Source organism: Leptidea sinapis, chromosome 26, assembly GCF_905404315.1.
Source record: "Leptidea sinapis chromosome 26, ilLepSina1.1, whole genome shotgun sequence".
NCBI lineage: Eukaryota > Metazoa > Arthropoda > Insecta > Lepidoptera > Pieridae > Leptidea > Leptidea sinapis.
This window is the reverse complement of record NC_066290.1, coordinates 7154404-7221999: the sequence shown is the minus strand read 5'-3', so window position 1 is coordinate 7221999 and position 67596 is coordinate 7154404. Positions and strand designations below refer to the sequence as shown.

The following is a 67596-nucleotide window of genomic DNA, read 5'->3' as shown; positions in this document are numbered from 1 at the left end:
TAGTACTTTTACACTGATAAATATAGTAATTGGAGCGAAATTATTCCCTAACCATTCCGAAATATTCATAAATGCACAAATAGTACTACTAACTTAATATTCAAGTTTTCACTTCGGCCGGCGCTCCCGGAGTGCAACCCGTTACTTTTTTTTTCAACTTAACTACAAAATATGCGAAGTTACGTGACGCAGTTTCCTTGCTTGGATTAATCTAAATTCTGCTGGAACTGGTCATTTAACATTGCCGTCTTGGAAATCTGATGTGAAAGGGGTCGTAAAGTTTTGATCTCTTAATCAGAGTTCGGCTTCACGTTGTGCGCCAGATTGTATCGGGACAAACAGTATAACAATATATTCACACTTCTATAGCAATGAGTAGGAGCAAGTCTTATCTGTAATGTGCAATCAGGTTCTCGGAGTTGAGTAACCAATAAGTCGGGCGCAGTCTGAGAGCACAGCAAGCACTCACACCCGTACGGTTTTTTTTGCGCCCAGACAAAGGGAAAGGGCTACCCTCCGAGATAACGACGGCAGGGAGGTGGTTAATGCTCATGCATACCAACGCAGCCTAAGTCAGCGTTGCTTATGTGAAGTGCCTATCAACTAAACACCACCTGGGGTTGGCTTTGGGCAAGTGCCCTCTAAGCCTTCATCGAAGGGGACCTTCTCTTGGGGAGAGAGAGTCGCAAGCTGCACTCCATATGGAGTATCCGCGGCCGTGGCGCCGCCTTTTATAGACGACGGCTGGATGTGGAGCGGTGAAGAGCGGGATAAAGGCCTAAAACCATTAAAACGCTGTCGTACTGTGACACATTGTACGAGCAAAGAATATATTAACTCTAAGTACGACGCTCGAAGAAGATACTTTTCATTACATATACTTTTTCTTTTGGTGCAAAAATACTGTTTCAAGAAAAATATATTATAATATACATATTGTTATCTCCTACCTCGTTTGCGTTATTTCTTTTGCGGCGTATGTGAGGCACTCGCATAACAAGCTCCGTCTATATCGAAATTTGGGCTTAGCTTTTTGCATTATAGCTCTAAATAAGGTGTTTGATTTCTCCAATATTTCCACGTGGAGCCGCAACATGGACTATCTAGTAGAAGGACCGCTATTCATTTCTTCAGTTTTGATGCTGGACGACTACTAGAACATAAATTAGATACAACATTTGACGCACCATTTACTCAACTTTAAAATCTTACATAATAGTACACAATATGATCTTAACATCAAAAAGAAGGAATGAGAAAGTATCTGTTATATTATGAAAAGAATCTCATAATGCCACATTTTATTAGCAGTGGAACAGCATTCTTCACATTTTAGCGTGTAACTTATAGTATTCATTAGTTGATGGATCTGTTCGATTATAATATATAGTTAATGATAATAATAGTAATAATAATTTTATTTCCCAAACATTACAATAATTAATAATAGTATTACAAGTTACAATTATTTCTAAATTATATTATTAATTATTTATATACAATACAGGGAGCAAAGACAGCTAAACTAGTATGAACTGTGTTTCAGCTGTCAATGATGTCAATTGATGTAGAGGAATGACTTCGGATAAGTACTTGGGCATTCCGTTCAGAAATTTTCTCTCCAGCTTAAAGTTTAATCTGCGCAATTTTCCACTAGGCGAGAATAATGTGATATCGCCAACAGGCTTTTTTTTTCTTTATGGCAGAGAAACACAGAACGACCGGTACGCTCGATGCTCGCTCGAAATCCTGACCTGATGTTAAGTGATCACTGCCACCCACATTATCTTGTAACACAAGAAGGATGACAGGAGCGTTGCTGGCCTTTTAGAAACACTTTTTTATGCGCTTTTTGCCATGATATAGTACACATTATCTTTTAACACAAGAAGGACGACAGGAGCGTTGCTGGCCTTTTAGAAACACTTTTTTTATGCGCTTTTTGCCATGATATAGGTAACGCCCTTTCTAGGGATAATATGTTTTAGTAGTTGCGCGTCATCTGGCGTTTTACCACTTTGCAAGCTTAGAATTTCTCTCCATACTTTTTTAGGGCAACAATGGTGTGTCTAGGCACGAATTAAGGAACTTCTCTTTCTTACTCCGTGATCTTACTAGGTAGTGGTTTAATAACCGACTTTAGGAGTTCATCACATACTTCAGTCTTTTTAAAATCTGTTCTTGCCTATTTACCTCTAATACTTTTTATGGCAGGTTTATGGACCTACCTTTTTTCTTTTAGTAGTATCTATGTAGGGGAAAGGTTTAAGTTGGTTTTGTGCGTTGTGTAGGTGCTTATTCTTGGTTGTCTAATCATGTGTTTGATGCCTAATTAAAAGCTTTCTTGCCTGAGAATTAATTGTAGAATGCTATGCCATTCGCCTGCAAAATGGCTGTCAGTAGATCTTACAGCCGTAATATATTATGTGTTTTCCATGAGTAGGTACCTACCTACCAGGTTCTTTAAGCTGCTTCTATTTTAGGCAACATTTAGGTCACTTTGACGAGTGTTTGTCTTGGCAGTTAGCACGACTAGCATCAGTATCAGGTATTTTGAACAGCTTTATGTGGGATGTCTCCAACGCATTAGACACATTTCATGGCCTGTAATATTTATTACTCTTTATGTTGCTCAAGTGGCCCACCTTGGCGTTTTTAATATTTGATCTATTTGTGCCTTGATTCTATATATCGTGTTTGATGACGTGCTATTTTTAATTGAAAATTTAGGACTTGCGTCGTCAAGAGACTTGCGTGATGGAAAGTGGCGAGGCAACCGCCCACGGACATCCGCATCGCCGATGCCAGCACAGATGATTTGACAGATTTGAAAGAGAGCGTTGCCATCCATTCGGCTGCTGGTATCAGCCTCAATAGCTGCTTTGGTGGCTGGTATCAGCATCAGTGATCCTAGTATGTTTAAATATAGTATTTTGTAGTCATTATTGGATTAGCTTAAGGTTTGAATTTTTTTGGAATACCTTTTCTTCACAAGAGTAGTTCCCATATAGATATGTCGCTGGAGAGATGACGCCCATTCTCTCGAGAAAGTTGTTTACAACGACGTTTATCAGGTCAAAAGAGGTCGGTTCTTGATCCTGATTCCCCTCCCATCAGTCATGCATTCATGTTGTTACCTAATCTACAGTTTAAAACTATTATTAAAATGTATATTTTACCAGTGGGAGGCTCCTTTTCACAGGATGCCGGCTAGATTATGGGTACCACAACGGCGCCTATTTCTGCCGTGAAGCAGTATGGTGTAAGCTTTTACTGTGTTTCGGTCTGAAGGGCACCGTAGCTAGTCAAATTACTGGGCAAATGAGACTTGACATCTTATGTCTCAAGGTGACGAGCGCAATTGTAGAGCCGCACAGAACTTTTGGGCTTTTCAAGATTCCGGAGCGGCACTTCATTGTAAAGGGCAGGGCGTATCAATTACCATCAGCTGAACGTCCTGCTCTTCTCCTCCCGTATTTTCATAATAATAAATATATGTAATTAATGGTTAAACCATGTACTTATTTAAAAACGGTTCAAATTTTTGTGCAATTGTTTGTGTGCCTAAGAACGACTTACCCAATCCATATTATTTTAAACAATGTTTGTTCTAAATAATAAAAAATGTGCAAACAATTCCACAGACTGCGAAGTTTTCGACAAATAAACCTGTCTCAGATACTTCTTAGATTCTCACTTGTATTAATTAGTTAATTCACTGCTAGTACCATTTATCTTTGGGAAATCCCTCGAAGATAGGCTTCCTGATAATGAAACTAATTAAAATTGTGTAGGTATTTTATACTGAAGTTAAGTTGAAAAGAAAGTAACGGGTTGCACTCCGGGAGCGCCGGCATAAATGAAAACTTGAATATTAAGTTAGTAGTACTAGTTGTGCATTTATGAATATTTCGGAATGGTTAGGGAATAATTTCGCACCAATTACTATATTTATCAGTGTAAAAGTACTAGCATTTATGTGTATAAATAAAATATTAATATATTGCGGTAACGTACACAAAAATGTTATTTTAATATAAAAAAAATAAGACTTCAGAACTATTACAATAATTATTTTACATTAAGGCGCTATAGTCCTAAAAAGTAACATTTTTAAAAATCTACTTAAAATACTTCTACAAATACTACGGTTCCAATTTTAGTTAGTTCAATGACATGTTTATCTTCATTTCCTTATCTAAATTATCGCTGTTTCAAAAACACAATTACGAAAAAAAATCTCCATAGATTTATTTTTTGAAAAATAGTCTTTTTTATTTGAATTGTTTATATTCTCATAAAACTATGATAGCTATGAACACAAAACTTATTTTATTCGATAGTTTATTAGTATTTATAAGTTTTCACTGTGGGATTTATCAATACGCTTTGTGAATTATTTTATATTATTTTTTTTCGTAATAAACCAAACGCGACGCCTTGGTTGCATGCTCGCTCAAGCCGTACGCGTAAGCAGTACGCCCCTGACCACTGTCAAGGAAGGTACTGTGTTCGTGTCTCTCGGGCTCACATAACGTAAGATTTTAGCAAACAAGTACAAAGCGGGAATCATAGTAAAAAAATAATGATGATGCGACAGCGTATTTGTTGAAATATATAGGTAAATGTAAGTCGGAAAGTACTAAAATAAAATTTACGTAATATTATTTTGAATATTATGCCACGCGGGATTTTTGTATATATGTACTTTAGGGAAGCTAGATAAATCCAAGATGACCGCCGCACAAAATTATGATTTCAGCAATATTGATATCGTGTCCGAGGTTCTCGAGGGTGCAGAGAACGATTTTGGGATCATTTTTGAAATCCAAGATGGTCGCCGCACAAAATTATGATTTCAGCAATATGGATATCGTGTCCGAGGTTCTCGAGGGTGCAGATAACGATTTTGTGATTATTTTTGAAATCCAAGATGGCCGCCGCACAAAATGATGATTTCAGCAATATGGATATCGTGTCCGAGGTTCTCGAGGGTGCAGATAACGATTTGTTGATTATTTTTGATATCCAAGATGGCCGCCGCACAAAATTATGATTTCAGCAATATGGATATCGTGTCCGAGGTTCTCGAGGGTGCAGAGAACGATTGTGTGATCATATTTGAAATCCAAGATGGCCGCCGCACAAAATGATGATTTCATCAATATGGATATCGTGTACGAGGTTCTCGAGGGTGCAGAGAACGATTTTGGGATCATTTTTGAAATCCAAGATGGCCGCCGCACAAAATGATGATTTCAGCAATATGGATGTCGTGTCCGAGGTTCTCGAGGGTGCAGATAACGATTTTGGGATCATTTTTGAAATCCAAGATGGCCGCCGCACAAAATTATGATTTCAGCAATATGGATATCGTGTCCGAGGTTCTCGAGGGTGCAGATAACGATTTTGTGATCATTTTTGAAATCCAAGATGGCCGCCGTACAAAATGATGATTTTAGCAATATGGATATCGTGTCCGAGGTTCTCGAGGGTGCAGAGAACGATTTTGGGATCATTTTTGAAATCCAAGATGGCCGCCGCACAAAATTATGATTTCAGCAATATGGATATCGTGTCCGAGGTTCTCGAGGGTGTCGAGGACGAATTTTGAGCTGTAGCCATCATGGATTCCAAAAATGATCCCAAAATCGTTCTCTGCACCCTCGAGAACCTCTGACACGATATCCAAATTGCTGAAATCATAATTATGAGCGGCGGCCATCTTTGAATTCAAAAATGATCACAGAATCGTTTTCTGCACCCTCGAGAACCTCGGACACGATATCCATATTGCTGAAATCATAATTAAGTGCGGCGGCCATCTTGGATTTCAAAAATGATCACACAATCATTCTCTGCACCCTCGAGAACCTCGGACACGATATCCATATTGCTGAAATCATAATTTTGTGCGGCGGCCATCTGTGATTTCAAAAATGATTCCAAATTCGTTCTCTGCACCCTCGAGAACCTTGGATACGATACCCATATTGTTGAAATCATAATTTTGCGCAGCGGCCAACTTGGATTTCAAAATTGATCCCAAATTCGTTCTCTGCACCCTCGAGAACCTCGGATACGATACCCATATTGTTGAAATCATAATTTTGCGCGGCGGCCATCTTGGATTTCAAAAATGATCCGAAATTAGTTCTCTGCACCTTCGAGAATCTGGGATACGATATCCATAATGTTGAAATCATAATTTTGCGCGTAATATAACATTTCTCTCATACGTCGATAAAAAAGATTTACTTCAAAAATGCATAAAACATATTATCACAGTAATTCCGTACTCTAGCACAACTGTATGTTTTAAAAAATATTACGCGGTCCTTCTGGGTCAGCGGTCGTTGACCCGCATCGCTCGGTTCATTCTCAGCCATGCCCGACGCCTGTGTCCATGCGTACCTATCGAATCTAACGTTCGCGCAATTTTTACCTAAAGTGTTGGGAAAACCTCGCCTTAAAAAGTTTATCTTTAAGAAAAATCAACTATCTCTCCATCCGTATTACGAATTTTCGATCAGGTCACGTGTCCTGATGCGAGTTATATTACAACATTATATATCCACCCCAAGAAAAGTGCTCAACGCCGGTAAAGAAGTTTTCATTTCAAATATGTATACCTAACAAAAGGTAAAGAGGATTACTCCATCCGTATCCTCTCAGAGAGCAAATCAGTACTACAAGCTCTACAAAGCAACATTATTACCTGAAAGGAAGTGCAAATGGCAACCAAGTAACTCTTTACGGCCGTTCCCAATATACTCTACAGATAGAGTTAAATTACTACCCTCTACTGTCAGTAATTAGCTGTCAATAATCTGAAGCTGTCCCAATATACCCGATAAGTCATTCTTATCACCTTAATTGAGGCGTGAATTGCAATTTCCATACAAACTTCTATCGCTGGTAAGCTATACGTCCTCCCATTGACAGACAGCGTGTACGGATAAGGTGAGTTACCGTCGATAAGTTTATTGGAACAGATAAGTCAACGATATTTACGATTTTTATCTCAAGTAGGCCACAACCGGAGATAGACTGAATATTTGGAACAGCCGTTAATGGATAATGGGTCACAGTGACTCACGCGGCAACGATGCCGCTGATGAACTAGCTAGGAGAGGCACGGAGATGACAGCAATAGGACCAGATCCAATCGTCCCTCCCCCTCTAGGTGGCCAGCAACGGTCATACGACATACTGTAACGCGTGAGTTCTCCCTCACACGCGGGATTGTTGCAGAATTAAAACGATCTTACTTCTTTTAATATTCTTCTATTATCTCTTTATAATGATATTAGTATTTATTTAATATAAAATATTAGGCCGAAGGCCGACCGTTCTTACCTTACTTCATTCTCTAATCTGTCTTATTCGATTGTCTTCTCATCCGTGTCAATATTTAAATTTCAAATTTAATCTAATTCTTTAGCTTGACGGCCAACCATAGAACAATGAGTTCTTATATACGGATAAGAACTCCTTGTTACAATACCAAGAAACTACAAACTACCGGGCTAAACACCTGGGGTCAATGAGGACTCTCTCCGAGGTCATGTGTAACATTAGAGGTTTGTTTAACTACTGAGTAGCTACTACATAAGTCGCTACTGGCTAGGAGTCGATCTAATTCCTAGCCAACAGATATGTTTGAAGGTAATAGTAAAATCTATAGGTACCTATTTATCGACGTGTATTCACATATTCCCGGTTCATACGAAAAAGCCCTTACAATATTATATTTTATTATAACAGTTGTTATTTCAATATTATTCTGCATAGTGAGTTTACCTTTGTAATTAAAGAGATTAACGAATTATTAATCACCAGCCTTAATGCAGCTCTGGATTCCGTTGGCTTTCTGTTATCTTTTGTGATAAATAATCGGTGACTAGCTATAGGATAGGGTCCATGTAACATAGGTATTTAATGAAAATGTCTTTATTGATTTCAATTAATGCAATACCTATTCAGTGCGAATGTTTAACGTTTGCCTACTGTTGTGCTTTGTTTATGTGATCCGCGCCTCAGTTATTTTTGAGGATTGCGGTAAGTATACTTACTAAGTACTTACATAATTTAAAAAATATATAGGATTTTTTTATGGAAATGGAGGATCTCCTGATTTGAAGTGATCACCGCCGCCTTGAATCTCAGGAGCGTCGCCGGCCTTTAAGGAAGTGAATGTGTTGAGTTGAGAGAAGACTTGAGTTATTGCCGTGCTCTAGTTATGACGCCCAGATTCACTTCGTGCTCTTATAAGATTATAAATGAAACTGAAGGCTGTACCGTGTGTATAATATTTATATTATTATCATTAATTGACCATCTAAAACAGAAAATGTATTGTTTTTAAGTGATTTTTTAAAATTGAATTGTAAATTATATAATTTCGCTTGTTTATCTTCACTACGTTATCATCGAGCTAGGTGATTGAACCTTTGAATAGCCGCGCCTGCGAATTTAACATTGTAACCCAAATACAATCAACATAGGTACCTTTACCGTTACTTGTAGTAACCTAAAAAGATTGATACTTTGAACTGCGGCTGGTTACCCGCACCTCTGTACAATTCATGAGTTGACGCCAGTAGTAAAGGGCTTGAAAAAGTTAATTTTATTTTAATTATGTGACGTTTTTGTTGAATTACTTACCTCTCAATGTTTGATTTTTTTAAAGTATAGTACAACAGCCCGAAAATAGCTAATTTGTCACTATTGATGCAACTTAATAGAAGTAGGTGGCTAGTTTCCTTCTATTAATTTAAACCTTTACCTCTTTTGTAATGAATTGAACTTAACTTCACCTTGTTTTTTATTGCATCTATTGCATCCCGCAAGATGGCGTTAAAGAAGAATTGTAATTAGTGAAAATATAATTGACATAAAATAAGTAACCGTAAAAGTAATAGTTTTTATTTGTTTTCTGTTGATGTAACTCTCATTTTACAAGTAGGTATCACTTTTAAAAATTTAATGATAGTAGCTATTACTATTAGGTAATTATGTAGGTAAAGTCAAAGTTCTTTATTTGCCAGAAACATTTACAAGTGAAGTTGTTACAAATTTATGAGTTGGCACATGTTTCGTCTTGACAGACATGCAAATATTTCAGTGGTTTCGTTTATTAATATTATAATCTAACACAATCAATAATTGCTGCTACATTTAATTTGACCAACGTAAAGCTACACACATAAATAATACATTTCAATAAATAATTAAATGTTAAGAGATAATGTAGTAAAAATAATCACAAAAAATTATACATAGGGCACACTGTAGGTTTTGCACTTCTAGCTAATCGGAACTATTTGAATTTCGAATGTTATATTTTTTGAATCGTTGCAATCTTCTTAGTAAAGAAAAAGAATTGGCGGGAAATCATTTCTCAATTATTTTTCACACATCAAAGTTCTACGTACGCAACGAACTTGGAATTAAGTAGAAAAGATTTTAGAGCGATGATTTTTTATGATTTTAAAAGTTCTCTCTCCCCGCATGACTGCCGCTCGTCTTCAAAATGCTTTTGGGAGAGAAGCGCCTTGCTTGAGCACCGTGAGGCGATGGTTTGCTGAATTTGAGAGAGGTCGAGTTTCTTTACATGACGAATTTCGTGGAGGGCGGCCTGCCGTCAACGAAAATAATGTGGCTACTGTTTAGCGACTAATTGAAGAAAACCCGCGGATTACCTATTTGAGGACTATTGGGGATTGGTATGAGCCAAATTCAGAAAATTTTACACGAAGAACTCAAAGTTCGGAAACTTTGATGGAGGACTTTGATGAGGGATGGTGCTCACAGATGCTAATGGAGTACGACCACGGATATTCTAATGCTGTTTATGACATTGTAACAGGAGACGAAATGAGTATTTATTGTTTTGAACCCGAAAAACAACAGCAATCTTGTGAATGCGTGTTTGAAAATGAGATTCCTCTTGAAGATCAAAAGAGTGTTAATGCCGAGTGGTATTCTACCATTTGTTTACCCAGGGTGTTAAAAAAAGTTCGCGAAATACGATCAAAAAGCCATGTTCTCCTACATCATGACAACGCTTCTTCACACAAGCCAAAACAAAAGTTTCGAAAAAGTACAATTCGTCACCCATCCTGCACATAGCTCCGACTTAGCAACCTATGATTTCTGTATTTTTCTCAAAATCAAAGATTTGATGAGAGGTTTCAGTTTTACCAATTCCGAAGAGGCAGTGATAGCGTTCAATCAGCACGTAGAAAATATGACTTCAGATCTGTGGTCCTCCTGTTTTAAAAAATGGTTATGTTGTTTTTAAGTTACGCAAAACTTTTAGTGTGACCGTAATATTAAAAATAGTATTGGTGCCAGTTACCACTTCGATTGATAAGTTACGTTTATTGAGTAAAAACAATATTTTAATAGTGTTAATGATTTAAATTTAAATCTATTTATCACTGTCTCCTCTCTTATTTCTTTCTTCCTATTAAATATTTTTACACACAAGTCTAGTAGGATCACGCGATGGAAACAAAGAACAGTCGCCCAGCCGAGTGAATAAATTTAAATTTTTCTTAACAGATAAACTAGGTTCTACTACATAAATTTCGGTAACAGTCAGTATGTTTACATTTAAAAATAGTGGTCTACAGCTATCGAAGAGCCCTATACCAGCCACAGCCATAATATAATAAATAAATAGGATTTAAAATCACTTATTGAACGTCAAAAACCACCCATTCAAAAGAGACTGCCTCAGACCTGAGAAGAATGGGCGCAAGAAACTCAGCGGGCTTTTTTTAAATATAAAATATGGATTACAATGTGATATCGTACAATAAACATTTATAATTAAAGAGCCTGAGGGTGTTCGCTTTATTCCCAGTCCGTGGTGTCATTAAGAAAATCGTTATGCTATAATAACCTTTCCCACACAAACGTTTTTTAACAATTCTTTTAAATTTCGTAACATTTGTTTTGTACATTTTCTGGGATCATATTGTAGAAGCATATACATCGCCCAATAAAAGACTTACTAACTCGACCCAACCGAGTAGTAGGCATAACAAGTTTATGTTTGTTCCTCGTGTTAACATTATGAATGTCACAGTTTTTAGAAAATTCCTCAATGTGCTTATGAACATACAGAACATTATCAAAAATGTATTGAGAAGCAACAGTCAAAAATTTTATTTCTTTTATTTTTATATATTTTATAAATCGCGCGAATAGCCCTCTTCTGCAGCACAAAGATGGTATTAATATCGGCCGCACTGCCCCATAACAATATACCATAGGACATAATACTATGAAAATAACTAAAGTATACTAATCTGGCCGTATCTATGTCAGTTAACCGTCTAATTTTCTTAACCGCATATGCTGCAAAACTAAGCCTATTCGCCAATCCTTCTATAAATTATAGATGCTATATAGCCGCAATAGGCAATGATTGCAGCATCTTTTGATATAGTCTTTCTGGTACGCCTAAGAGCAAAAACAAATTTATGTATCCTTTAACCAGTGTTTCTTTATGAGCCTTCGAGTCTTAAATTTTTATCTATACTGATACCAAGGAATTTTAGAGTAGAGATTCTGTTCTATTCTATTCTTTCTAGTGGCTTATGTGGAAGGGGCACCACAACTCTCCAATGTTACATTTCAGTAGACCAACAAGCTTAGAGTGTGTCATTTGATCGGTGTAAACGAATTTACAAGTGATTATATAGTAATGACCGGTTCCCAGAATCAAAACAGATTTATTTTCTTATTGTACCTGAAACAAATATACATGCTGTTAGATTATAATGGACAAACACTAATAATATTACTTATATAACTCTCAACTCAATCCTGTACCTAATCAGAAAAGCATTCTTCAACATCAACAAGAAAACATTTCTAAAAATCTATAAAACTTATATCAGACCATTACTGGAGTATTCATTATAGGATATAGAATTGTTGGAAAGGGTACAGAGGCGAGCCACTAAGTTGCCTAGGGAACTGAAAAATCTTACATATGAACAAATACTTACACAGCTTGGACTCAGCACCCTCAAAAGCAGGCGAGAAAGAGGCGATCTAATTGAAACATACAAAATACTAAATAATTATTATAATGTCCCAAATTTTGACTGATGTTTCCAAGGAAGAGCAATCCTAGACTAAGGGGACATGATATGAAGCTAGAATATCAATTAGCATCTTCAAATCCATTGAAACACTTTCTGACCAACAGAGTTGTTCATATATGGAATAGATTGCCCAAAGATGTGGTTAAATCAAAATCTGTTAATCAGTTTAAGAATAGACTGGACAAACATTTGGAAAGGTATATTCAGTTCGGTCGCGCAGCAAAATCCCTATCCCCTCCAAGCCTGCCGTAAGGAACTTCGTTCCAATAATAATAATAATAAAACATTTATTGTGTCAGTTATAACTTAATATTATTTTGTTTAATATATTTACATAAAGTATTTACAAAAGGAGTGAACACGAAGGTCAGGAGGATTCCAGGAGAGATTCTTCTTCAATTGATTTACCTTGATGACTGATGATGTAATGATAGATTTATGTGTCACTACCATTCTGGTGATATTTATTTTGTTAAATCAATTTTTAATAAAACGATAAAATGTATATGTTATGATCATAAAATTATTTTAAACAGCAATTAGGTATGGCTACCTACTTAAGTAGCTGTTGTCAATAATTCCGATAAACACCGGAAATTAGGTAGATATTATTTATGACCGTAATTAAATGCTTAGTAGTTTTATTATGAATCAGATAAAGATATACGATCCCTTAACATTTAATTCACCTATTATAAAAATCTTTTCATAATAGAACTGATTCAACAAGGATATAAATAGTTATATGGGTTTAAAGATAATATCTATAGTAGTTGTCTTATCTCCAGTTGTTTTATGTTTGCTGATGATATATCGATTCTCATGTCTTCTAATACTGATAATTTAAATGAATATTAATCGGACATTAACTGTATATGTGGAGTTGGTCCGACCTATTCATGTAAAGACTCATTTAAAAAGTTAAAGTTTTTTGACATTGCCAAAAGAAAATAATAATTTAAGTATTTAAAAGGGCCATTGAATTGAATCCTCGTTCCACCAGATTACCGGATAGACTGGTTTATGGCCACTGTCCCAGAACAACATTACTTATACCTAAAACTATTTAGGATTATTTGTAATCTGAGTATTTATTTACCTACTAAGCTACGCAATGTGTATAAAACTATTCAATCATCTACCTCCAGGAATAAAAAAAACTTACCACAGAAACGATTTACTGGACTCCTGTTTAAATAGTTAATCGACAAAAATTTTTGTGTTATGGATTTTTTTAATTTTAAGTTAAATTTTTGAATGCTAATTTAAATTAGCCGAATACAAGACACTACAATAAATTTAAGATCTTTAATGTATAGTGTATTCGACGCAATAAATAAATTTCATTTCCTGTGGCGTAGCGTGCATCGGCGGGGCCCCGTATAAAAATGTGTTTGGTGGCCACGTGTGTATGTCCGCTTGGGTTGTTTTGTTCTAGACGAAGCTATCCCGCTCAAAGTCACGTGTGGCGAGTGTAGGTACCTTTATTTCATTTGGCTTAGCACCAACTTCAAAGATATCAATAGGTAGCACATATAAATAATAGTATTTTATTAATATTAAAGGTAAAGGCTTGCATAAGAGGTGTAGGTATTAAATTAAATTTTTAGTTATTTGATACTTTTCAGTTTTTAGTGCCCCATAGTATTAGTATGGTAGCGCACGCACGGCGGTTAACCGCATTTGGTTTTCCATTCAGTCTAGACTGGGCGAGCGCAGAGGACAGATCTTTAGGTGATATTGCCTTACGAAATGCAGTGCCTTTGTATTGTAGATACTGGCCCACATATTGAATTAATTTGTCAAAGTACCAATTACTACATTCTGTTGTAATTAATAAACTCAACGGGATACTGCCGCACGTCGTTGTACATTTTGCAAAAATTTCCTTTCTATGTCTTTGATCTGTTAATGGGTGTACCCAGTACCTATGACTATTTTGAAAACCAAAGCCGCAACACACGCTGCTCGCCAGAAATCCATGGTGATGCTGGAATAAAATTAAGCAAAACGCTCCGCTCGAAAGCCTTAGGCTTAGCACGCACTGCATTAATTAATTAATAGCGGCCAATCCGTCATACTTTTGTATGATTATGACGTTTTAACACATCTTTCTTAAAAATAAATGTAATCATTAATAAAAAAAATACTGATACATATCTTGTGTATTGTGTCTAGGTTTCTATTAAAAACAGAAAATACAAATTTCAAGAAACAAATTCATTATTATCCTCCAAATATCTGTTACTTTGCTCAAATTTTACCTGAATTGTGGCCGTTCATGATGTACTTATAAATTGTAAAAGCAAAGAAAACATTGGGATAGAAGCCTCGCTTTAATGGAGGTTCCATAATATGATAAACATTTATTTTTTAATGGAAAAGGGGGACAAACGAGTGTACGGGTCACCTGGTGTTAAGTGATTACCACCGCCCACATTCTCTTGCAACACCAGAGAAATCACGGGAGTGTTACCGGCCTGTAAGGAAAGTGTACCCGCTGTTTTGGAGAGTACCACCCCTATCGTATCTTCCCAGAAACACCGCACCATAACGAAGTTCAATCCACAGTTGCTTACTTGGTTCGTACGTGGAAGAAAGATACTTTAAAACCGCACTGTGGGGGACCGCCACACATCCAAATGGTGGGGATGATATCACAATTTGTGCCGAGTCGTGCGAAAATGGAATTCGGCGGCAGGTGAAACAGCTTTTTTTTGAAACAATTTATTGCACAAATTTGTAAGGATTAAGTACTCAAAAGCAGTTATTTCTTGGGAGAGGTGTAATGTAATTTCTGGATACAATTTTTTCTGATGTATCGCTTTCCCTTGCTCAGCTTCCTGACCAATCATATTTATCCTTTAATTATATTTATGATTTGGGTTATAAAGTATTAGGAGCTCCCTCAATACTCATAGATTTATATAAGTAGGTTATTAACGACGGAGTACAGAATCAACATAATAACCACCTACCTTTTTTTGAAGTATCTACCTAGGTAGGTCCTACCTAATCGTAACAAGTTAATTTTCTAATCATAAGTAGGTAGGTAGGTATTTTATTAAATACTCAAATTAATTAAAAATCAATAAGCCCGTCTTAAAATCATCATAACAAATATTTGATGCTCAATATCTGAGTACAAAGTATTTTTATGTAAGTTTAACAATAATAATATACGGTAGGTAGGTATGTTACGTTTACTACCTACGTTTTATGTGTGTGTTAGGTTGATAATAAATACAACAACACGATAACAATAATAAGTATACAAACCCGTTAAACTTTATAAGTGAGTGAATAATTACATGTTAAGTATTAAAATATGTTATTTATATTTATTTTTACCGCTATTATCGTTTTTAATCACGTGGCATTAACAAGAATTATGTGCAAGCGATAATTAATCACGCTCTACAAATATCTTTACTAACTAAAGAAGTTAAATATATTTTTATTTTTTATGTAAGTTAAGCGGTTGTTTAGTATTTTAGTATGGTAACCAAACACAAAAATATAAGGGGCAGAAGCAATAACAATCTCTCGTCTCAAAGTCGGGCGGGCCGCAAATAATAATTAGATATTCATAATATTTCTTAATAGACTAACTTAATATTATTTCCTTATTCTCTTATATTCGGTGAGTAGGTCCTTATTACCCCCAAATGGGGCTTGTAGGTGACCAATTAGTGCTCTAGGGTAATAATGTAGCTAGAAATGCCCTAGGGAGGTAAGTAATTAAAAAAAAAACTCTTCACTCTTTCCAAAAGTTCGCGTATACCTAACCATCACACTGGCAATAGACATCATGCATTCAGCCCAATGACAAGAGAGGTCGCTTCGCTATTCAGCCTTGTCTTCGTATGAGTATAATAGTCATCAATTTTAAATATCAAACGGAAAAGCTCAATTTCGTTGCTGAAAAAAATAATTAAAAAAAAGATGAAAAATGGCGGGAATAGAAAACTTTTATTTTAAATATTGATTTTAGGATTTTTTTATAATTACGTGCTAATTAGGAAAAAAACATGAGTTCTGCAAGTGATGAAAATATATGCTGCACTCCCGATTCAATGAAAATGGAAGCTGAAGCAGCAATTAACAATATTTTATTATTGTAATGTCAGTTTTTTTCTACTTACCTCACAATCGAGATGTAAAGCAGAGTAGTTAGCTCGGGTGTAAGCATCAGTTCCACCCTCGAACTATAGCCGACCTCACTGCGTTTGTGCGCCTAAATATCTCGGGCTGCAATTGCAATGCCTTACAGCCCTTGGCTACTAATCGACTATTTTTGTCATTTAATAAGATGGTGCCACTATTAACGGGCTACTGGGTGACCGGAGAATTGGCATGACAGAAACATTAGATCTACATCTGCGTATTTGAGGGTTTGACCCCTGTAACTTGCTATGGTCATAGCAATATTCACTTTCAGGAAAAATTGCAGTCTCTTGAATACAAAGGAAAGGTCATTGGGAATCTAATGACTTGCAATTTAATGTCATTACAAAGTAATTACAAAAAAATTTTGGCGGTTTTAAATTTCTAAGTAGCATCGTGCGTGTACTAATATGCATAAGTATTTTATGGTATGGAAGACCTGGTGGTTTAAAAAAAAACTACATTTAAAAAGATCGACTTCAAAAACTGTAAAGTATCAAATAACTAAAAATTTAATTAAATACATCTCTTGTGCAAACCTTTGCCTTTAATATTAATAAAATACTATTATTTATATTATGTGCTACCTATTGATAGGTTTTAAGTCAGTGCCAAGCCCTAAACAAAATAAAACTTAATATTATAAACGCTTACTTACTGTAATTATTAAGGTTGTCTGGCCACGCATGTCTGTCTAGACGAAGCTATCCCGCTCAAAGTCACGCGTGGCGAGTGTAGGTACCTTTATTACATTTGGCTTGGCACCGACTTCAAAGCTATCAATATGTAGCACATACAAATAATAGTATTTTATTAAAATTAAAGGTAAAGGTTTGCAGAGGTGTATTAAATTCAATTTTTAGTTACTTATTTGATACTTTTCAGTTTTCGAAGTCGGTTTTTTTAAACGTAGTTCTTTTTAATTTTTTGTGTCAGTTAATAATTATAATATATAATCAACCTGAATGAAAACTCCTAAAAAGCCGTACACAAAAAACAATTATAACATCGAAGTAAACAAAAAATTTCATAAAAAGTGTTCATAAAATGAAAACTACTAAATAATCCTTTCTACACAATTACGTCATTATATTAGCCAGCGGGTTTCAGCTGTGCGTTGATTGACCAGTCAGTCAGTTTCTGCTTTTATAATATTCTTAGATAGACATAAGATATATAGAATCTATTCACATGAATTTGCTTTTTTACAGGGTCCGCTTACGACTTAGTGACTGTTAATATACAAGGATGCGACAGATTGATGCCATGCTTCGTTACTCTTGGTGAAAAAATACCTGTCAATGTCAGATTCTATGCAGGTAAATTATTATTTTTATGCCACACCTTTACTGGAAGTAGGTACCCGTGTATTGCCTGAAAGTGCCTTATATAACTATTACCTACAAATATGCAGGCGAAAAACTTGTATGATATTCCATTATGAACGTGAAATAGTGGTCAGAAAAGTTATATGAAAATGCATTAATTCTAACTTGTTTTTATTTCATTTTGGATATTGATATTTTTTCACAGACTGTCATCTTACTAGCTATTGGGACTTCGTTTAGATTTCTACTTTCAATTTATAAAATTGATATTTGCAATGTTAATATTAGCTAATTAAATTAATATTAGCTAAAATTAAAATAATTTGTTATGTTTTTCTTTTTTAAGTGATAACCCTCACTTCTAGGATTAATACACAAATAAAATTTGAAAACAATTTTTTTTTCAACGATGCGAGACTCGAACCCACGACCTCTGGCGTTCCGTGCCAGTGCTCTGCCAACTGAGCTAACCGTTCGAGTGACGTATGGTCATAAAATCTTGTATGCTTTGTTAAACTCTCAGGTTGTGGCTTTATCTACAGGATCTACTTTACAGTTGATAACCTGCTCAATCCCCAATATTTGCACATTAGTAAATTGACTTAAGATGTCTGTTCGTGGGTTTGAGTCGCACATCATTCATAAAATTTTGTTTTCAAATTTTATTTGTGAAAATTAAAATAGTATGTTTTCATTTTACAAAAAAAAGTTTTAAAGTGTGATTCCGTTACTCGGCTGTATTGAGGCTCTCCACGTCGTGAAAATCTCTACAAGTTGCATCTTGCTGTTACTGAACAATGTTGTAGTCTCACTTATCAAATTATCTACTGGACACTGGTTTTTTTTTTTCACCCGCATTGGCACTAGATTTTACACAATTTCCTATCTAAAAAGATCTTGAGATATTTTGGCCATATTGCCCGACGCCTTTCCAGTAATTTAGACAAACTGATAGTCATAGGCAAGGTGGAGGGCAAAAGACTACGCGGACGATCACCTAGACGCTGGCCGGACCAGATCAAGACACTCACTGGCCTACCACTTACGACCGCAATAAGGAAGGCCGAGGACCGAATGGAGTGGAAGGCTTTAGTCACCAACGCTACGATAATTTTGATTTACGGACACGACCCTGAGAAATATAGAACTCGACCAAGAAGAAGAGACACTTGGTACCACAGAGGCCCCTTTTATGTCTCCAAACAGTAGTAGTCAAGTACTAGATACTTGGTTTCGGTTTGAATGGCGCAGCGCCGAGCTAGTTAAGCAAACTTATATGGCCGGTACTACATTGGAAGCGGAGTAGGTCTGGCCAGCAGGTTCGACCTGGCCAGACCAGACCAGTCCAGACTCGGCCCTTCTACACTGCAGCGAGACAGGAGGGGAAGAAGCAGTCAGAATCCAGAGTCAGTACTGTGTGAACTCTGACGAGCCAAGGTGTGGAAAGTGCAAATTTTATGAGTTTCTATACCTTTGACCTCTTGAAAGATGGACGACGAAATTATTGATTTCATGTTATTGGACAGGAACATATTATTAAATACACGTAAAAGTAAATGGGTCCATGAGTTCAATGAAGAGCACCGTAAAAGTGAATTTTACACAACCTGCCTACCTATGCGCAATCACCCTGATAAATTCAAAAAGTATGTATCATAGAATGGCGCTCGAAACTTTTGATAACATTCTGTATCACATATAAGTAGACCTACGGAACTGGAGCAACTTCAGGAGTTGTATAGAGACAGCAAAAAAACTGGAGTCTGGACTGGACGAAAAACAAACCTGTTTGGTTGTTGTCAGACCAGTTCAGACTTGTTCCGCCTCCCCGGAGCGAGCACTGGCTCCAGTGTAGGAGGCGACACGGCGCGCGTGTCAATATTTGTTTTGTTCGGTCCCGACCAGACCCGCCCAGACCGTCTGGTCGGGAGAAATTCCGCTTCTAATGTATGATCGGCCTAAGAGTTCACATTTCATATCTTAAGAAATTTAGGATTTCAATAACGCTCCTGTGATTCCTCTGGTGTTGCAAGAGGTTGTGGGCGGCGGTGCTCACTTAACAACAGGTGACCCGTACGCTCGTTTGTCCTCCTATTCCATTTGGGGGCTAATGAGACTTCACATCTTATGTCTCAAGGTGACGAGCGCAATTCTAGCTTTTTCAATTTCCCAGAATTTTTGGGTTTTTCATGATTCCTGAGTGGTACTGCATTGTGATGGGCAGGGCATATTGGCTTGGGGATAGAACCAATTAGTTTAGTTAAAAAAAATAGACATAAATGATTTAGAACAATAAAAACATTCTCTTAGGTAGGTAATTATCAACAATGTGGCGATGACGAGTCGAGACGGAAAGCAAATATGTATACTTACTCAACATACTCACAGTATATTATTATCACAAAAAATTACATCATAATTATTTGTTAGTGACTTACAGGGGCCAAACCCAGTAGTATTCATTTTATGAAAATTTTTGTCTATGCGGATGATATAATTGTTTTTGGTGTACGGAGGTTTTGGTTTAAGGAGTTTTCATTCCGGTGGATTATATATTGCTGTTATTAAAAGACACAAAAAAAGTAAAAAATAAACACCAATAGGTAGAAAATTTATTGAATAAGGCGTTACTTTGCGGAAATCCATAATTATACAAATGATTTGAGTTTTCTTTAGTGTTAATTCCGCCAATATTTGTTTTCGTGCCAGATTTTGGCGAGACAACACGTCCGTGTCGAATTGTTTTAAAACTAATATTGGCGGAATTAACACTAAAGAAAACTTAAATCATTTGTATACCAATAGGTAGCATATATAAATAATAATATTTTATTCAGATTAAAGGTAAAGGTTTTCATATGAGGTGTATTAAATTAATTTTTAAGTTATTTGATACTTTTCAGTTTATGAAGTCGGTTTTTTTAATTAAGTACCTTATTCATTTTTTAATAACCTTAAAAAAATTCCTTGCATTTTAACGCTCAACTGGAGCCAAATGACCGGAACTAATTATAAACTTGTTATGTTAAAATTTAAATCACTTGAATCATTTAAATATTATTTAATTTATATGTGATTTTAGATTTTGCATCTCGGGATTTGGATCAAGATGTCGTCATTAAATTAAACTTTGTGGACTCAAGAACACCTGTAACACCGGGTGAGTAGATATTATTACTATTATTACGTAAATATGAAAATAGGTAGAAGAAATACTTCATTACTCATAAAACATAGACAACCTTTATGCACAGCCACTTGATACCAGTTTACGTTGTACGTGGTCGCCATTCGAGGACTTTACTGCCCCAATGTGCTGCCATCTGTCCGTTAAACTGTAAACTACTCAAAAGCTAGGGTTCCATTCTCGTCTCTCTTGTCCAAAACATGACCCAATCATAACAGAAAATTGGGAAACCGAATGGGATGGACGTACCTACCCTGTGACCGACTGATTTCATTTTGCCGCTTTTTGGCTTTGGATCTGTATCTAGGCTACTGTTTGCATCGGCGACACTAAATGCCAGCGACCTTGAGCGATATCAGTTCACATCTGCCGGCCCGCAATCTATGTAACAGAGCCAATATTTTCAAAATTCTTGCGTGGAAAACAGGATATATGCTTACAATCCTCGTTATTCTCTACTAATCTGAATAAATGAACCTACACAAAAAAGTACAAGCTATAAGAATAACTTTTCTGAGAGAAGTACCCAAAAAAATGCGTCACGCCATGCCAAAAAACTTGTTTAACTTCAAAGAAAAGTGGTAGTTCAAAAAGGCTCGGCAGCGTTAACCAACAGCAAGCATTAGCAACCTACAAATAAGACTTAAGGATATGTGTAACAGGATTAAGTAGTGTTCATAGCTCGAAATGCTATACTTTCACCACAAAACTTGTCTAAAAACACCATGTTTGCGTGTTTTCTGCTTACTCTTCGCGTTAAAGCCGTGCTTAACCACTGTTTGCAATTTGTAGATAGCAAAAATTAGCTAAGAGATATCAATAAATATAATAAAATCCAGGAAAGGTGAAAAGACAAAGATTCAATATTATATATGTATATGTAGAGAAGACATTAGGAAATTAAAAATGGCGCGCGTACAAACTACACATGTACATTCACACATTTCTCCCTTAAACTTAGATAAGATACCAACAAGGTAGTTAATTAATATTATTATTATTATAATAATTATGAGTGTTTATTACTAACCGTACTAACTCTTGTTGCCTATTCTTCAGTTCACAAAAATAACCACAGCTATATCAATCAATCATTTCCTTTTAAATCAGCTCTTTATATACTTCAATCAGCTAAATTATAATAATAAATCTCTCCACCTTGACGTTGGCCGAATCGTCGACATTCAGTCGACGGAGCCAGTTAATACGTTACAGAAGTTTGACTTCTGACATGTGTAGTTTTAAAAAAAAACTACACATGTCAGAAGTCAAACTTCTTTGGAAATCTAATTTTTAAATCTCTCTCGGGAATGGCTGCTATTGTAATAATTTGAGTAAAATTGTCAATTTGTCAAAATACCCGTCAACAGATCTCATAATGAGAAATGGAGAGAATAATTTAACACCATTTATGTAGGACATAGATGAGCTTCCTATCGCCGTGGTTTCGAACTAAGACAACGGCCGTTCCCAATATTCAGTCTATCTCCGGTGGTGGGCTACATGAGATAAAAATCGTTACTATCGTTGAATTTTCTGTCCCAATAAACTTATCGACGGTAACTAACCTTATCCGTATATGCTGTCTGTCAATGGGAGGATGTATAGCTTACCAGCGATAGAAGATTGTATGGAAATTGCAATTCACGCGTCCCAATATAAGGCGATAAGAATTACTTATCGGGTATATTGGGACAGCTTCAGATTATTGACAGCTATTATTATTATTATTATTATTATATAATTACTGACAGTAGAAGGTAGTAATTTATATCTATCTGTAGATAGTACATATTGAGAACGGCCGTTAGAAGACAGACTTTCAATTTACCGTTCTTTCGAGGACCGAACTATAAAAAACTGGCTCAAGACAGTCGATTCAGTTTCTCGCGTTAATTTTAGGCCTTGTGTTTTATAATTCTGAATTTTATTTGAAACCATACAATAAATAGGTAGCACTTAATTATTATCAGTTGTTTTTTAGTATATTGGGAACGACCGTTACAAATCTTCCTAAAATGGGGATTCCTTTGGTGTTACAGGAAAAATATTCCATTAAAAAGGTGAGGTACCTATTGGAAACCAGTCTGGCAGTTTAATGCCTCTACATAATATCGCGACAGGATGTAACAGTGTACAACAATGATTTGTGTTGAAAATGATATTATGCGAAGAAGCGTAAATATATTAATATTTATAATTTCCTTATAACTCATATTAAAACAAGTCCGTCTCGGAACGATAGATAATAAATAACAAACAAGTCTGTAAACAACGAATGATATCTCGCATCATAACAAAATATAAGCGTTTTTTTCGCCATTAAGCTGCATAATATATTTAAATAAGAATTTATAAATAATTATAATTTTGTTGAAGATTTCCTTCTGATTGCGGCTTCCGTTAAGTTAGCGCGTTGAATTATTGTGTATACATTTTTTACTTCGTAGAATTTATATAGAAATAAATACACAAATAAAATTTAAAAAACAAAATTTTATGAACGGGAACGAGGATTCGAACCCACGGCCTCCGGCGTTCCGTGCCGGTGCTGAGGTCGTGGGTTTGAATCCCACATCGTTCATAAAATTTAGAAATGATGGTTATTACTTTAAAAATAAATATTAAGGAAAGGCTTTTTTTTAATGAAAATAAGGGACGAAACGAGCAGGAAGTTCAGGTGATGGTTATTGATACGCCCTGCCCATTACAGAGCATTGCCGCTCAGGTTTCTTAAAATACCCAAAAATTCTGAGCGTTACTACAGATACGATCGTCACCTTGAGACATAAGATGTTAAGTCTCATTTGCCCATTAATTTCAGTAGCTACGGCGCCCTTCAGACCAAAACACAATAATGTTTACACATTACTGTTCCACGGCAGTAATCCGCGCCGTTGTGGTACCCATAATCTAGCCGGCATAATTACATTATTTTCTTTTTAAGCTGATATACAGTCGAGCAATTCAAAGTTTCGGTACATTTTTAAATCTAGAATGTTCTAGGTGTCACGTGAAATAAGTTTCACTCTGAAACTTGGGACCAAGAATTTATTTACTCAAAATGATTGAAATTTTCATTTTCAGAACCATGCGATATATTGTTCTGTCCCGTGCAAACAGATGCAATCACCTCTTTCACCAGTGTAATGTCTGTTCCAACGAACATGGCTTTGGTAAGATATCATCTCTTGATTATATTACTTATATCATATAGACACGGACTAGTTAAAAAATAAGAACTCCGTGTCACCTTACATAACAGTGAAGCATCAAAACAAGCCGATTAACGTGTATATACCTATGTATTTGGGGCTATCCCCACGCACACTTACACTACTACAGTCCGATAGGCGGCCATTATGAGAATTGTCATCGTCTGTGACAGATCAGTTTGCGTCTCAATAAAATATTTTAAAAATGCCGTTATGCGTTGTGAAAAAGTGTAAAAACGATAAGTATTTGTGGCCATATATGATTATTTAAGGGAGCAAAAATTGTGGAACTAGTATCCCCCATAACCGCACACACACTAGCATAACGGTGCTTCACTTGCTAATATCACAGCGCGGATTCCTTCGTTTTTTACTCGTCCATTGGTCCGTGCACATAGATTGACATTATGTGATGCCCAAGACTTCGTTCGCATGGAATTTCAGATATAAGTCTTGCTCTGCCAATGGATCTCCTGAGCATAAAACAGGTACCAAGGGTTTTGTCAACACAAAATTTCATTAAAATCTATTAAATACTTTAGTATTGAATGTCGATTAAAACTTAGTAGGGAATTGATTAATACATACAGCTAATTAAATTAATTAAAATAATTCTACTGTAGATAATGATGAAACTGCCTGGGACCGTTCTATTTGAAGTGGTGATATTGATTTAATTGACATTGTAAAGAAATCTCAAATAATACTCAATTTTGGAAAATAAATCACTTTTATGAATGTTTATGATTAGCCAATGATTACCGTTGATTGTAGTTCTGCAGCATACGTGGTTAAAAAGATTAGACAATTAAGTGACATAGATACGGCGCGACTTGTATACTTTAGTTACTTCCATAGTATTATGTCCTATGGTATATTGCTGTGGGGCAACGCTGCCGATATTAATACAATATTTGTGCTGCAGAAGAGGGCTATTCGCGCTATTTATAACTTAGGTCCTAAAGAATCATTGAGAGCAAAATTCAAAGAAATTAACATCTTGACTGTTGCTTCTCAATATATTCTTAATAATGTAATGTATGTTCATAGGCACATAAGTGAATTTGTTATAAACTGTCATAACCATAATGTTAACACCAGGAACAGACATAAACTTATAATGCCTACTACTCGGCTAAGTAGAGTTAGTAAGTCTTCTGTGGGGCGATGTATATGCTTTTACAACAAGATCCCAGAAAATGCTCAAAACAAAAGCATTACGCTATTCAAAAGAATTGTTAAAAAACGTTTGTGTGGTAAAGGTTACTATAACATAAATGACTTTCTTAATGATACCACAGATTGGGAATGGAGTGACCGCCCTCAGGCTATTAAATAATAAGTTTAATTGTACAATATTACTTTGTAAACATATTTTTTCGATGAAAAAAAAAGCCCGCTGAGTTTGTTACGGCGGTTCTTCTCAGGTTTTAGGCAGGGCATTCATTTTGGAATGGGTAATGGTAGTTTTTGACTTTAATAAATGATGTCACATCCTATTTTGAATAAAAATATTTGAATTGAATTGTTATTAATGTGTGCGAAAAAAACTAAAATGCAAAAGCAATAAAAATGGGATCTAAAAGCCTAAAGTAGAAGTTAAAAACAGTCTGCACACGACAGATGCCAAAAATTCACCAGGGCGAGGTTAATAATACAAATGCAACACATTTTCCTTATCCTTACAAAAATTTTACTTTATTTTACTGTGCAAGCTGTTAACCTATAGAATCTCTACCAATAGTTGAACTAAGTCAAAGCTAGTCTCCCTGTCCTTTTCCAATAAAAGAATAACCCCCTAATTCATAATAGTCTGCTAACTTAAAGCATTACTAATTCTAACTCTGTCTTCTTCTATTGACCTAAGTCAGAATGAGAAAAAACACTCATTAGCTACAATGTCATACACATATATACATACATATACATGTTGAAGACTTCAGAGTAAAGTGTGGTAGTATTAAAGATAAGATGAATGTATGAGAGGTGAGGAATATCAATCAATTACCCAATTGAGACTCAGATATTCGCGCTTGCGTCTCATCTAGGTACGTCTCAGTCAAAAAGACCAAAAGTGGCTTCGCCGTCTCAAGATGGAAATGGACGGCATTTTGATCCGAACGAAGCACTGATATTACAGGAAGGAAGTGGAATGAATAGAGAGGCACTGCATGATCTCCCCAATAATAGCGCTATCCAACTGACCACCATCTCCGATAGGCTGCACCTTTTTGCACTGCGCTATGAATATGCGACCCCATCATCTACCGCTTATGAGTGAGTGTTCGAAAGACTGTTCGGAAAAATACCTTAGCCGAATTTGACCACCAGACATCACGTCAATCAAATCAAAATGCAGATGTCTTTTGGTTGTGGTATTTCAATTCAATTCGCATTGATTGCCCCAACTGTCTATATAAAAAAATAAAAAATCTTTTTTGCAGTGCAATCATGCAAAAACTACTACATTCCGATACAGTTATCGAAACAGGACAGTCAGCATTCAATGTGTAATTAATTTCTTATTTGTTGGATTTATCGTTTGAGTTGTCTTTCGTTCTTTTTTAAACTTTTTGCTGTTATTAAGTAAACTTTTGTTTCTTTCCACTTCCTTCATTTTGTAATATCAGTGCTTCGTTCGGATCAAAATGCCGTCGACTTCTATCTTGAGGCGGCGCAGCCAGTTTTGGTATTTTTGACTGAGACGTAGATGAGACACACGCGCGAATATATCTGCGTTTCAAGTGAGGAATATGATTGATACATCTCACCTCTCATCTATTCATCTTATCTTTAATATTACCACAATTTACTCTGAAGTCTTCAAAATTTATATAAACGTACAACATTGTAGCTTATGATCATATCTTTACATCAGACTCTTTCCTTATTTAATTGAAATCGATTGGAGGACAAACGAGCGTACGGGTCACCTGGTGCTAAGTGATCACCGCCGCCCATATTCTCTTGCAAAACCAGAGAAATCACAGGACCGTTGCCGGCCTTTAAGGAAGTTTGAAGTTACCCATGTCGTATCGTCCCGGAAACACCGCACAAGAAAGCTCATTCCACAGCTTTGTAGTACGTGGAAGAACAACGCCAAGTGATCCAGCCGTTCACAAAGCACTTGGGCCCCGACAACACAGAGCAGCTCTCGAGCTGCTCTGTGTTGCACGCGGTCAAATGGATCGAGCTGATACTAGGGTGAAGTACCGGCTTGAAGTATTGCCGTGCTCTATGTATGACGCTCAGCTTCATAGAAACCAATTTGGCTTTGCCCTCCAGATGGCCATGGAATTGGTAATCGCTCGAGACTTCGAGACCCAGTGTATACTAGGCGAGGCTTTCAGGGAAGTGTTGTCGAAGAGCGGTGATACGACAAATGGGTTTTTTTTGTGATAAACGAGCAAACTTGAGTTTTCTGGGGGTTAAATTGGACAAGGTTCAATTTACCCCATTCCGCGGCCTTCTCAAGAGAGGACTCGATAGAAGACACAAGTTTCTCCCGGTACTGGTCAACGATTTCCTAAGGTAGAGCCTAGCTTTAACTTACTTCATTGCACATAGCTATGAACTCTAGCTGATTTCCCAAACCATTTATGTTCATATTTTATTACAAAGGTAATAAAATATGAACATAAATGGTTTTATGGCTTCGGGTTTATTTTTTATTATGTTTTGTACAAATATTATAACGATGTCGGTTGGATATAGGTATAGCAATTATAATAATAATAAAAAATTTGTTTATTTCTTTAACTAAATGTACGTGTATGTGTGTGGGTGTGTGTGTGTGTGTGTGTGTGTGTGTTTTTTTTTCTGAGGGGAAAAATACTATTACGTATCGTGGGGTCAGGATGCCAGGGACCCCGTATGTCGGACTCGGTCTGGTACCGACTAAAAAACCACCTCTTTCTTCTGTTCCCTCGTTGTTCCCCGCGGGATTGCCGTCAAGCATTTCTTCACGGGGAGGGACTTAGCTGTTAGCAGTTACTTCCACTTGATGCTTGATTTATTTGGGCTCTTTCTCTCTCTTGGGTGCGTAGCTCCTTTAGCACTTCGGTTGCGTGTGTGTGTGTTTCTGTGTATACATAATTACAAACTATCTTATATTTTTGATCAAACTTTATCACAGAAAAAGTTAATATTATATTTAGAGACGATTAATTGCGAGTAAACTATAAAGCTATTTTGAAGATATTTATTGCAATTATATTTAATTCTTAAATGTTTCTATCAGAAAGATCCAATGTAACTAGAGGTTGCGTAATTCAGAATTCTTCTCGTATCATGACATTTTATATAGCGTAAAACTATGCCCTTTACGTTGGCATTATCAGTATCTATATATATAAAAATGAATTGCTGTTCGTTAGTCTCGCTAAAAGTCAAGAACGGCTGGACCGATTTGGCTAATTTTGGTCTTGAATTTTTTTTGGAAGTCCAGAGAAGGTTTAAAAGGTGAATAAATAGGAAAATTCTGCGAAATTAAATAATAACAACAAATTTGTTTTTCCTTTGATGTGTCCATACATAATTTCTATGAGAGAATTTATTGACGCACGGTTTGACAGTTCTGCTGTGAAACAATTTCATTACGACAGCAGGGTGCATATTTTATGAAGTAATTTTTGATGTTATGATATATTATTGACAAATTCATATAAAAACATTATTTTATTTATTATAATATACAGAACAACGTCTGTCGGGTCAGGTAGTAAATAATAAATATAGACATTTTAGCGTTCTAGCATTCATCACCAAACTTATGTGAATTCTCACTCCTACAAACTGCTACTCTGCACATTGTATACCAGTATTCTTACTATACATATGTACATACTTGTGACGCATATGAGCAGGCTCTGTATTAAACACAAAATGTGAGAAAGTTGGTGAAGGGTGGAAGGTGTATAATTTGATACTACATTTCTACCTCCTGATTTGTAGATAGGAAAAGTAATTGCCTTAATTCTGCAATGCAATACAAAAAATGCATCTTGAAATATGTGTTTCGTTAAACAAATAATAAACATACGTGTCAGTCGGTTCACAATGGCATCAGCAACTTTATTGATAAAAAATGTGAAGATCCCATCCCATCCCGAGGAGTTCTTTGATTTTAATTCAGTAAGTAATATTTTTTGGATATAGCCATATCCAAAAAAGAACCTCGGAGTTTCCCTGCGAGATCGAATCAGAAATGAGGAGATCCGTAGGAGAACCAATGTAATCGACATAGTCCAAACGATTGCGAAACTGAAGTGGCAGTGGGCAGGGCACATAGTTCGACGGACAAATGGCCGTTAGGGCAGTGAAGTCCTCGGATGGCGATCACGTACCGGAAGACGTAGTGTTGGTAGGCCCCCCACAAGATGGACCGACGATCTGGTCAAGATCACCGGAATACGTTAGATGCCGATCGTCGTGGAAATCTTTGGGGGAGGCCTTTGCCCAGCAGTAAACGTCTTCCGGCTGATGATGATGGATATGATGAATATTTTTTTACTTCTACCTCATCCTCTTGGCAATAGCATTATATAATTAAATGGTCCAATAGTTCTGTTTTGCCTGCTTTTCTTACATAATTGTAATTCATTTGTGTGTTTTCTAAGCAGGATGGAGTTAGCCAAATTACAACTTACATTAAAAAATTAAATTGTTAATGCAAATACAGTAGTTGAACTAATTAAAAGCTAGACTCTCTGTTTTTTTTTTTTTTCAATTAAATTAGGCTTGTTCTAAATATAATATTTTGTTGCATATAGTAGCTTATTTTCATATACACGCGAAGGCGTGTTTTAAATAGAACCCATCATGAAAGTTATTGCTAAAAACGTTTAGCATTAATTAAGTTAGTTGGCTACGACTAGTGTTACAACCAATCAAGGGGAGTGGTCTTCTCTAATCTGTAGTACGTATAACCTCTATGGTATCAACAGGCATGTTTCCATGCTTTTGACGTGAAACGTTTGTTTTGGAACGAAGTTCCTTATGGGACGATGCGGAAGGGTACCCTAACCGGGAAAAAACGTCCGGAACGTAACTCTCTTTTGTCTCATTTGCCCAGTAATTTGACTAGCTACGGCGCCCTTCAGAACGAAACACAGTAATGATTACACATTACTACTTCACGGTAGAAATAAGCGCCGCTGTGGTACCCAAAATCTAGCCGAAATCCTGTGCAAAAAAGCCTATCACTGCCTACTGGTGATAATCACAATGAATGTTCAAATATCTAATTAATATTATTCAAAAGCCAAAAATATTATTAAAAATTTGCAATAGCTCTCTGATAGGATTGGGCTCAAATGAGATATATACTAATTCGAGACCAATCTAGGTAAATACATAAATATGAGTATCTCAGGAGAAACAGGCAGACACGCAAGTAATCCTATAACAATTTCGGATTTTTTCACTCGGATGTATGTAAACTCATAATATATGTATGTTATATGTATTCTGCATATAAAATTCTAAATTTTATTAATTTGAATTCCGTCTCATTCGCCACAGGACCCTTGGCTTTGATTTGTGTAGATATTAATCCCAGAAGTGAGGGTTATCCATTTAAAAACAACAGATTGTTTAGACTTACAAGAGCGACATCTCACGTCAATTTCCTAATATACAAATATAGGGGTTGAGCAGGTTATCAACTGTAAAGTAGATCCTATAGATGAAATTATTATCCGGAAATTATTAACGACCTCATATCGCGTTGCACTCGAATTTTTTTACTTAAATATTTTACGTTTTTACTAACAAAACAATTCAAAACCTGTTCAATATAAAAATAATCTTATTATAAAGTCATCATCTCAGAGGTGCGTTTTTTGTGACCTTGGAAATAATAACACTCAAAACCAGGTGTTGCCTTGTTATACGCTGGCAAAACTTATGTCAAAAACTTGTTTCATTCTCCTTAGGATTTAAGACAACCAACTGCTATTTGGGTAATAAAATAATTTACCTTCTTTATATAGTTTAAAGGTAAATTTATTGAAGTAGGCGTTACTTTGCGCAAATCCATAATTATCCAAAAGATTTGAGTTTTCCTCTTAAACAATTTGACACGTGTTTCGCCGGCAAATTTGGCGAGTCAACACGTCCTGAGAATCCCTCGTGTAGAGGCGAAACACGTGTCGAATTTTTTAAAGACAAATATTGGTGGAATTAACACTAAAGAAAACTCAAATTTTGTGGATAGTTTAAAGGTACCCAATTCTAATTTATTTGGGTAATTAATATAAGTTATAAAGCACCTCTATATTATAGAATATAGGTAGTTAACTATTTCTACTTGCACCTATAAACAATTTATTTTTTTATAGAAAAGGAGGACAAATTAACGTACGGGTCACCTGGTGTTAAGTGTTCACTGCCGCCCACATTCTCTTGTACCACCAGAGGAATTACAGGAGCGTTACGCGCTATTTTAAAGGTACTCACGTCGTATCGTCCCGGAAACACCGCAAAAGGAAGATCATTCCACAGCTTGGAAGACTTTCCTTGAAAACGCACTGTGGAGGAATTCCACATATCCAAATGGTGGGGATGGTATCTTAATTTGTGGCGTGCTTTGCGAAGGTGGAATTCGGCGGTAGAACCAGGCGAAATAGCTCTTTTGAACATCCCCCATGATAAATGCGATAGAAGACACACAATGAGGCGACGCGGACGTCTCTACGCAACACTAGGTTATCGGACCGTTAACAGAGCACTGGGTCCCCGACAATTCTAGCTGCTCTGTATTGCACGCGGTAAAATGGTTCGAGCTTCTTACTGGGGTGCGCCAGACCAGAGATGACAGCAATACTCCATGTGTGGCCGGACCTGCGCTTTGTAGAGCGCTAGAATGTAGACCGGCTTGAAGTATTGCCGTGCTCTATTTATGACGCCCAGTTTCTTCGAAGCGAATTAAATAAGACATACAAAGTGAATGAGTTGGTAAATATTTAATAAAAAAACAAAATTGAACCAAGTATACTTAGTTACACAGGCGTACCTTCAGTTTTATTCTGAAAATGTATATTAAATATACCGATACTAAATAGAATTTACTACGGCCAAGCCGCATTATGGCTAAGGCGTCGTGCTTTTTAAGCCATCTAATTTTATGAGCCAAGAAGCAATCAAATCTTAGAAACTTTGAAATAATTATTGAACACTCCTTATAATATAAGTATTTAAAAAGTAATACGATCACTTCATTGTAAATTAATATTTTACTAGCAGCATCTATTTTTCATCACCCTAAATGTTAAGGGTGGTCCACGCCAATTTTTTTTCAATTTTATTACCAAACTTAACGCACATACATATTAAATACGGTTAACACAATACACTTAATCTTAATTGTGAATATTTGAACGCATTGTAGGCTATTTAGTATTAGTACCTACATTGTAGGTCTCTGCAGTTTTATTATAGCATATAGATTGTAGGTACTATTTCATTATTTTTTTGTATTTACTAATTAAGTAACCTTTTCACCTTTTCATTGAAAAATTTGTGTATGTACCTTAATTCTGAAGTTTTGTTTATAATCTGTGGTTGACTGTGCTGTTGATACTTGAACAGCCGTTTCCAATATACTATCTACAGAAAGAGATAAATTACTACCTTCTACTGTCAGTAATTATCTGTCAATAATATGAAGCTGTCCCAATATACCCGATAAGTTATTTTCATCGCCTTATATTGGGGCGCGTAAATTTGCAATTTCCATACAAACTTCTATCGCTGGTAAGCTATACGTCGTCCCATTGACAGACAACGTGTTCGGATAAGGTGAGTTACCGTCGATAAGTTTATTGGCACAGAAAAGTCAACGATAGTTACGATTTTTATCTCAAGTAAGAGATAGACTGAATATTGGGAACGGCCGTTAGACATTATATATAATGTTTCAACTCGTAAGACCTAATGTACAACTGTTCGTTGACCGCAATAAATAAATAAGGAAACTGATACAAGTACCGCACTGCGGTTCTTCGACATAACCAGGAGCGGTTTTTCTCAAGATGTTTTCTTAAATCTTGGTATTTCTTGTGTCAAAAACATTCCTGCATTCCAGTGAAATGGGTTCACATTATAAGTACGTATCTTTTGCGAGATTTGCATTGTTTGCGAAACGGGCGGTTTTAATTTATTCCGTCCCCTTAGATAATACAATCACAAAAGAGGTTTTAATAATTTGAGAACGTTACTGGCACTTTTATGAAGAGTTGTGGTGCATAAAAAAGGTTATTCCAAATTCAAATTTGAGACATAATCGGACTTTAACAATGATTGCAGTTAATTACGTATCGTGGCTGGAATCGTCGATAGTTCATATTAACTCGAAATGATTTTTAGATTATAATTATTGTCGGGTTTTCCTATTTCCCTGATATTTTAAGTCTTGATACCATTATTTAGCGGTATCTTAAATAGTTGATAGAACGATAACAGCGAGCATAATTATAGCTCTACTTGAGGAAGGGTGTAGTCAATGCTGTGTCCCAGAGGTTAAATGTGAGTCGCTCGCCTGTCCAGAGGACTTGGCAGCGATATCAAGAGACTGCTTCCGTCAGTAGGGGGGTCTGGAAGAGAACCATGCACAAAAGCTCAAGATGAACGCTTCCTAGTGAACCTGGCATTGGGAAATCGAAAATCTTCTTACGTCGACCTCAAAAAGAATCTAGAGAAAGTGAGAGACGTGCAAATTAGCTTATGAACTGTAAGGAGGAGGCTTCTCGCTGCCAATATATGCAGTCGCCTTCCAGCCTGTGGCCCTAAATTACTTCTCGAGCAGAGAAATTGTGCGACGTGGACTCAAGAGGATTGGAGTAGAGTATTATTCTAGAATGAAGCATACCGGGGTTGTGATAAATTTTGGGGAAAGACCCAAGCCCAACAGTAGACTACTTTTGACGCAAATCATGACCCTTTTGAACCTCCCTTGGTAGATAGTTATTACATTTTAATTGTACGAAAATATAAGTAATTAGGAAATACTTTGACAGGTACCTAGTCGACTAAACTGAGGTAGTACGTAGGCTCTTACGTAATGTATCTTTCTTCTTCTACTTGAAGTGCCATCTCCTACCGAAGGTCGGCTATCATTAGTGTTATTTTTATCTTTGACACAGCAGCTCGGAACAGGGATCTTGGTTAAGGTTGAACCATGTCCGGAGATTCTTAAGTCTAAAACTACGCCTTCTACCAGTTGGACGCTTTCCCTGGATTTTCCCTTGCATGATGAGTTGGAGCAGGTCGTATTTATCATTACGCATTATGTGACCAAAGTACTGCAGCTTGCGTTTCTTGACAGTATTCAAGATCTCTACCTTTTTGTTCATCATCTGCAAAACTCTTTCATTCGATATTCTATCCGTTCACGATATCTTCAGAATTCTTCTGTATACCCACATTTCAAAGGCCTCTAAGCGGTTGGTCATATTTTGGTAATATTGTTAATAATATATAAGTTAATATTGTGTACAAAATAAAATTATCGCTCAACATCATATTCCAACCTAAATGTACATTCTCATTGTAATCACGTAGGTACACAGTAACAGGAAAAGGAACTCACAAGCTGATCATATTATTATTGTTTATCTATGTAAATAGTTCATCTACATACCTACCTACTCGTTGTTGATCAAAAAACTACGGCAACAACTTTGCGAGGTGTCATTTTTTACGATCTTGTATTCAAAGAGGATGTAAATACTTGCTCGTATTATTCATCTGGTCAGGAAAATCACAGTGTTTTTATTAATCATAATATTATGCAAATTATTGTGAGCTATTGTTTAGGTTCTTTGTGTTTGTTTGCTCATTTACGGCCGTTCCCAATATTCAGCCTATCTCCGGTTGTGGCCTACTTGAGATAAAAATCGTGACTACCGTTGACTTTTCTGTCCCAATAAACTTATCGATGGTAACTCACCTTATCTGTACACGCTGTCTGCCAATGTGGGGACGTATAGCTTATCAGCGATAGAAGTTTCTATGGAAATTGCAATTCACGTGTCCCAATATAAGGCGATAAGAATGACTTATCGAGAATATTGGGACAGTTTCAGATAATTGACAGCTAATTACGGACAAGTAGAAGGTAGTCATTTATCTCTATCTGTAGATAGTATATTGGGAACGGTTTTCAACCGTGAAGCAGTGATGTGCAACCATTATTATTTCACCTCCATTCTTATGTCTGTCTCAAAGTGACTAAAAGCCGCCCAAGATTTCGGGTTCATTCACGAATCCTGAGCGGCACTGCATTGAATGGGCAGGACATAACACTTACCATAAGGTGAATCGTCTTTCTCGCTCGACACTTTTTCTTTAAAAAAACCTTTTTCTTTTATATCGTAATACTTGTAAATAAAAGTGGGTAGCGATAATAGCCTAGTTATAGATTAGAATATAGTAGAATCTTAAAAAAGATATCTTGAAGAACGCATAGATTGACAGCTGAATAGACGTTAGCTGATCGTTTCTTGTTTTTAATGTACTATACGACTATACTTACTATACGATACTTTGTACTAGTGGGAGGCACCTTTGCACAGGATGCCGGCTAGATTATGGGTACCACAACGGCGCCTATTTCTGCCGTGAAGCAGTAATGTTTCGGTCTGAAGGGCGCCGTAGCTAGTGATAATACTGGGCAAATGAGACTTGACATCTTATGTCTCAAGGTGACGATCGCAGTTGAAGTGCATGCCGCTCAGATTTTTTTATTTTTTCAAGAATTCTGAGCGGCACTGCATTCTAATGGGCAGGGCGCATCAATTACCATCATTTGAACGTCCTGCTCATCTCGTCCCTTATTTTCATAAAAAAAACTTACGGAACCACAAGCCGTGTACTATACCGTTATATTGTTATATTGATACATACACAGGAGCACAGCAATAGAATTGTACTTGATTTGGTCCGGCCAAACTATCGGACGCGGTCCGGTACCGGACCATTTTGGATGGAATGTCGCTTTGTCTATCGTATATATTATTATTAGTATCTTTTTTCTTTTTATGAAAATAAGGGACGAGACGAGGATGACGTTCAGCTGACGGTAATTGATACGCTCTACCCATAACAATGCAGTGCCGCTCAGGATTCGTGAGACCCAAAAATTCTGGGCGGCACTACTATTGCGCTCGTCACCTTGAGACGTAAGATGTTAAGTCTCATTTGCCCAGTAATTTCACTAGCTACGGCGCCGTTCAGACCGAAACACAGTAATGTTTACACATTACTGCTTCACGGTAGTAATAGGCGCCGTTGTGGTACCCATAATCTAGCCGGCTTCCTGTGCAAAGGAGCCACCCACTAGACCGTCCCGAGTACGACGGCGGACCAATTCGTGCGAGACCGAATCCGGACGTACATAAAGCGTATTGAAAAATATGAACCTACTTAACCGCCAAATTACCTCTAGACCTACCTGTAACGTGAAACCCCTTCCCGTTACCCTTTCACCCCCTTGCACTTGTCTTGTTGCGTCAGTACGGCTTACAGTTTCATTACCGTTAGGTACATGTATTTTCGTTCTATCACTGTTTTAATTTTGAAGTTTTCATTGTTACGTTTTGACCTTTGATTTTATTAGCTGTAGTTTCTGTTGTCTGTCACTATAATAGTTCTACCAGAAAGATAAAATCTATATTCTATAATCAGCATCACAACATGACACATTTACATCAATCTACAGTACCTACTGACAAAATAAATCTTTTTTTAAATCATATTTTATTCGTAATAATAATATTCTAGTGATGCTTGATGTGCAAACCGTAATAAAGCGACGATGTGACGTCATCGCCGTCAGCAGGAGGCGTCTATTAACAAAATCGAAAGCCGAAGTGTCGGTCCGAAACGAAAGAACGACGAATTTCGAATTAAATCCTATTACCAAAGTACTTCGGATCCGAATAGTGCGGATGGATTTCTTTTCGGAACAATACACATAACCATAAAAAGTGAAGTAGTAGTTACGATCTTATTAATGTCAAACAATGAAAATGTAAATGTCAAGTGAATTTGGGAATAAGGCATAGACCAAGACGTATAGTAAGTATAGACTAATTGATAGCTTCCGTCTCACTCACACGAGAAAAAGAAAAACTTATACGAGTCTTATGTAAAGAAATGAGATAGAGTAATAAGATTTTTTGTTACGCCCAGCGTGCCGGTTTTTTCAAGGTCAGCACACCCGGTGTGCTAAACAAACTTGACAGCGCTGCACAGATATTTTGTGTACTATTATTTGCGTCTATAAAAATAAGCTATTATTGTTGTGAAACGTGTGAAATATCCACTATTTATTCAACATCAGTGACAATTTTAAGCAGAATCGAAGGAAATATGGTGCGATGTTGTGTATTACGAGGTAAAAGTGATAGTGAAGGAACACTTGTGTTATATTATGTACCTATATATATATATATATAGGATATTATCTGTCTCATGTTGGCCATGCCAAACCGATGTCTAGTTACTATACTTGGTCTATGGAATAATGTAAACGAAAAACAAAATGGCTTATCGCGAACTTCGGATCCGAAACACTTTCGTAATAGGAAAATGTACGATCCGTCAACTGAAACTTCGTATTTCGATTTTGGTAATAGGGCTCCAGGTCTTTCTGTACCATGTACCTGGATAATGTAACCGGCTAGTAATAATTATTGTAATTTATTGACAGAATCAGCGCGGATACTTACAATGGCGGGTGTACAACGAGAGCGGCCTGCTCGTTCTGTGCTACTCTGTGCTGGTGCAAACACAGAACTATTTACAAAAGTTGATGCGACAAAAGATGGCAACCAACAATAAGATGTATAAAGGAAGGCCATCACATACAAGGGATTTGTTTAATTTTCCAAATGCTACGTTTGAATTCTATGCTTAATTAACGAGGATCTATAATATATTATTTATAATATACCTATATCTGTAACTTATGTTTTTTTATTTGCCATGCCAAGGCACTATTCTGGCTATCTTCACCATCGTAGATCGTCGGTCCATCTTGTGGGTTACAGGGGTGGGACAGACGCCTTAAAGTGATGTTTTCAGAAGACTGTAGTGCCATCTGTTAATTGGCCCAAAAATGAAAGCTTTGTCAGCAGTCACTAGCTTTGAAACCTTTCAACTTTTCTGAAATTGTGTCACTGGTCATAAAATGGCGGCTACTTCTAGCGTTTGCGCATATATCTCGTGTTCCATATTGCATATTTACACTAATAAATCTAACCTTTATGTTCTATGTTGTGACAAAATTAAATAACTAAATCTACGCGCCATTTCAACATGTTAAAAAATTACAATACCTACATTAAAAGTACAGTTAGTTATTTAATTGCGTCACAACATTAAAAATGAATTTTATAATTTCGAGCTTATACAACGTGAACCAGAACGGGTATAACATCCCTTCAATGGTACGTTATTTGGGTCATATGCAATAGTATGGAGATGTTTAAGTTTTAATAAATAAATAAAAAAAAAGAAAAAGACTTCCCTACAAAATAAAAATATTATTTTTCAATTTCTTTTCTTAGACAACCCTAAATTTAAAGAGACTGCCAGTTTTAGGCGGGGCCTTTGTTTATAACCAGAATGAGGTCACCTACCTATGGACTTAAACATAAACAATAATCTATGATTAAAGAGTATGCACACTACATGAAATGTGGCTTGTGTCTATGTTATTATTCATTCATTTATTACTTCCTGTTATTGAAACAAATAAACAAATTAAGAAATTACATAACATTACACAGTTTCACATCTGTATTCCTGAAGGGTTAGAGGTGTATTTTTTCCATCCACGTTTCACTATGTTTAATTTCCACGTAATAGGGGGCGAGCATCTACATTTCTGAACTATGGGCTGCTAGTGAGAAATTTCCTACGAAAAACTCAATAACTGCCCCATTCCACACCCAGACCGGGTACAAACCCGGTCCGGGAATGGAGTACATATTATTAATACGTGGATGGTCAAAGAAATCCATATTTGACAAAAAAACCGTGAAGAACAATTTCTTAATAGGAGTCTATTAGAATTATCTTTATTGGATAAAACATTTTTGAATTAAAATGTCAAGACTCATTTGCCCAGTAATAAGAAGAGCTACAGTGCCATTCAGACCAAACCATAATAATGCTTACACATTTTTGCTTCACGGCAGAAAAAGGTGCCGTTGTGGTACCCATAATCTACAATTACAAATTTGGAATTATTTTCAATGTAACTTGAAGAAAACTTCAAATAATTCTACATTGACGTTCTTACGTAATAACTTATCAAAAATGTGAACTCATTTAATTTCGAACATAATAAACAAATCTTGAATTAAAAATGGTGCAGTGTGTAGGGTGCCTTTAGAATAGATATTTACACACACACAGAGCAATAAATATCGTGTTTCAAAACACAATTCAAAGAGTATTAACGCAGACAGGCCGATCTTTTCAACCTAACATATTTAAAAAAAGACAAAATGTAAAAACACAGTTACAATTACACTAGTTTTTATCTTTTAAACGTGTTTTATTTAAATTTGTAACACTCCCGGAAATCAGAATAAATACTAACATAACATAGTTTCATAATAAGATTAGAATGAAAAAAATCTTTATTGGGTAATACATTACTACAGTAAATACATATTTAGAAGTATTTTCAATGTCAGCTAAAGCAAATGCACATACAAAATAACTTTGTCTTCATGGCAAAATGAGAACACAAATTGCTTCACAGCTGCAATGAATCGTAGGCATTTTACTATTATCTGATATTATGTCACATCTACGTTTTTCATCTGTTTAAGGTCAAAGAGAGTTCAAAAAAACAGCTGATTAGGGTTGAGGGAATCATAGCTTTTGCGAAAACTAGCAGTTTAAATATTGTATTAAAATATAATGCTAATTCATTTCTGACTTCACATAGTCATTAGAGATGACCTAAGGAATGTCTGGTTCAAAGCATAGTATACCCATTTAGTTTCACCTTGTATACAGTGTGTTTTTTTTAAGTGGGACAGTATGGGGAAATCCTAAAGTATAAGAGATACAGGGAAACTGTCTTAGGAAACATTAGGTACTTTTTTGTGAAAAAAAAATTGGTATTGTCAAAATTTTGGTCAAGTGTGAGTTGACCCTAAAAATGATTAATTTTTATGAAATTTTTTTTGACGCATCTACTCAGTTTCATGAGGGGATCATTTTATTGTATGGGAAGAAAAAAATCGGGACAGCAGAAGTTAGGTAAATTTAATAAAATAATTTTACATTAAAGTAAATGTTCAAAGTGGCCTCACTCTTGTCGAATGCAGGCACGAGCGCGTTTCAGAACACTTCTGGTAGCTTTAGACAAGGCGTTGTGATGTATGTTGTTTAAATGATAATGCACTGCGTCTTTTAACTCTTGTACCGAGTTGTAAGTATCTGCATAAATTCGACCTTTAAGGTAACCAAATGAAAAAATCCAACGGTGTTAAATCGGGTGAACGTGGTGGCCATTTAATAGGGCCATTTGTGTCCATCCAGCGATCAAGAAAATGTTCATTCAAAAACTGTTTAGTACCTATTGTGGGCAGGGGCGCCGTCTTGTTGGTAGATGATATTATTAAAATTTCACAGCCATGTTTAATATTTCCTGATATTTTTGATTATTCAATGTTCCATGGTAAATTTTAATGGCAAAGATTTTATTATGTAATATTGCACACCAACAATTAAAGGAAAAGCGGACCTGGTTATGGGTTGCCGTAGTTCGGAAGGGGTTTGTACGTGCCCAAAAATGATTATTTTTTCTATTGTACATGCCATTGTCTGAAAAATTGCATTCATCTGTCCAAATAATCCGGCTTGGAAAAGACGGGTTTCTAATCGAACATGCTACAAACCACTGGCAGAATGCTAATCTCCGGTCAGTGTCTCCTGGAAGCAATGCTTTTACAAGATGACCTTCTATGTAACATTTGTACTTGTAAGCCTTCAATACCTTTTGTACTGTAGATCTATGCACACCGATATTGTTAGCAGCTTCCCTCAATGAGGCTTTTGGGTAGGCTTCAAAATATCCTAAGATTGCGATAGTTGTAAATTCATTTATTACTGTGGCTCGTCACTTCCGTTTTAGTGTAAAACAGCCTCCCTTTCTTAAATTTTTCACCAGTTTGTCAAAAATTTTGCGGTTCGGTTGATCGCGGTCCGGATAACGTTCCCGATACCACTGTAACGCATTCACAGAGCTACGGTAATTAACAAAATACGCTTCAATTAAATTTACTTTATGCGAGTTTGATAATTCCATGACGAAAACTTAACATAATGTTAACTTTAAACAATGAAATATCAAGTAAAATACTGTTTGTTTCAAGAAGTTCCAAATTTAAAATTTGTTTTTTTTTTTATAAGATTTGTAAGGTAAGGTGCTCGCGTAAGAATACCTTAAAGTATTTTAACCCTTTTTAAACCAAATAAAGTGTTCCAAATTCAAATGTAAAACTGGAATAGGCAATATTTTTTTTAATAAAAACCTTGCAGTGGGCAGTGGTAGGCAATTTACACGGGTTGTAATAATGAAAACGATTTTCTTAAATTTGACTAACTTCTGCAGTCCCGATGTTTTTCTTCCCATACAATAAAATGACCCCCTCGTGAAACTGAGTAGATGTGCGTCAAAAAAAAAATTTCATCAAAATTAATCATTTTTAGGGGCAACTCACACTTGACCAGAATTTTGACTATACCATTTTTTTTCCCAAAAAAGTACCTAATGTTTCCTAAGACAGTTTCCCTGTATCTCTTATACTTTAGGATTTCCCCATACTGTCCCACTTAAAAAAAACACACTGTATAGTTATTTTCGGGGCCAATCTCCAGATGGCGCTAGTTTTGAAATAGACAGCTCATAATGCGTAGAGAGGGCTCTCTTTTCCCTATATATTATTATACTCTTTGGGGGCCTACAAACACTGTGTCTTCCGGTGCGGTTCCTATTCGAGGACTTTGCTGCCCCGGCCATCTGTCCTTTGAGCTATGCGCCCAACATATTAGACAATAGAGCCTCACCAAAACATTTTACAAACTGTTAATTTAATAAAACAAACACACATTGCTGTGAAATAATATTTAAGAATTATAACAAGTTAATCTTTTTATTACCAAAACAAAAGTATATATGTATTTGTCCTACACTTGCCGACATGTTATATCTCATATAAGAACCCAACTAGTACTAGGAACTACTTATTTCTTTTTATTGTCATTCTTTATTGCTTATCGCCTTTCGATTTCGCAGAATTATAAAACAGAGGTACTGTTTGCAAAGTAACATAAATTTAAAAAGATCCTTCTTGGAAACTTCTTGTAAGTATTATTGTTTCGAATATTGAGTGTCAAATACAGCAAACCATTAAAGTATTGATTTTTGTTGGTGTTATCAAAGAAAATATAATGTAAATACTACGTAATAAGAGGCGGGAGTGCCTTAGTAAAAATTGAAATTTAGTTTAGTATGAAACGTGCAGTTATTTGATATAAGTTTGAAATAGTAGTACTGTAGTTGAAGGTGGGGTCCGGACACTGTAGCTATAGTGACTATAGTCTTACGGCCGTTTTCAGTAACCTATCTATGCTTAGTTTAACTTACTAGAGGTAGACAAATCTATCCTTTAACGCTTACTTACATTTCAATAACCTATTGACAGATAGCATTGGACTATAACGGCCGTTCCCAATATTCATTCTATAGAGATGGAACTTGAGATAAAAATCGTAACTATCGTTGACTTTTCTGTCCCAATAAATGGATGGGACGACGTATAGCTTACCAGCGATAGAAGTTTGAATGGAAATTTCAATTCACGCGTCCCAGTGGCTGTTGGATGTTGGCTTATGATGCGATAAGAATGACTACTATCTACTGTCAGTAATTAGCAGTCAATAATCTGAAGCTGTCCCAATATACCCGATAAGTCATTCTTATCGTCTTATATTGGGACGCGTGAATTGCAATTTCCATACAAACTTCTATCACTGGGAAGCTATACGGTTAATGTGAGTTACCGTATATAAGTTTATTGGGACAAAAAGGTGAACGATAGTTACGATTTTTATCTCTAGTAGGCCACAACCGGAGATAGACTAAATATTGGGAATGGCTGTAAGTGTGCGTCCGTTAATCACGAATGATATTTGTTTTTCAAAAACTTCATCTTTGAGAAAGATGTTTTACATACGTATGTCGGGCCAACGTGGCTGGATTGATAGCTAGTTTTTTCAAATTTCATATTCTTCTTTATCATAATTAGCTTTCAATAAATAAAGGTGTAATATACCTTATCTACGAATTGATTTGTACCTGGTATACAATATGTTAAAATATTTGGCAGTCCGTGGTTCGACCTATTGCGGTCCGCAAACGGACCACAGTCCACCTGTTGCCGACCCTTGAACAGTATGGCGATTAGCGACGAAGTACCTATAATCCGGCTAAGTTTGAAAGCGAACAGTTGCTTAAAACTAAAAAACTAAATAGCTATCTTCGATTTTTTACAAGATTATATCAGTCATCTGTCTATCTATCAATGACTACACGTTTCATACAATCGAGTGAATCGCTTTATTCTTAGAGATTCGCTAGGCTAGATGCTAAAAATTTCTATTGCAAATAACATTGATTACTTTTACAGTGTGTTAGTTAAATACATAAATATAAAACAATTTGAAATATAAAAAGCTTATTTGAAGTGATCTCCATTGGCTGCAATACAGTCCTTAAAGCGTTAAGGCCAGTTATCAATAGAATCACGCACTATTTCCATGAGAAAATTCATCACTGCCAATCGTACGGATTGTTTTAGGGACTCCAAATTATCATGGCGTTTAGAGCAAGCTGTATTCTATAAAACACACCATAAATCATAATCTAGCTGATTAAGAGGGGACGCCAGCAGCGTTATTCCATACAAACGTATTCCCCTTTTTTCTCCCTAGATAATGCTTCTAGAGAGGAGATTTTTTGCTCACAAAATCTAGATACGCTAAAGCTATGTCTGTACGTTTTGTTTTTTACGGTATATGATTAAGATATTTAATGCCAATTACATAAAATATTGCAACAATACTTGGTAAACGTTATGATCCTACATCAGTTCGGTAACGGGCTTTGACATGGGGAAAAGAAGATCGCAGACCATCTTTAAATCAAATAGCAAAATTGCTGAGTATCTTATATAATCAGTACCTACCTACTTACTTCCAGTGGGAGGCTCGTTTGCGCAGGATGCCGGCTAGATTATAGGTACCACAACGACGCCTATTTCTGCCGTGAAACGGCACACAGTGTGTTTCGGTCTGAAGGGCGCCGTAGTTAGTGAAGTTACTGGGCAAATGAGACTTAACATCATATGTCTCAAAGAGACGAGCGCAAATGTAGTGCCGCTCAGAATTTTTCAAGAATACTGAGCGACACTGCATTGTAATGGGCAGTTATGGGCACGTATCAATTAACCGCCAGCTGAACGTCCTGTCCGTCTCGTCCATTATTGTTATAAAAAAACATAAATGATAAATACAATATACATTATAACTCGTCTTACAGAGTTAATGCTAGTCAGTATCAATTACATAACCTTTGAACCAACGCACTATAAATACCTACTTAATGTGTTACTAACCTCCAGCCTCTAGTGATACGAGAATCTAGTCTCGTTGTAGATATCTCTTCGGTAAAGGAAACTTCTATTATTATTATTAAATTCTTAATAATATAATGACAATGGTCGGACGAATGAAACAGTTATCATGTGAACCTTAATATAATAAGACTAGTGGGTACTAGTAGGAAGACTTTGTACCCAGCATGCGTTGCAATGCCACTTATAAAGGGTGGAAATAAAATTTCATACATGAATGGGCCAGGAACAAACGCGGGCGTCCCCAAACCGCTCTAACACAGTTTCATCACAATTTTAAAAAGATGTCGAAACTCATATTTTGTTTCCCAAACAGATAGCATTGATTTCAATTTATAAATAAGACTAGCTGACGTTGTTCTGTGCATAATAAATAAAGTACTGTTTTTTATGTATTTGTCAATAATATTTCATAACAACAAGAATTATTTTGTAAGATATGTTGTTAACTATAATGAAATTGTTTCACAGCAGAACTGTCAAACCGTATGTCAATAAATTCTCTCATAGAAAATATGAATACAAAACAAATATCTATGTATATATATATATAAATGAATTGCTGTTCGTTAGTCTCGCTAAAACTCGAGAACGGCTGGACCGATTTGGCAAATTTAGGTCTTGAATTATTTGTGGAAGTCCAGGGAAGGTTTAAAAGGTGAATAAATAGGAAAATGCTGCTAAATTAAATAAAAACAACAAATTTGTTTTTCCTTTGATGTGTCCATACATAATTTCTATGAGAGAATTAATTGACGCAGGGTTTGATAGTTCTGCTGTGAAACAATTTCCTTGCGACAGCAGGGTGCATATTTTACAAAGTAATTTTTGATGTTATGATATATTATTCACAAATCCATATAAAAACATTATATTTATTATATACAGAACAATGTCTGTCGGGTCAGCTAGTTGGAAATAAAAATAATTATGGGTCCCAAATCGAAATAAAAACTATCCTATCTCTCAAGTTGGACTAACTGCACTCCATGAAGCAATCCCCATTAAAATCCGTTCATTAGTTTAGGAGTCCATCGCGGACAAACAACGTGTCACTTAATTTATATATATTAAGATTAAGATAAGTAACTCTCACGGTAGACTTTGTTAAGTCTGAGTAAACGAAAACCAGACCACTGTATAAGTGTGAATAGAGTTATATTTATTTTATAATTCTTATAGACTCGTTATGTTGAGCAGTGAGCCTGAAGCCGGTGTTATAAGTTATAACCCGTGTAAAACCTGCCACAGCTACCTGCGTAGACACTAATAGCTTGAGGAACCGACTACAAAGTAAAAAATTCACGTGATCGCATAAAAATGAACTATTATCAACCTTATGTTGTATGTTTTAAGAGCTAAGTGTTACACTGTGTCTGTATTGTGATTATAGTCAAGAAATGAACGTTTAAAGAGACCATTTAAGCGGAGCTCGTGCAGTTTGAATCTTGTCAATCAGACATAAACATGTTTTCCCAGTGCTTAGTCGTGTGTTGTCTCTTGGGGATCGCCGTTGCAAGCAACTTAATATCACAATGTCCAGGCAAGTTCTTACATAAGACCTACTTTCTATATCGAAGACTTAAAAATATTATTGTACACCAATAGTATTACTTCTTCCATTGCTTTGCTTTCGCCTATTATAAGATGGAAAAGATATCTTGTACAATAAGTATTTTATGTTCGCACATCGGGTGGAATAACGTCATAACTAAGTGCTAAAATTGGTAGAATGAGTCTTAGAGCACAAATGATCTCGAATTTTCGTCTACAGCCGGCATTAATGTCATAAATTTAACTCTTAATATTACTGACTCATATGTCGTTGCGGTTTTGGTGGGTTTTTATAAACGCCTGTGTGAAAACGTTCTAATCACAGACATAGATCCAAGTAGATAACGTAAATCCCTCCGTCTGTATGAAAACGTGCCCTTTTTTTGTACCTACTGTGACGTCGTTAAAAATGCCAGTGCATCGAGTCTAACGTTAAGCCACTCACCTCATCATTAGTTGACGTTTTCAGTACATCAAATTCAAATTCAAAAACACTTTATTCATGTAGGTCACGGAAATGACACTTATGAATGTCAAAAAGAAAATAAAAATATTGTTTCTTATTGAATTTACCGCTATTTCGTAAAGGGTTGAGCTGATGAAAAGAAGTAGCAAGAAACTCATTTCATCAATAGTCGGTATTGCTTATTACTAAAATCGGCAATGTATTATAAATCATAATAAAAAAATAAAATGAAAGCGTCAAAGGAAGAGCATTGCTCCTCTTTTGGCCACGCGAAGTACATCCACTCGCGGCATCTATTTGGATCCATGTCTGTGGTTCTAATTGTTTAGTTGCTAGTGACCCCGTCTCATGAAGTGTTTGCGTGTAGGAGCAACAACGTCATTAAGGTTATTCTGACAAATCTTAATATATATAAATTACGTGACACGTTGTTTGTCCGCGATGGACTCCTAAACTAATGAACGGATTTTAATGGGGATTACTTCATGGAGTGCAATTTGGTCCAACTTGAGAGATAGGATAGTTTTTATTTCGATTTGGGACCCATAATTATTTTTAGTTTCAATATTTGTTTTGTATGGACATATTTTCTATGAGAGAAATTAGTGACGCACGGTTTGACAGTTCTGCTGTGAAACAATTTCATTCTAACAACAGGGAGCGTTTTTTAAGAAATAATTCTTGGTGTTTTGAAATATTATTGGCGCATTCCTATAAAACAGTATTTTTTTTATTATGTACAGAACAACGTCTGTCGGGGCAGCTAGTATTCTATAATTTGCCATGATTATGCCGTTCAACTATACACTTTAAATAAGTAATTTTAAACGAATGGCATATTCAATACGCCACAAACTAGGATATTATCATCCCCACCATCTGGGGTCTGGCGTGTACTACTGCGGTTTTCAAGGAACCATCTTCCATGTAAAACCAAACTATTTTTTTTTAAATGAAAATAAGGGACGGGAGGAGCAGGACGTTCCGCTAATGGTAATTGTTAAGCCCTACCCAGTACAATGCAGTGCCGCTCAGGATTCTTGAAAAACCCAAAAATTCTGAGCGGCACTACAATTACGCTCATCACCTTGAGACATAAGATGTTAAGTCGCATTTGCCCAGTAATTTCACTAGCTACGGCTCCCTACAGACCGAAACACAGTAATGATTACACATTACTGCTTCACGTCAGAAATTGGTGCCGTTGTGGTATCCATAATCTATCCAGCTTCCTGTGCAAAGGAGCCTTCCACTGGTAACTATACAATGAGCATCCTTGTCCGTGGTTTCCAGTACGGTACGACATGGGTAACTTAAAAAAACCGTACACTTACGTAAAATGCCGGCAACGCTCCTGTGATTCCTTTGGTATTCAAATTAAAATATTTTTATTCAAAATAAGATTTAAAATCGCTTATTGTACGTCAAAAACTACCACCGACTCCAAATAACGTGCCTCACTGCTGAGAAGACAGGGCAAAACAAACCCGGCGAAGGTTTTTTTTAAAATTTCGTTAAAATATATACCTAATATCGTACAATAAACATTTATAATTACACAGCCTAAAGGTGTTCACTCCATTCCCAGTCTGTGGTATCTTTATTATTTCGTAATACATTTGTTTTGTAGGTACATATCTGGGATCATGTTGTAAATAATATATAAACGACTTAACCGAGAAGAAGGCATAACAAGTAGGCATATGTTTGTTGTAGCAAATTCGTGTGCTTATAAACACACAGAACATGAAGAATATATTGAGATGCAACTGTCAAAATGCTTATTTCATTAACGGCCGTTTTCAATAACCTATCTATCCTTAGTTTAACTTACTAGAGGTAAGACAAATCTATCCTTTTACGCTTACTTACATTTCAATAACCTATCGACATAAAGCGAAAATACATTAACTATATAACTATGGATAGAAATGATCTTGTCAGTAAACGGTGACAGCAATGCAGTAAATTTTTGAGTGGTGTGACAGTGGCGGTGGTTAAATTCGTGTGTTCGATTGCTATCAAATGTGCTAAGATTCGCGTTTTGAAAAAAAAAAGCATTTAGAATCCGGTTTTGATATTTTTTCGTCCAATGCAGATTAGCAATGCACCGATGCAATATAATATCAAAGTCCAGCATTAAAATGAGATTGTAATTGTAAAGGACAAAATTAGCAAGATAACTGGGATTATTAGATAGATAATTTTAATTTTAATAATAATGTAGGTATTCAGCATCATTTAGTGTTATAATCATTATCATTAATGAATAATTTATAGAAGTTTCTAATTGTTTCTGAACAACAATGCAATGCTATGAAAAACTTTATTCAGACTGAAGTTCATAGTACTTACGTAATTCATAAACTTTAATATTATTAACAAAGATTTTTTTATCCCGATTGGTAAATCCAGTTATGAACAGTATTTTTATCGATGTCGAATTTATAAAAATCATTATTAAATTCGTTATATTGTGCTTGCTGAGTTGTACCTATATTAGTAGCTAATAGTAACTAATTCTAGTAGGCTTCATAAGATACATAATAGCTTTAAGGGTAAATGTATACACTTCTATAATAAAGTCCCAGCCACGTTTCAGGCATTATCTATAAATAATTTAAATGTTTTATAAAAAAAATGGCTCTGTCGTAAATCCTATTACTCCACTGCTGAATATCTAAATGATTGGACGGCCTGGGACTAGATTGTGATTATTTTATAGCGATAGAAATGACTGTACAATATTGTATATTTTTATTGAAAAGAGAGCCATTTGTTTCCAAAGCAGTAGTGGTATCTAGTAGTTATTAGAAATGACATCAAAAAGAATTCTAAAGGAATCAATTTTGAGAAAATATATGCCTTTTACGCCTTTTTATGCCTTTTATTATATTTATGTAACTTTTCCAAATACGTCTTACTATTTTTTTTTTGGTTTTATTTCCGTTACTAGCTCATTCTTTGCTTTTTCCTTTCTAAAGTGTACTACAATATACATACAGAGGTAACCCAACATAAATGCAAAAACTATTACGTAATCTACGTTACTATTTTTGACAAATGTTGATGTGAAAATAATAATAATCAAATTAAAACTGGTTATAAAATAATATAAGGAACCAGTGAAAAGAATTTTGAGAATTCAATGCCAAGAATTTTTATTTTGTGTATCAAAACTTGCTACTAAACTTATCAAATTGACTTAAAACATTATAACTTAACTGTAAAAGTCATGACCGCGTAAATAAAAAAAAAATAATATGCACACGGACGAGTAAAAAAAGTGCGCGCCGTGATATTAGGCAAGTGACGCACCGTTATGCTAGTTTGTGTGCGGTTACGGGGGATACTAGTTACACAATTTTTTCTCCCTTCAATAATCATAATATATGGCCACAAATACTTATATAGTATCGTTTTTACACTTTTTCACAACGCACGACGGCATTTTTAAAATATTTTATTGAGACGCAAACTGATCTGTCACAGACGATGACAATTCTCTGGTCGCCTATCGGCCTATAATAATATAATCTTTTGGTGAACCAAAGTTGCTAAATGAGAAGTAGGTAATATCTTATATATATTACTAAATTTAATTATTTTTAGATAATGTGTTTTAAACAAATAGGATGTTCATAAAGCTTAATCAAGTAAGTATTCAATATAAGATTACCAGAAATATTTTATTTTAACTTATTTTTATTTTTTACTCTTATGTATTAAGATAAATATTATAATTTATGTGCTTGTAGTTCAAATAAAAAATGCAATGTTGTTTCGTGTTTCGCATAAGGCCACGGAGCAAATCATCGGGCAGTCTGTTGTAGAGGCTAGCTTGCAAGTGTCTGACCTCGCACACAATATAATAAGTTGATAATTAATATATTATTCAATTTATTTTACTCAATTGTTGGTCTCGCATTTCAAGATTATAGTTTTATCCTCGCCATTCGTTGTGCCATCAATGTCAAAAGATGATTTGGTTGGTGAATTGTGACTGATATAGATGATCTATCAAATATATTTGAACTAAATCGTTGGTAAATTTTTTCAAATGCTAACTTTTTATTAGCAAGAAATGTCCAAATTTCGTATAAGGTTCATATTATAGCCCCTGAGTTTAATATTCTAGCACCTATATCTTAATTTTTGTAAAATTTATGGACGATTTTACAGGCGTTTATTATGAAATTTTCCAACCACCTATTCGGAGTTCCATTACCTATTTCCTGTTTCAATTTTAAAATCATAATATTTCGGACAGAGTAAGTAGTAAAACTAATTCTTATAAGTTTATTTATACCTACATGTCAATGCAATGAGTTTACGCACAATATTGGGCGTTGTCTCACCAACCTTTATATCTTCAGTTCCCAGTGCGTCTTTGGTTATACGAATTATTGTAAATCGTGTTCCAGGCACTGATGAGTACAAAAAGAAGGACTCCGCGCCGTGATATTAGCAAGTGAAGCACCGTTATGCTAGTGTGTGTGAGGTTATGGGGGATACTAGTTACACAATTTTTTCTCCCTTAAATAATCATATATGGCCACAAATACTTATATAGTATCGTTTATACACTTTTTCACAATGCACGACGGCATTTTTAAAATATTTTATTGAGACGCAAACTGATCTGTCACATACGATGACAATTTTCATAATGGCCGCCTATCGGCCTGTAAGTGTGTACGTGGGGCTATGTATGTATTTACACGTTAATCGGCTTATTTTGGTGTTACACTGTTATGTAAGGTGACATGGAGTCCTTATTTTTTTACTAGTCCGTGGTTCCAGGTAATTAACAAATTTTATATTTCAATGAATGTACTTAAGTAAATGTTGAAAAAAAAAGAACGGACTTTACAAGGACACAATAATTACAAGTGTGCTTTTCGTTGCACACAAATTTTCTTTTTAAAAATGTATTCAGATGTATGAAACATATCGCTAGATGCTCATATCTCTATACGACTATGATGGATGGCAAAATAGACATATTATGTCGGACGTGCTACCATCCTGGTGAGTCCATCAGACATATGATTTCCGGTTGTTTTCGTCTTGCCAATGGGGAGAGTTGGCATAATAGTACTTAGTATTTGATAATTCAACAACAACTTCTCTTCGATACGATCTTGTGAATTTTGAAGTTGTATATTAAAAGTATACTCCCGAGCCAGTCCTGGAAAACGGCCGTGCCAAGCTCTACTTACCTATCATCACGGACAGAACTATTATTGCTATTAAGCCTTATATCGATTGGGGAGACCGGTTAGAGCGTCGGGCATTTGTTGTAAATATAACTGTTCCGTGTCATCACACGGACGAGAGGTTATCATCATAACCTTGTGCTTGCGGAGATAGCGAAATTGTCGAAGTATCTAGAGTCTAGACCTAACATACGAGGTTACTGATGTTGTTGGCATGTGCGACGTTGATTCAACAATAATTGTCCCGATAGTCGTTTCCGTGAACCGACTAATAAGTCGGTTTTTATTATGGAATTATATACGGAACAGTTTGCTATTGCGAAGAGACCATTATCTCAAGACGCTGTCGCTAATTAATTGGATTACGGATCTGATACAGAAGGCAACTCCTTCTTCCTCAGTCTGTCGCCCTAGCCAACGACGGAATTGTCGTGACTCGTGAACCTACGCCAGCGAGACTCACTTTCGAGAGTTTTGCATGAATATGTGATATCATCATCAACATCAGCTGGAAGATGTCCACTGCTGGACAAAGGCCTCCTCCAAAGATTTCCACGACGATCGGTCCTGCGCTTCCCTCATTCAACGTATTCCGTCGATCTTGACCAGATCGTCGGTCTGCGTCTTCCGGTACGTGGTCGCCATTCGAGGGCTTTACTGCCCCAACGTCCATCTGTCTGTCGAACTATGTGCCCTGCCTCCTGCCACATCAGTTTCGCAATCATTTGGACGATGTCGGTAGCTTTGGTTCTTCTACGGATCTCCTAATTTCTGATTCGATCTCGCAGGGAAACTGCGAGTATAGCCCTCTCCATTGCCCTCTGAGCGACCATGAGCTTTCTCACAAGGCTCATAGTTAGCGACCACATGTGATATAAATATAGAGAATAAGATTAAATTGTAATAGAGTTTAATAATAATACTAAAACCGATACCACTTAGGGACCTCATTGGTTAAAAATATTTTTTTAACCCTGTGATGTGTATGTCGTTAGACCGCAGAATCTTTATAAGCAGGTTAAGGAATGCGCCGCAGTTTGCTGTGAGCTCTTGTGGGTTAATTAAATTATATCTCTAGACATTGCACGCGCATTGAACATGTTAACAATTTAACTTCATTTGTGATGGAAATTATACAGTAGGTATTAATTGAATAATATATCTACTGGTTAACACGTGATTACATTGAGCAAGATTTCGGAGGGAAGTCGACTTTTGGGATATTTTATGTTATGTTATCTAGCAGATAGACTCAGCTCTGCGGCATATGCAGTTAGAAAGATTAGAGAGTACACGAATGTTGCGACCGCTAGATTAGTGTACTTCAGTTATTTTCACAGCATCATGACGAAAGGTATTTTACTATGGGGTCATGCTGCTGACATTGATATAGTGTTTGCTCTGCAAAAGAGAGCTGTTCGTGCTATATATCAGCTTGGTTATAGACAGTCTCTCAAAGAAAAATTTAAAGATATAAATATTATGACTGTTCATTGTCGGTACATTTATGAAAATTTTATATAGGTTCACAAAAATCGTCACCTTTTTGCACTTAATAGTGATTTTCATTATTATAACTAACTCTCTCAGAGCGCCATTTGTTTCCGAAGCGGTAGTAGTATCTAGTAGTAATTAGAAATGACATCAAAATGAATTCTAAAGGAATCAATTTTGAGAAAATAAATGCCTTTTATGCCTTTTATGTTTAGAAGTTGACACTGGTGTTGTACAACCCTTGGTGTGACGACGAGGATTAAAAATTACTTGTAATCGCACTGGTGTGACAAACTGGTGTGACCACGAGTCGGGAATGAATTTTTTACCGACACCTCCAGCAAATATCGTAAATATATACAAAAATGTATAAAAAAACTTAACAAGTTTTATACCTTCCTCAAGAACCACACACTCCATTGGCGAAAACAGCATGAAAATCGGTGCAGTAGTTTTTGAGTTTATCGCAAACAGACATCGCGGCTGAGCACTTTGTTTAAGGCGACACTAAATGACGATAACGACCTTGAGCGATAAGAGTTCACGGCTGCCAGCTTGCCATCTATGTAACAAAGCCAATATTTTCAAAATTCTTGCGTGGAAAACAGTTTTTTTGTTTACAATCCTCGTTATTCACTACTAATCTGAATAAATGTACCTACACAAAAAAGTACAAGCTATAAGAATAACTTTTCTGAGAGTAGTACTAAAAGAATGCGTCCTGCCATGCCAAAAAACTTGTTTAACTGCATAGAAAAGTGGTAGTTCAAAAAGACTCGGGAGTGTTAACTATAACCAACAGCAAGCATTAGCAATCTATAAACAAGACTTAAGGATATGTGTAACATAATTAGGTAATGTTCATTGCTAGAAATGATATATTATCACCACAAAACTTGTCTAAAAACACCATGTTTGCGTGTTTTCTGCTTACTCCTCGCCTTAATAATATGTAGTGATATAGGTAATTAAACTGCCTAAACAAGTTAAAATTTTGTGTACCTGCTATAAGGATTGGGTTTATAAAACATAAAGATAATAGGTATTCTACTTAATTATTAACAGTATTAGCATACCGGATATTTAATTAAAGTAAGCCATTGATTGAGGAAGTGGCTTCATTAGTTGTTGTAGAATAAATATTCATTTCAAGTTGGACCAATATCACGGACACCTTGGGAAAGTAATGTTTGCTCATTCAAATAAATAATAGTAGATTTTACAAGATATTAATATAAATATTTTGGATACTCCTCGCACCATTTAAAAAATAAAGATGTTATTTTATTGATTAGGTAACTTAGGTACTTTCGATATCAGATTATTTATTATTAATATTTATTTATTTATTTGTATAAAGAAACTTACTTACAGCTATTTATATTACATAAAGGTATGAAAATCGATAAATATTACACTAGCCAAAATAGTTCCTAACGATGCTTATTACATAGTGAAGTTTTAAGACTTATTAATAATAATTACAAAAAAAAATAAAAAAGTTTAAAGAACCACTGATACAAATATATATTTATATATACATATATATATATAAAGATATGTACATAAAAACACATAAATACAAATATATAGAAAATAAAAACAAAGATAACATAAGCAACTTTCATTATGAGTTTGAGTGTATTCATTGTATGAGACGCCAGTTAATACAATAATTATTGTAGGTAAAACAACTAAACGTCTGACAATGGGTTTCCGAGTAGTGGGTACTTAACTTCAATAAAAACTGGTATTTTACGAGTTAGTTCGTAGCGCTGCGAATATAAGAATTAATAAAGAGGTTTTTCAACGATCCTTAACATTTAACAATCATTAAATAACCTCGTATGCTTGTGCAAAAACATGAACTTCGTATTGGCATGTAAAAACTTAGCGCAGCTAAAGTAGATATTTGGTACTTACATAATATATTTATATTCATACTAGCTGACCCAGCAAACGTTGTATTTCCTATATTAAAATCGCGATACAAAAGTACCTGTTCATCGTAGATGGGTGAAATTTTGAAATTGTATGTAGGTATTTATTAATACTGACTCATAATAAAATTTAAAAAAAGAGTAAAAAAATTAAAAAAAAAATTGGCGTGGACCACCCTTAACATTTAGGGGGATGAAAAATAAATGTTGTCTGATTCTCAGACCTGGGTAGGTCTGAGAATTGGAACTCAAAATTTCATGAGAAACGGTCAAGCCGTTTCGAAGGAGTTTAACTACAAACACCGCGACATGAGAATCTTATATATTAGATTATACTACCTAAACAACTAACAATAATTACCTCTTTTCATTATTGTTACTTATGTAACAATTATTCTATTCTATTCTATTCTTCCTACTATGGCTCCTGTGGAAGGTATACCACAAGTTTGCCAATGTCACGTTAAGGTAGACCACCAAGCTTAGAGTATTTGTTTACTAATTTTAATGGTATTGATCGGTGCTTAAGATTGAAACAAGTTTTATTTTCTTATACCTGAAACAAATATACATGCTGTTAGGACTATAGACAAACACAAATATAATTACTTAAATTATTTGATATAAGTACTTAGTGCTATTTACAACTTAATCTTATTTATTTTAATATATTTACACAAAATATATACAAAAGGAGTGAAAACTAGGGAGAGGAGACATTTAAAGGAAGTTGGGCGGGGTAACAATTATTAAGCTGTTTGTAAAGTATTAAGTAACCTGGAAATGACACATGACATGACATTGACACACGACATTGACACATTGAATTGAAATACCGAGATCACAAATATTGTTTGGATTAAAATGACCGAAACAAAAAATATTTTATGCCCTTCTCAGAGTTTCTGTTTCGTTTTTTAATCGGCAACACGTCGGTTGCGATCGTAGTTTATTTGCAAATATTGCATCACTAACATTATGTTAAGTGACGAGGTTAAGTGGGACCTAAGTGTGGGTGTGGGCTTGAATGCGTCGCTTCTCTCTAGACTCTACATCACTCCCTTGCTTCGGTTTATAGAATTCTTTATTATTATTAAGACAAAAAAGGAACTTATATGAGAGATAAGTTAAATAAAAAATAAGGTTAGTATTATTTACTTATCCGGTATGAAAAAGTGGTTATTATAAAGAATTAGTGGTTAATAATAGGTACAATAATCTAGTGTAAGGACACAGTGATATATTATCGCAATAGGAAAAGACGGTTAACAAAGTAAATACAAATAGGGGGTTTCCCCTAAGAATCTCCGTAAAGTGAGCAGAAGCGGGCTCGCGTGGAATGGTGCTCACAGATGCTAATGGAGTACGACCACGGACATTCTAATGCTGTTTATGACATTGTAAAAGGAGACGAAACGAGGATTTATTGTTTTGACCCCGAAAAAACACAGCAATCTTGTGAATGGGTGTTTGAAAATGAAAACAGGCCAACAAAAGTGAGGCAGGCGAGAAACTAGTGGGAGGCTCCTTTGCACAGGAAGCCGGCTAGATTATGGATACCACAACGGCGCCTATTTCTGCCGTAAAGCAGTAATGGGTAAACATTACTGTGTTTCGGTCTGGAGGGCGCCGTAGCTAGCGACATTACTAGGCAAATGAGACTTAACATCTTATGTCTCAGGGTGACGAGCGCAATTATGGTGTTGCTCAAATTTTTGGGGTTTTCAAGAATCCTGAGCGGCACTGCATTGTAATGGGTAGGGCGTATCAATTACCATCAGCTGAACGTCCTGCTCGACTCGTCCCTAATTTTCATAAAGAAAAAAAAAAGAAAAAAAAGCGTTAGTAAAAAAATTATCGCATTTTTTTCTCAGCTACGGGTACCACCTGCACAATACAACTTAAAGATCAAAAGAGTATTAATGCCGTGTGGTATTCTACCATTTGTTTACCCAGGATGTTAAAAAAAAATCGCGAAAGACAACCCAAAAACCGCGTTCTCCGACATCATGACAATGCTTCTTCAGACACACTCTCAAAACTCTAGTCATTTTTAAGTTCCGAAAAAGTACAACTCGTCACCCATCCTGCACATAGCCCCGACCTAGCACCCTGTGGTTTCTGTATTTTCCCCAAAATCAAAGATTTGATGAAGGGTTTCATTTTACCAATTGCGAAGAGGCAGTGATAGCGTTCAATCAGCACGTACAAAACTTGACTTTAGATCTGTGGTCCTCCTGTTTTGAATAATGGTTCGATCGCATGAAAAAATGTTTAAAATGTAAAGGAGAGTATTTTGAAAAGCAATAAACATAATATTTTGGTTATAACATGTTGTTTTTTTAAGTTACGCAAAACTTTTACCCCCTTATTCATAATAGTCTGCTAACTTAAAGCATTGCTAATTCTCACTCTGACTTCTTCTATTGACCTAAGTCAGAATGAGAAAAAACACTCCTAAGCGGCTGTTTAAAGTTAGCGGACCATTATGAATAAGGGGGTTAGTGTTACCTTGGTACCTATCTGCTATTACGTTTACAGTGCTTTAAACACTTCCATACATTTAGTATGAGAGTATTAGGTCATTGTACCGCACAACAAGGCCGCTACTTCGACCGTCTAATATCTGTACCTACTAAGCTAAAACAATCTTTTAATATTTGGAAACTTAACCTTTCGACTAATTTCATACTAAATGAATTACGGTGTTAAATATTAAAATTTGATATTATCAATACTATATATATTATATACTTCTTGCTTGATTTTATAAAAGTTTTTGATGTAATTTTGCTGAATAGATAACGTACCTACTATACATATCATTTTAAAGGTTTTTCTTTATCTGTAATAGTTACAGAATCATCGCCTGGTCATACTTTACGATTACATCCTGTATATATTAATCAAATCAATATGCATATTTCGCTATTAAGACGAAAGGGTTATTAGAAAACACGCAAACAAGGTGTTTTATGGCAACTTTTATGGTGAAAATATAGCATTTGGAGCTATGGACACTGCTTTATCCTGTTACACATACCCTTAAGTATTATTTGAAACTTGCCACTGCTTGCTGTTGGTTATAATTAACACTCCAGCGATATTATTAACTACCATTTTAATTTACAGTAAAACACGATGGTATGGATGGTATCGAAACAGTATGGATATATACATATTTATTTATTTATAATCGCTTATAAAATGCTCACAGAATACCTTTATTTATTTTTGGTGTATGTGGATGATGCAGCTACTGTACTCAATAACTTTTGTATTAATTTACATTTACTTTTTTGACTTACTCGCATAAGACATTGACTATTTGACGTTTGAGTGTGTCTGTTGCATCATTTTACATATTACATTGTAATTTGAAATGATTTGTAAATCGATGTACTTAAATGTAAATCTTGATATAAAAGAGTGGCAATGAGTTTCTTGCTACTTCTTCTCATTAGCTTTACGAAGTAGCGGTAGGATTCAATAAGAAAAATAATTGATTTTCTTTTTGACATTCATAAGTGTCATTTCAGTGACGTACGTGAATAAACTGATTTTGATTTGATTTGATGTTTCTCGGTATGACGCTTTAGTACGAAACTCAGAAGAGATATGCATAAAGCTTGTACTTTTATTGTGAAAGTTAATTTATTAGGATTAGTAATCAATAACAAAGATTGAAGGCATATAACTGTTTGCGCCTTACTTTTTGAAACAAAAGTTGAGTAAGAAAGTATTTGCCCACAAAATATGATCAGGCGTTACATTTTTCATGCCTTGCATCATTTACGTAGTGCTTGCTGTACTTGCGAAACAAGTATGTAAGGGTCGTAGCAATTGGAAAGAAGTGGTCTCTGCCTATTCCTACGGGAAAGAGGCGTGATTATATGTATGTATGTATGTATGTATGTTGCTGTACTTCAATCAGCGCGATGGTGGTATAATCATCTCGCATATGCCAGTGACCTTGCTCATTGGGCGAGGGCGGGTATACAGGGCATACCTATTACGTTTAAAGGTTAAATTAATAATTATTATTAAGAATTGATGAATAAATGATTAAGATAACCATCCGATGTAATTTGCTTTTCTGTATTATTGGAAACAATGTTAGTAGAATTGTGTTATTTGGAGTAATTTATTCTGAGATCAATTTATGATGATTCACAGTCAATTTAGGTCTTAACCCTATATTGAGGGTTGGTTTCTTATAAGAAACCAAAAGTTGCCGAAGATATCTGTTGTTTTGGAGAATCCTTAATCATGCTTCGCCAAGTGACAGAAAACGAATAAGACCAGTGGGAGGCTCCTTTGCACAGGTACCCGGATGGATTATGTGTACCACAACGGCGCCTATTGCTGCCGTGAAGCAGTAATGGGAAAGCATTACTTTGTTACAGTCTGAAGGGCGCAGTAGCTAGTGAAATTACTGGGCAAATGAGACTTATATATATACATCTTATGTCTCAAGGTGACGAGCGCAGTAGTAGTGCCGCTTAGTTTTTAGGGTTTTTCAAGAATCCTGAGCGCCACTGCATTGTAATGGGCAGGGGGTATCAATTACCATAAACTGACTGTCCTGCTCGTCTTGTCCCTTATTTTCGTAAAAAAAAGTGGCAAAGCAATCTGACTTCCAAGAAACTGTGTGAAACGCAACTCATTAATAGATTTATTTATTAAACAAGACTGTCCATTCCATACATCATTTAATTGTAATTCATGTTTTATATTACAGGACAATCAATACCAAACTTAAGCGAAAATGTTCAACTGCAGCAGTGCAAGAAATCTCCCTGCAAACTCAGGAAAGGCTCCACGCAGAATATCGTCATAAGTTTTATTCCAGGTAAAGTTTGTTAATCTCTTAAAAAAATTAAGAAAATTAGATGAAAATAGTACTGACTATTTCAGAGATTACCTAATTATATATTAGTAGCTGACCCGGCAAACGTTGTTTTGCCATATACATTATTTTTAGAGTTTCTTGGACATTGCAACATTACTTTATTTTTCTAAAATAAAACATTTTTTCGAAAATAAATGTAGCCTTAGTTACTCCTTCTTACATCAGCTACCTGCCAATAAAAGTCCTGTCAAAATCTATCCAGCCATTTCAGAGATTAGCCGGAACAAACAGACAGACAGACAGAAAAAAATATTTTGGTCTATGTACCGTACATATATTCATATACATGCAGTAATAGACGGTTATTTCAAACTAAACTAATTACAAACTATAACCTAACTAATTTGGAAACATTGAGCTGATCTGAACATATGGCCGTTGGGGCAGTAAAGTCCTCGAATGGCGACCAAGTACCGGAAGACGCAGTGTTGGTAGGCCCCCCACAAGATGGACCGACGATCTGGTCAAGATCGCCGGAATACGTTGGATGAGGGCAGCGCAGGACCGATCGTCGTGTAAATCTTTGGGGGAGGCCTTTGTCCAGCAGTGGACGTCTTCATAATGATGATGAGCTGAACTGTGACCAATTCTTTGATCAACTTGCTGTATTTATTTAAGTACCTATGTTCCATTATTATATTATTATATTATTATTCCTTATTGTTATATTCCCACACACGCAGAGAGCTCAAAGAAAAATATGAAGTCTTGTGCAAATAGACAAGGATATACACTACACAGAATACCTAATTATTAAAGAATAAGTTTAATTGATATTGAACAGTCGTTATTTTAAATTGAGACAATTCAGAACAACGTACATAATTGAAGCATTTTTGTCGCCGCCTCGTTAATAAATTCAATAATCACGTCTATATATATAAAAATGAATTGCTGTTCGTTAGTCTCGCTAAAACTCGAGAACGGCTGGACCGATTTGGCAAATTTTGGTCTTGAATTATTTGTGGAAGTCCAGAGAAGGTTTAAAAGGTGAATAAATAGGAAAATGCTGCTAAATTAAATAAAAACAACAAATTTGTTTTTCCTTTGATGAGTCCATACATAATTTCTATGAGAGAATTTATATACGTACGGTTTGACAGTTCTGCTGTGAAACAATTTCATAACGACAGCAGGGTGCATATTTTACGAAGTAATTTTTGATGTTATGATATACAGTGACAAATTCATACGGTATTCACGGTTTGACAGTTCTGCTGTGAAACAATTTCATAACGACAGCAGGGTGCATATTTTACGAAGTAATTTTTGATGTTATGATATACAGTGACAAATTCATACGGTATTCACGGTTTGACAGTTCTGCTGTGAAACAATTTCATAACGACAGCAGGGTGCATATTTTACGAAGTAATTTTTGATGTTATGATATAGTGACAAATTCATACGGTATTCACGGTTTGACAGTTCTGCTGTGAAACAATTTCATAACGAAAGCAGGGTGCATATTTTACGAAATAATTTTTGATGTTATGATATACATTGACAAATTCATATAAAAACATTATTTTATTTATTATATACAGAACAACGGCTGTCGGGTCTGTAACTAGTCAATAATAAAAAGAAATAAAACTGAAAAAAAAAGAGAAAATGACACTTATGAATGTCGAAAAAAAATTGTTCTTATTGAATCTACGGCTACTTCGTAAAGGGTTGAGCTAATGAGAAGAAGTAGCAAGAAACTCATTGCCACTCGTTTAAATCAAGATTTACAATTTCATCGGTTTACAAATCATTTCAATTATAATGTCATAAGTATTTATGTAAAAAATTACTTATTAATAAATACGTAGGCATTAATTATTTTTAAACTAATGAATTTTATTTCTATTTTTACAGAAAAGGACGTGGATTCAGTCACGAACCACGTTGTCGCAAATCTTTTAGGAATTGATTTACCTTTCATCGGAGTTGACGGTCAAGATGTCTGCGACAAAATCACCACTACAGATGGACAGAAGGCCTCGTGCCCCCTCAAAGCAGGAACCACATATACATACAGGGATTCTTTCCCAATTTATCAAGTATATCCGTCAATCGAAGCAAAGGTACATTGGTCCCTTATCCATAATAAAAAAGATATTGTTTGCTTTGAGGTGCCAATAAAAATTGTATAATTATTCATGTTTTAAAAACTATCAACTCAATTATTAAAAAATATTACATGCTTGCTTGGTAAACGACGACAATAATCTGGTATACACAAGTAGGTAGGTAACTCTATTTTGTTTAAAATTAGCTTATTATGAGATTTTCTGTTAAAGATAAACCAAGTACCAAGTGTTCTAGAGTCTGAATATGGATAAAAGGAAGGAAACTGGTTGGTTCTATTATACAATTTTTGACCATTCAAAGTTATCTTGAATAGTTTTATTTATACGTCCAGCTTACTTCCTATCCACGCTGAAATCTATGATAGTTTATTTATGCTTTTTAGCTATGTGCTATTGTAAAAGTTGAGTTATCTACCTACCCTCATTATATTATGTAATAAGTCACATTGTACATCATACCCTTCATGTTATCTCGTATTGGATAGAAAAAATTAAAATAAACCCTTAACAAATAAACTGTCTAAACTTTTTGTGTGGGTATCTCAATTTGTGATGTAATATATTTTAATAAATATTGTTATTTATAAAATTTTGGGTAAAAAGCTAACAAAATTTTTTATTTTTATACTTTTACCTTAGAAAGATCTATAAGGTTATTTAAATAAAGAATACCTAAACAAAACTGGTTCACAGACTTTTATTTCATGCACCAAACGTTAACAGGAACGGACTATATGTGGACTTTTTTGAGCTGTAGCCCCGAGCCCCATGCTAATACATGGCCCCAAGCTTCCATCGAAGGGATAGACCTATATAAAAGGGACCATATTATCAGTATATGTTACCAAACTAGGTATGAAGCTCGTTCTCCGGGATGTCGTACGGAAAGGATAACAATGTCAAACTATCGACTACGGCCGTTCCCAATATTCAGTCTATCTCCGGATCTGGCCTACTTGGGATAAAAATCGTAAGTATCGTTGACCTTTCCCACTAAACATATCGACGCTAACTCACCTTATCCGTACACGCTGTCTGTCAACGTCTAGCTTACCAGCGATAGATGTTTGTATGCAATGACGCGTCCCAATATAAGGCGATAAGAATGACTTATCGGGTATATTGCGACAGCTTCAGCTTATTGACAGCTAATTACTGACAGTCTTCTTTCTTCTTCTTCTTCTTCTTTAGCCGTTCTCAACCTCTAAGGTGTAAGCCTCCTTCAGTTTATGCCATCTTTTCCGGTATTGAGCAGTTTCCAACCATGGAGCCTAACGGGAAGTCATGCCCAATATATGAACCTCGGCAAGTGTTGTTTGTGTTAGCCTCTGCTCCCCAACTCCACTATCACCTTCTCGTGGTAGGCCCTGTTACGTTGAGTAACCTTGTGTTTGCTCTTAATAGTGATTTTCATTATTATAACAATAGAAATAAGGGACTGCTTGTAACTAATTCTAATAGGCTTCATAAGATACATAATAGCTTTAAGGGTAAATGTATACACTTTTATAATAAGGTCCCAGCCACTGTTCCGGCATTATCTTTAAATAAATTTAAATGTTTTATAACAAAATGGCTTTGTCGTAAATCCAATTACTTCACAGCTGAATCTAAATCATCGGACAGCCTGGGACTTGATTATTTTATAGCGATAGAAATGACTGTAAAATATTGTATATTATTAATGAAAAAAGTATAAAAAAAGAATGCTGGGAGAGTTTCTTGCGCCGCGTCTTCTCTCTCAGACCGCCAATTGTTTCCGAAGCGGTAGTAGTATCTAGTATATTAGGAATGACATCAAAAAGAATTCGAAAGGAATCAATTTTCGTTACTTCAATATACTAGATCCTCAAAGAGCTTCGTATTAAAGACAGACTATAGTCAATTGGGCAACTAAGAATACTGACGTTCTTTGGTCACGTCTCTAGAAATGAGAACTCGATGGAGAGGTTAAAAAGATTATACAATTAACTGACATAGATACGGCGCGATTTTAATACTTTAGTTACTTCCATAGTATTATGTCCTATGGTATAATTGCTGTGGGGCAGCGCTGCCGATATTAATACAATATTTGTGCTGCAGAAGAGGGCTACTCGCGCTATTTATAACCTAGGCAATCATTGAGAGCAAAATTCAACATAACATCTTGACTGTTGCTTCTCAATATATTCTAGATAATGTAATGTATGTTCATAGGCACATAAGTGAATTCGAGAATCTGTCATAACCATAATGTTAACACCAGGAACAGACATAAGCTTATAATGCCTACTACTCGGCTAAGTCGAGTTAGCAAGTCTTTTGTGGGGCGATGTATATGCTTTTACAACAGGATGTGGTAAAGGTTACTATAACATAAATGAATTTCCTTAATGATACCACAGATTGGGAATGGAGCGACCGCCCTCAGGCTATTAAATAATAAGTTTAATTGTACAATGTTTCTTTGTTACTTTGTTAATGTTACTTTAATTGTAAAACATATTTTTGATGAAAAAAAAAGCCCGCTGAGTTTGTTGCGCCCATTCTTCTCAGGCATTCATTTTGGAATGGGTGGTAGTTTTTTTGACTTTCAATAAGTGATGTCACATCCTATTTTGAATAAAAATATTTGAATTTGAAGCTGTGTAATTCCTTGTAGGGTGTTTCCGAGACGATACAACATGGGGTACGGCCGGAAACGCTTCTGTGATTCCTCTGCTGTTGCAAGAATATGTGGGCGGCGGTGATCACTTAACAACAGGTGACCCCTCTCGTTATTAGATATCCGTAAAAATAGTTCATGGTAGATAACTATTGAACCCCTATTCTCCTTACTTCAAAAACGCTACCGGTGTGTTACGATCTAAGGACGTCTGGCTTGAATTCTCCTTTAAATTCAATAGAATCTTATATCTTTAAATGAGCAATTCTTGTATATATATATATATATATATAGGAGAGGTACGTACAAAATGACATATACGGACAAAATGACACAGGCATCATATTTCAAATTCTGACGTTTCTAGTCCGCCATAGATAACTCCATCACGTGACTCTAGCCGGAAATACGAACCTGTCAAAACGTGAACTCGCGCCAGTCTTTCGTTTGGGTGCTATGGCCGACGGTAAACATTGGTAAGTTGCGAGTTTTTATTTAATGCAGGGATTTTGTGTATTAATGTTATGTTTTTCATAATATTATCTTGTGTTTACATTTATTACATCCCTTAAGTAATTATTGTTGCCTTCTAATAGTTTTTTCCGTAAATAATAATCATTTTGCATTTATTGTTGAATTTTTATTTTTTATAACAACTTTTTGGACAAAATGACATACATATGTAACGGACAAAATGATATAGGTATGTCGTTTTGTCCATAAGAACTCAATGAGTTAATTGCAGGTACTCAATATCTGTTTATCGTTAATCAGCTGTTAATTTCTTTACAGATAATACTAATTACGCGGTAATTATAAGCGGACGACTGATCGTCAATCCTAGAGTGAGGAATCAACGCGTAAAGCTTTGGAAGCAGTTCGCAGTAACAAAATGGGCTGGCTTTTAGCGTCGAAGACATTTGGAGTACCACAAGCAACTCTAAGAAGACATGCTTTGGATAGTAACAAAACTTTGGAGTCCTCTGCAAAGGGTCTAGGGTGTTGGAAAGCTACTTTTCCACCTGATGTGGAAAGAAAATTAGTTGAGCATTGGAAATTACTTGAATCTCGTTTGTTTGGACTGACGCGAACGTCTGTTCAAGAATTAGCTTTTGAGTTGGCTGAAAATAACGGTTTTGCACATAAATTTAACCCGCAAAAACAAAAAGCTGGACAAGAATGGTTAGAAGGGTTTTGAGACGAAATAAAGATATTTCTTTACGCAAACCAGAAGCTACTTCAGCTGCTCGTGCTCAGGCTTTTAATCGACCTCAAGTCAATAAGTTTTTTGAGATTTACGGACATCTGCTGGAATCTGAGAACATTGGGCCACACAGAATTTATAATGCTGACGAATCAAGCCTGTCTACTGTACAAAAACCCCAGAAGATATTGGCTACTACTGGTAGGAAGCAAGTTGGCGTAATAACTAGCGCAGAACGTGGAACGAACACCACTGTTGTCTGTTGTTTTAGTGCAATTGGTACCTTTGTTCCGCCGATGATGATATTTTCTAGGAAAAATATGAAAAATGAATTGGTCGATGAAGCACCTCCTGGCACTTTAGGTGTAGCTCAACCATCAGGATGGATGGCAACGGATTTATTTCTGAAATGGCTCAAACACTTTCAAAGTTTTGTTAAATCATCGATTGACGATAAAGTTAGAATGATTGTCGACGGGCATGCAAGCCACAAAGGGCTTGAAACTTTAGAATATGCCAAACAAAACGGCATTATTATTCTGTGTCTACCTCCACATTGCACTCATCGTCTCCAGCCTTTGGATGTCTCATTTTTTGCGCCTTTGAAGACATATTTCAACCAAGAGACATCCAAATGGCTTAAACAACACCCAGGACGTGTTGTAACACAGTTTCAAATTGCTGGCCTGTTCAAAGAAGCTTATGGTAAGGCAGCTACAGTGCAAAATGGTTGTAATGGATTCAAAAGCACTGGGATTTGGCCTCTAAACCCTGAAATATTTCCCGATTATATGTACGAACCTGCAGAGACTACAAACATACCACTGGAAGACACCTCCAATATGCAATATCATCAGCAAATAGGTCCTATTCCAGTTCCCATAGCAGGACCCTCCACACAACAGCTAGACGATTTAATGTCACTTCCCGGAACGAACGATCTCCAAGCTTCTGAAACTCAGCAACAAATAATCCGCGCCGTAACACCTGACAATAATGACACAACAGGTCAAACAACCGACTCTACTGAACCAGCAGACAATTCAACAGCAAAACACTAGTCGAGACCTTATTTTACCTGCTGCAAATCAAAATCGCCCATCTATTGATAATGAAAAACATCCCTCATCCTATACGTTAGCAGTGCCTATTGAAGTTATATCTCCTGTCCCAAAAGGACATTACGTAAGTGGCCAAGGCAAACGTAAGCGAAAGAAACAGCAAAGCTCTTTAGTTTTGACTTCAACTCCAAATATAAAAGAAATTAAGGCAAAAAATGTGCCTAAAGCTCCTTCAGAGAAGAAGAGACGAATGGTTACCAAAACTATATTCCAAGAAGA

At 35.7% G+C, this 67596-nt stretch overlaps 1 protein-coding gene and 1 long non-coding RNA gene across 3 annotated transcripts; both read left to right on the top strand.

Moving 5' to 3' along the window:
* The first annotated feature begins 14780 nt into the window (after nt 1-14780).
* On the top strand, nt 14781-23954 carry LOC126972375 (uncharacterized). 2 transcript variants are annotated; one of them, XR_007731126.1, is made up of 3 exons: nt 14781-14826; nt 17504-17611; nt 20703-20723. It is a non-coding gene; the product is annotated as an uncharacterized LOC126972375 (long non-coding RNA). The 2 variants fall into 2 exon arrangements; XR_007731125.1 differs by lacking the exons at nt 14781-14826; nt 17504-17611 and adding exons at nt 20327-20464; nt 23895-23954 and having other exon boundaries at nt 20703-20780.
* Nucleotides 23955-46117: 22163 nt separating this feature from the next.
* On the top strand, nt 46118-63087 carry LOC126972372 (ecdysteroid-regulated 16 kDa protein-like). The gene is made up of 3 exons (XM_050819069.1): nt 46118-46285; nt 60157-60267; nt 62191-63087. Exons 1-3 carry the CDS (start codon nt 46210-46212, stop codon nt 62466-62468), a joined length of 465 nt encoding a protein of 154 aa, XP_050675026.1. The 5' UTR covers nt 46118-46209; the 3' UTR covers nt 62469-63087.
* Nucleotides 63088-67596: the final 4509 nt, after the last annotated feature.

Coding starts and splice junctions, on each gene's coding strand:
- LOC126972372 (XM_050819069.1), top strand. CDS start 46,210: ATGTTTTCCCAGTGCTTAGTCGTGTGTTGTCTCTTGGGGATCGCCGTT. Junction 46,286..60,156: donor CTTAATATCACAATGTCCAG/GCAAGTTCTTAC, acceptor TTTATATTACAG/GACAATCAATACCAAACTTA. Junction 60,268..62,190: donor CGTCATAAGTTTTATTCCAG/GTAAAGTTTGTT, acceptor CTATTTTTACAG/AAAAGGACGTGGATTCAGTC.